Genomic DNA, 72,089 nt, shown 5'->3' on the forward strand with positions numbered 1-72,089 from the left:
CAACAAAAACAGAACCTCCGGCACACGCCTCAGAGGATTTCCAGATGCAATGCATACCTAAGTCCTACTTCTCATGGCAAAGATCGAAATTTGTTTTGCCTATAGATCGAAAGAATCAAGCCTTAGGTAAATGGTCCCCACATTGGGAAGACACTTTTCGAATTTTAAAAGTATTATCAAATAATGCCTATGAGATAGAATAATTGACAAAAGATCGAAGGATCCTGAAAATAAATGGAAAGTACTTGGAAAAGTACAAACCATTCATACAAGAAATTAAAATAATGGCGAAGTAACAGTAAAAGAGCATATTAAAGCCAAAAAGGTGTAAATATAAATGCCAAAATAGCAATATCTTAATGTTACAAAAAAAAGTATCCATAACCGTTATGAGAAAAAAAGAAACGTAACATAAGTCTAAGCCTGAGAAATAAGAATCAAAATATTTGTTGGAGTAATCACATATCAAAGTCAGCTGAAAGAGAGGCTTTTATTTGGGCATACTGGGAAGCAGACACCGCTAGACGACGTTCAATCAGGGTTTTTTGTCTCTTCAACTCTTCGATCTCTGGCTCCAATTTTTGGGCTTGCTCGATTTGTTGAATACCCATTTGAACTTCTTCGACTATTTCTTGTCGATCTAGTTTTTAGATCTCATCCTGACGATCCTCTGCAACCCGTATTTTTTCCTTTAGGCGTTCGATCTCCTCTTTCCAAGACATGATGTTTTCCTCACAAACTGTATACTCCTCTTGGTACTTCGAATGTTCAAGCTCCATAGCTTCGACCTTGTTAGTGGATTCACTAGCAAAATTCCATGAGGAAGTTTCGGCACTCACTTTTACATTAAGCTTTTGAGAAACCTCTTGCCTACGCAGTTTATCTGATTGAAGTTGGTCAAGAAAGAATCCCAGTGACATTAATACTTGCGAAGCTTCTTCAAAAATATTAAGAAAATCCACTTTCTTCAACAAACTCTTTAAACCAAAGCAAATGGTAGTATCCTTTCATATCGCCTGAACAAAGTCAACATCAAAGAATTTCTCTTTTATCCGGCGAAGAAGACTCTGGCAAGGCGATTCTGCAATTTTCCACCAGAAGCTGTCGAGGATATCCCACCCTTCCTAGACGAACTACTCCTTGCACTCATCATGGCTTTGGGAAAACTAGCAGGATTTATATCCTTAAGGTTTTCCAATTCAGCTGGAGAACAGAGTGGAGGAGTATTGGTCGAGACATTTTCATGTAATGTAACCTTCCCAAAGGGTTGGTTGTTTTCCTTTTCTGATTCTAGTTGGCTGGAAGCTTCATCCCTGATTTTATTTTCATCCGAGGGGTCAGCTCCTTCGCTCCCTGCAGACTGTTCGTCACCTTCATCAATGTTGGATAATTGAGGGTTGTCCTCCATGCCAAATTCCTGGTCTATATGAGGAATGTCTGTAGATGAATCATTCAAACGTTCGTCTTCGACTTGCTCAGTATTTTAAGCATTTTCCAGAGTATCATCACTTTAAGTTTCTAAAGTGATGGCAGGATTGGTTTGTGAAGTTTGTTTTTGAGAAACTGCAAGAAAAATCATCAAGTCTCCAGTCAGATCTTTCGAAAAACTTTGTTAGATAAAACAGAGAAACACTTACACGTACCTGGAGGATTATCAAATAAGGGGGTGTCATTCGAAGGATTATTGTTTTGAGATTGGAGGTGGCAGTACTTGCATCATCCTACACATACAGAAAAGATTAGCTCGAATCAGAAGTCAATATGGAACGTATAATAAAATGATAAAGTAAGTTCTTACCTTGGAGAGAATATTATCTGGGCTGGAGTTGTGGCTTTCGAAGACAGGGGTGTTCCCAACAGTCTTCAGAGGCTGTTCGTCAGATGATTTTTTATCACTCGAAGTTGTAGGCTTCGAAGTCCCAGATTCCTTCTCTTGAACCAAAGGAATGATGGCTTTCTGCCTTTTCTTGATCACTAATTTGGTATGAGGAGGGGACTGATCCTCGCCATCTGATTCAATTGTGATACTTTCTGAGGAAGCTTTTCTCTTTTTTAGAGTTGGTGGTGGCTTTCGAGTATTCTGAAAGTAAATATGTTAGAAATGTGTAACAATAAACGAAGACTGGTAAACCAGAGGTTGAAGTGATTACTGTTAGAACAAGATTTGTTCTTATCAATTATCTTAGTTTTGATGATAACAATAATATGAATTTTGCTTAAGATAATATGGTACTCTAATCCAATGCAATTTCCCTTTCAGGAAATATATATATAAAGAGTACGCATAATTCAGCGCTCAGAAGTTGTGTCTCAAATGGTTCAGCATGCAACATCAGAACATGGTCTGGCAAGACATCAGAAGATGGTCGAAGCAGAATCAGAACATGGGTCTATGGAAGCATCAGAAGAACATGAGATCAGAAGCACTGAAGATCAGAAGATGGTATCACGCTCAGAAGCACTTCAAAATCAGAAGATCAGAAGATGCTATGCACCAAGCTGTTTTGACTCTGATGATATTCAAACGTCGTATTCACAAACATCAGATCAGAAGGAAGTACAGGTGGCAGACTACGCTGACTGACAAAAGGAACGTTAAAGCTACTAAAGGCTACGTCAGTAGACACAGCGTGAACAAGGCTCGAGGTAGTTGACAAAAGCGTATAACATTAAATGCGATGCTGTACGGAACACGCAAAGCATTAAATGCATTCAACGGTCATCTTCTCAACGCCTATAAATATGAAGTTCTGATGAGAAGCAAGGTTACCAATTCTTAACAACTCTGAACGAAAATAAACTTGCTGAAACGCTATTCAATCAAAGCTCAGAATCTTCATCAACTCACTACATTGCTGTTGTAATATATTAGTGAGATTAAGCTTAAACGATTAAGAGAAATATCACAGTTGTGATTATCGCTTTTAAGAAGCATTTGTAATACTCTTAGATTGATTACATTAAGTTGTAAGGAACTAGAGTGATCGTGTGATCAGTATACTCTAGGAAGTCTTAGCAGTTGGCTGAGCAGTTTGTAACTAGAGTGATCGTGTTGATCAGAATACTCTAGGGAAGTCTTAGGAGTGAACTAAGCCTAGAGTGATCGTGTTGATCAGTAGACTCTAGAAAAGTCTTAGAGGGTATCTAAGCAGTTGTTCCTGGAGTGATCAGTGTGTGATCAGAAGACTCTGGAAGACTTAGTTGCGGACTAAGTGGAAAACCATTGTAATCCGTGCGATTAGTGGATTAAATCCTCAGGTTGAGGTAAATCATCTCTGCGGGGGTGGACTGGAGTAGCTTCGTTAACAGCGAACCAGGATAAAAATAATTGTGCAATTTATTTTTATCGTCCAAGATTTAAAGTCACACTTATTCAATCCCCCCCTTTCTAAGTGTTTTTCTATCCTTCAATTGGCATCAGAGCGCCGGTTCTAAGGTGCAAGCACTTAACCGTGTTTAGAAAAGATTCAGGAAGAGAAAAACGCTTCATTTAAAAGATGGCTGGTGAAACTCCGACAAATCCACCTGCATCTACATCTGGCTCTGCTGAGCAATACAACGGTAACAATGGTTATACAAGACCGCCGGTATTTGAGGGTGAAAACTTTGAATACTGGAAAGATAAACTGGAAAGTTACTTTCTTGGTCTAGATGGTGATCTATGGGATCTTCTGATGGATGGTTACAAACATCCAGTAAATGCCAGTGGCGTAAAGCTGACAAGGCAAGAAATGAATGATGATCAAAAGAAGCATTTCAGGAATCATCATAAATGCAGAACTGTTTTGCTGAATGCTATTTCTCATGTTGAGTATGAGAAAATATCAAACAGGGAAACAGCCTATGATATATATGAATCCTTGAAAATGACTCATGAAGGAAATGCTCAAGTCAAGGAGACAAAAGCTCTTGCCTTAATCCAGAAGTATGAAGCCTTCAAGATGGAGGATGATGAAGACATTGAAAAGATGTTTTCGAGATTTCAAACTCTGACTGCTGGATTGAGAGTTCTTGACAAAGGATACACCAAGGCTGATCATGTGAAGAAGATCATCAGAAGCTTACCCAGAAGATGGGGTCCTATGGTGACTGCATTCAAGATTGCAAAGAATCTGAATGAAGTTTCTCTGGAAGAGCTGATCAGTGCCTTGAGAAGCCATGAGATTGAGCTGGATGCAAATGAGCCTCAAAAGAAAGGTAAATCTATTGCATTAAAATCTAATATCAAGAAATGCACTAACGCTTTTCAGGCCAAAGAAGAAGATCCTGAAGAATCAGAATCTGAAGAAGAAGATGAACTGTCCATGATTTCCAGAAGGGTAAATCAACTCTGGAAGAGCAAGCAAAGGAAGTTCAGAGGCTTCAGAAGTTCAAAGAGATTTGAACATGGAGAATCTTCTGATGACAGAAGATCTGACAAGAAGAAAGTCATGTGCTATGAATGCAATGAGCCTGGACACTACAAGAATGAATGTCCAAATCTTCAAAAGGAAAGTCCCAAGAAGAAGTTTCATAAGAAGAAAGGTCTTATGGCAACCTGGGATGAGTCAGAAGATGATTCAGAAGATGAGCAGGCTAACTGTGCGCTGATGGCGACAGAAGATGACGGATCAGAATCTACATCAGAATCAGATTCTGAAGAGGTATTTTCTGAACTTACTAGAGATGAGTTAGTTTCCGGATTAACTGAACTTCTGGAATTCAAGTCTCAGATTTGTATTAAATACAAAAAGCTGAAAAAGCTATTTGAATTTGAAACAAAGAGGCTTGAATTGGAAAATTCTGAATTGAAAGATAAACTTTTAAAATTATCCAATGATGTTGGATCTCCTTCTAATTCAGAAAAATCCACTCCTAGTCTAAACCATATTCTGAAAGAATATGATTTAAGTTTCAGGAAGTTCTTATCTAGAAGTATTGGCAGAAGTCAGCTAGCTTCTATGATATATGCCGTATCTGGAAACAAAAGAGTTGGCATTGGTTATGAGGGTGAAACCCCATACAAACTTGAACCTGTTGATGAAATGAAAATTACATACAAGCCATTGTATGATCAGTTCAAGTATGGCCACTCCCATGATATTAGGCACACTTCACATGCTCAAAGTTTTCACATAACACACACCAAAAAGCATGTGACACAACCTAGGAAATATCATGAAACTCACATTAAAAATTATCATGCTGTTCCTCCTATTGCTTATAATGTCAAACCCAAGTTCAATCAGAACTTGAGAAAATCTAACAAGAAAGGACCCAAGAAAATGTGGGTACCTAAGGATAAGATTATTCCTATTGCAGATATCCTTGGCTGCAAGAAGGACAAAGCACAACATGTCATGGTACCTGGACTCTGGATGCTCACGACACATGACAGGAAGAAGGTCTATGTTCCAAGACCTGGTGCTTAAGTCTGGAGGAGAAGTCAAGTTTGGAGGAGATCAGAAGGGCAAGATAATTGGCTCTGGAACTATAAAGTCTGGTAACTCTCCTTCCATTTCTAATGTACTTCTTGTAGAAGGATTAACTCATAACCTCTTATCTATCAGTCAATTAAGTGACAATGGTTATGATATAATCTTCAATCAAAAGTCTTGCAAAGCTGTAAATCAGAAGGATGGCTCAATCCTATTTACAGGCAAGAGGAAGAACAACATTTATAAGACAGATCTGCAAGATCTTATGAGTCAGAAGGTGACTTGTCTTATGTCTGTTTCTGAAGAGCAGTGGGTCTGGCACAGGAGATTAGGTCATGCTAGTTTGAGAAAGATCTCTCAGATTAACAAACTGAATCTTGTCAGAGGACTCCCTAATCTGAAATTCAAATCAGATGCTCTTTGTGAAGCATGTCAGAAGGGCAAGTTCTCTAAACCTGCATTCAAGTCTAAGAATGTTGTTTCTACCTCAAGGCCATTAGAACTCTTGCACATTGATCTGTTTGGACCAGTCAAAACAGCATCTGTCAGAGGAAAGAAATATGGATTAGTCATCGTAGATGATTATAGTCGCTGGACGTGGGTAAAATTCTTGAAACACAAGGATGAGACTCATTCAGTGTTCTTTGATTTCTGCATTCAGATTCAATCTGAAAAAGAGTGTAAAATCATAAAGGTCAGAAGTGATCATGGTGGTGAATTTGAGAACAGATCCTTTGAAGAGTTCTTCAAAGAAAATGGTATTGCCCATGATTTCTCTTGTCCTAGAACTCCACAGCAAAATGGGGTTGTAGAGCGAAAGAATAGGACTCTGCAAGAAATGGCCAGAACCATGATCAATGAAACCAATATGGCTAAGCATTTCTGGGCAGAAGCAATAAACACTGCATGCTATATTCAGAATAGAATCTCTATCAGACCTATTCTAAATAAGACTCCCTATGAATTGTGGAAGAATAAAAAGCCCAACATTTCATATTTCCATCCTTTTGGATGTGTATGTTTTATTCTGAACACTAAAGATCATCTTGGTAAGTTTGATTCCAAAGCTCAAAAGTGTTTTCTTCTTGGATATTCTGAACGCTCAAAAGGCTACAGAGTATACAATACTGAAACATTGGTTGTAGAAGAATCAATCAATATCAGGTTTGATGATAAGCTTGGTTCTGAAAAACCAAAGCAGGTTGATAATTTTGCAGGTTATGATATTGACATATCAGAAGTTGTTGAGCCAAGAAGCAACGCATCAGAAGCAGAGCTTCTCAGAAGCAAAGAATCTGAAGATCAAGTATCAGCTTCTCTGGAGGATCTAAGTATTTCTGAAGAACCATCTGTCAGAAAATCATCCAGACTCATCTCTGGTCATTCAGAAGATGTCATTCTTGGAAAGAAGGATGATCCAATCAGAACAAGAGCATTCCTTAAGAACAATGCAGACTGTCAATTAGGTCTTGTATCTTTGATCGAGCCAACTTCTGTTGATCATGCTCTAGAAGATCCAGACTGGATAATTGCTATGCAAGAAGAACTGAATCAGTTTACAAGGAATGATGTTTGGGATCTTGTTCCTAGACCAGATGGATTCAATATAATTGGTACAAAATGGGTCTTCAGAAACAAGCTCAGTGAGAAAGGTGAAGTGGTAAGAAACAAAGCCAGACTGGTGGCTCAGGGTTATAGTCAGCAAGAAGGGATTGACTATACAGAAACCTTTGCACCAGTGGCCAGGTTAGAGTCTATTCGTCTATTAATTTCTTTTGCCACTCAACATAACATCACTCTCTATCAGATGGATGTTAAGAGTGCCTTCTTAAATGGTTATATAGATGAAGAAGTTTATGTCCATCAACCTCCTGGTTTTGAAGACTCTATGTCTCCGAATCATGTGTTTAAACTAAAGAAATCATTATATGGATTGAAGCAAGCTCCCAGAGCTTGGTATGAACGCTTAAGTTCTTTCCTTCTAGATAATGGTTTCACTAGAGGAAAAGTGGACACTACTCTCTTTTGTAAAACCTTTAAAAAGGATATTTTAATCTGTCAAATATATGTAGATGATATTATTTTTGGAACATATAATGCTACACTTGGAAAGGAGTTTGCTAAGTCTATGCAGGCTGAGTTTGAAATGAGCATGATGGGAGAACTCAAGTATTTCCTTGGAATACAAATAAATCAAACATCAGAAGGAACGTATGTTCATCAAACCAAGTATGTGAAGGAACTTCTGAAGAAGTTTAATCTTCTGGACTGCAAAGAAGCCAAAACTCCTATGCATCCAACATGCATCCTAGGTAAGGATGAGGTAGGTAAGAAGGTAGATCAGAAGTTATACAGAGGTATGATTGGATCTCTTCTATATTTGACTGCTTCTAGACCTGACATTCTGTTCAGTGTTTGTTTGTGTGCTAGATTCCAATCAGATCCTAGAGAATCTCATTTAACTGCTGTTAAGAGAATTCTAAGGTATCTGAAAGGTACTACTAATGTTGGTTTAGTTTACAGAAAATCTAAAGAATACAACTTAGTAGGATTCTGTGATGCTGATTATGCTGGAGACAGAATTGAAAGAAAAAGTACTTCAGGAAGTTGCCAATTTCTTGGAAGTCATTTGATCTCCTGGTACAGCAAGAAGCAAGCAACTATTGCTCTATCAACGACAGAAGCAGAATATGTCGCTGCTGCTGGTTGTAGTACACAGATGCTCTGGATGAAGAGTCAGTTGGAAGATTATCAGATATATGAGAGTAACATTCCTATATTCTGTGATAATACTTCTGCTATATGTTTATCTAAGAATCCTATTCTTCATTCAAAAGCTAAACATATTGAGATTAAACATCATTTCATAAGGGACTATGTTCAGAAGGGTGTTATATCTTTAAACTTTGTGGATACAGACCATCAATGGGCTGATATCTTTACAAAACCCCTGGCTGAAGATAGGTTTAAGTTCATTCTGAAGAACATCAGTATGGATTTATGCCCAGAATGAGAAGATGAGAAGTTCTCATGTATGAGTATCTTCTGAAATGAATGTGGAATTTTTTTTTTTTGGTCAGAAGTTCTGATTGAATTCTTTTAGAAATTATGATTCGGTTATTACTAACGTTTCATTGTCTAAGTTGATTCAGAACCTCTTTTAAAGCAAAACAGCTGTTACGTTTTATCTCGGGATGGTAAACCTGTCGTTACTATTCATGGATAAACGTGCGTGCAGTTGAAGGGACACCGACCATAGGTAACTGTGCTAGTCACCTCATTTGTCTTTATTATCTCTCCTCACGTCACGTAACATTAAATGCTTTTCATCATTCGTTTCATTTTATTTCTTTTTAAATACTCTTCAAAATGGTCTTTGTAGTTTCCTTTCCTTGTTGCATCTGTTTTCCTGCATTCCTGTCTTGTAAACCTTTTTGATTATCAATGAAAAAGTCTCTTTGATTTTCATTCCAGTGATTCTATTTGTCGTTTTGTGCATCTGAATCTTTTTTAAATATTCTTTTTGATGTTATGACAAAAAGGGGGAGAAGATAAATGATAAATGATTTGATTAAATCTATCAGTTGCTGGGTAAAAGCTCCCACACATTCACTAACAAGAACTGCAAGTTCTATATGGTTTAAGTGTTTTGCAGGTACAGAGAAGTGAAGTGAATCTTCAGAAGCAAACACTAGAAGCAAAACCATAAGAAGCGTTATTCTGTAAAAGGAATAAGCTCTTGGAAACTGAAGCAAGCTGAGTGCTGTCAAGCTTCAGAGATCAGAAGCAAGAAAGAAGAATGAATCAGAAGCACTGATAATAGAATTTAAATATCATTGTCTATCCTGTTCTGACAAAATTCTATTTGCTCTGATACATATAATGTTATTTGCTCTGATACATTATTTGCTCTGATACATTATTTCAGCCTATATGGCTCTGATACATATAATGTGTTCAAACATACATTTTATGTTCTAACTCGTTCATGCTGACTTTTGTCGTTTAGTTTTTGTTTTGTAACATTTCAGGATGTAGAGATGCTCTGATGATGCTCTGGTACATTCAACAATGTTCTGATACAAATCTAGCATGAAGTGATGATTGGTAGACATTCAAAGTTCTGAAGCTATCCGAGGGAAGCAGAAATCAGAAGATGTGAATGTTCTAAAAGATCCAGAAAATTCAAGTTCTGAAGCTGTCCTGAATGGAAGCAGAAATCAGAAGCTGTGAATGTTCTGAAGATCAAAGAAATTCAAGTTCTGAAGCTGTCCTGAATGGAAGCAGAAGTCAGAAGCTGTGAATGTTCTGAAGATCAAAGAAATTCAAGTTCTGAAGCTGTCCACGATGGAAGCAGGAATCAGAAGCTATGAGTGTTCTAAGGATCTAAAGAAATTCAAGTTCTGAAGCTGTCCTATGGAAGCAGAAGTCAGAAGCTATGAATTCTCTGAAGGCAGAAGCTTATATGATCGTCTCTACCGAAATAATCAGGGAAGTCTTTTATCAAAGTTCTTCGAGTATTTATTTCAGGGGGAGATTATTTATCTCAGGGGGAGATTGTTAATCTCAGGGGGAGACATATTCATATGCTTATGCAATAGCTGTGTAATTTGTCTTTTGCCGTCTACTCTTTCTGATCGCAAATTCATATCATTTATATATGTTTTTGTCATCATCAAAAAGGGGGAGATTGTTAGAACAAGATTTGTTCTTATCAATTATCTTAGTTTTGATGATAACAATAATATGAATTTTGCTTAAGATAATATGGTACTCTAATCCAATGCAATTTCCCTTTCAGGAAATATATATATAAAGAGTACGCATAATTCAGCGCTCAGAAGTTGTGTCTCAAATGGTTCAGCATGCAACATCAGAACATGGTCTGGCAAGACATCAGAAGATGGTCGAAGCAGAATCAGAACATGGGTCTATGGAAGCATCAGAAGAACATGAGATCAGAAGCACTGAAGATCAGAAGATGGTATCACGCTCAGAAGCACTTCAAAATCAGAAGATCAGAAGATGCTATGCACCAAGCTGTTTTGACTCTGATGATATTCAAACGTCGTATTCACAAACATCAGATCAGAAGGAAGTACAGGTGGCAGACTACGCTGACTGACAAAAGGAACGTTAAAGCTACTAAAGGCTACGTCAGTAGACACAGCGTGAACAAGGCTCGAGGTAGTTGACAAAAGCGTATAACATTAAATGCGATGCTGTACGGAACACGCAAAGCATTAAATGCATTCAACGGTCATCTTCTCAATGCCTATAAATATGAAGTTCTGATGAGAAGCAAGGTTACCAATTCTTAACAACTCTGAACGAAAATAAACTTGCTGAAACGCTATTCAATCAAAGCTCAGAATCTTCATCAACTCACTACATTGCTGTTGTAATATATTAGTGAGATTAAGCTTAAACGATTAAGAGAAATATCACAGTTGTGATTATCGCTTTTAAGAAGCATTTGTAATACTCTTAGATTGATTACATTAAGTTGTAAGGAACTAGAGTGATCGTGTGATCAGTATACTCTAGGAAGTCTTAGCAGTTGGCTGAGCAGTTTGTAACTAGAGTGATCGTGTTGATCAGAATACTCTAGGGAAGTCTTAGGAGTGAACTAAGCCTAGAGTGATCGTGTTGATCAGTAGACTCTAGAAAAGTCTTAGAGGGTATCTAAGCAGTTGTTCCTGGAGTGATCAGTGTGTGATCAGAAGACTCTGGAAGACTTAGTTGCGGACTAAGTGGAAAACCATTGTAATCCGTGCGATTAGTGGATTAAATCCTCAGGTTGAGGTAAATCATCTCTGCGGGGGTGGACTGGAGTAGCTTCGTTAACAGCGAACCAGGATAAAAATAATTGTGCAATTTATTTTTATCGTCCAAGATTTAAAGTCACACTTATTCAATCCCCCCCTTTCTAAGTGTTTTTCTATCCTTCAATTACCACAAGTTTTGATTGATTGGTTTTACTAGAGTCTTCGCAAGTATTCTTGTCCTTCGAAGGAGTAGAAGGCTTGCGAGTGTTGGCAACATGATCCTTGACGTTCTGCCTTCGACTGAGAGCTGTAATCAAGACAAAACAAGTTAGTATAAAGACAAAAAGGGAAAATAAATCGAAAGGTTTCTCCAGTTCCAAACCTTCGGGTATTAGAGTTAGAACATGAACATGTTCGAGGCCAATATGAAAGGCCCATTGAAACTGTCCAAGATATGCTTAGTCGGAACCACTCGTTCGACGCGTTTTTTAGATTCTTCGTGAAGAATTTTTGGGACATTCCCACAAACAAACTGTTAGAACAAGATTTGTTCTGATAAATGTTCTTGTTTTGATGATAACAATATATATGAATTTTGTATAAGACAATATGGTACTCTAATCCTATGCATTTTCCATTTCAGGAAATATATAAGGAGTATGCACAAATCAGCGCTCAGAAGCACTGACTCAGAAGGTTCGGGATGGCTACATCAGAACATGCTCTCGCAAGACATCAAAAGATGGTATAGCAGAATCAGAACATGGACTATGAAGCATTAGAAGAACATGAAGTCAGAAGCAGAAGCACTGGAGTTCTTATGGTATCACGCTAAAGCTCTTCAAAGTCAGAAGACAAGAAGATGCTCTGCACCAAGCTGTTTGACTCTGATATTCAAATGTTGTTATTCACAAACATGAGTCCAGAAGCAAGTACAAGATGACAGGCTATTAAGTCTAATCTCTGACTCATAAAAGGAACGTTAGAAGCTACAAAAGGCAAAGTCAGTAAAAGCAGGAAAAGCATGGCTTGAGGTAGTTGACAAAAGTGTAAAACATTAAATGCAAAGCTGTACTACTCACGCAATGCATTAAATGAAACCCAATGGTCATCTTCTCAAACGCCTATAAATATGGAAGTTCTGATCAGAAGCAGCTAACCAACTCTTGCAAAAATACTGAAACGCTGTTCAAATCAAAGCTTACGAACTTCATCTTCAACCTCACAAACTCTTGTAATATTTTAGTAAGTGTTAAGCTTAGAACTTAAGAGAAATATCACAGTTGTGATTATAGCTTTATAAGAAGTAATTCATAGTCTTGTAACATTTATTTTACATTGATTGTAAAAGGTTCCTAGAGTGATCAGTTAGATCAGTAGACTCTAGAAGACTAAGAAGTTTCTAAGTGGTGATTTCCTAGAGTGATCAAGTTGTGATCAGAATACTCTAGAAGACTTAGAGGGTATCTAAGTGAAAAACCATTGTTATAAGATTGATTAGTGGATTAAATCCTCTGTTGAGGTAAATCACTCTAAGGGGGTGGACTGAAATAGTTTCGTTAACAACGAACCAGGATAAAAATAATTGTGTTAATTGTTTTTATCTTACAAGTTTTTGAAGTCACACTTATTCAACCCCCCCCCCCCCCTTTCTAAGTGTTTTTCTATCCTTCACAAATCAGTATGGAAAAGTGGGACTTAAAGCCACACCAAAATCAACACTGTGTAGTGGAGGGAATTTTGGGGGATACATTTTAAAAGCCATTTCATAACGTTGTTCAGGACGAACATATGAGGGCAATTTCAGTTTATCTAGTAGTTTCAAAGATCATTGGGTTTATAAGTAGTTTCAAAGAACTTTTGGAACACTTGTATTTATTTAATATGTGTCGAAGTACCTTTCTTGAAACGCTCTTGCGTAGAAGAAAAAGTTGTAGTCAGTTCATGCGAAAGGCCAGCAACATCAAAGATTTGTTGGTTGTAATAATCAGCCCACCATTTGTGAAATTCCATGGTGGTGTAGAATGAAGGTTTGAAGGAGATATGAGTAAGGTAGGTGACACCAATGTATCTGGAAGTTTTTGATTCGAAGCTCTCTTCGGTCGAATACATGGTATGTAAACACAGATGACTTTTCTTGTCATACAGACATTTTGGTTTAATTTGAACAAGCCCATACTGTCTCGAGACAAGATTGGGTTGGTATATAAGAAGACCATAGTGGCTCTTCGTTATCCGCAGTCGGTGAGATAGCATTTTAGGAGTCATGAATGCTTCCCAAATAGCCATCGATTAAGCATGTTGATCTGGAGAGGAAGCATGAAATTCTCTTGTAAACCATTCAGGGCCTCCCTTCCTTTCAGCGAATGAAGCTATTGAAGGGCTAAAACGATAACGTTTAGCAAACATCATTATATAGGCTCGAAAGGTCTCTGCCAGCTGACCTGCTTTGTCTTGGGGAGTTAAATGGGCTAGCCTTGTCCCTTCGACTGTATGGCTCTTGATGGCTGCATCATCTTCGTCAACCAGTCCTTTCTTGGGGAGAACGGTCTTGAAAGTGGCATTAAGCCATAGTTGTAACAGCCAGAAGGGCCCAACAAAAAGCAAAGAAGTCCCAGCTTCGTATGCCTTTAGGAAATCAGTAGATTTGCCAAGGCACTCGTAAAGATACCCTAGAATCATCTGGCTCAAATCCAATTTTCTGCCAGAGTTGAGTTGGTTCGCCATGGCAAGATACCTCTTCGCCACTTGAAGAGACCTCAAGCAGAAGACACACCTCGAGAGCCAGAGCACCAAGAAAGCAATATGTTCTTCATCAGAGACTTCATCGCTATCCTTGTTGTGGTGTTTTGCAGTAAAGACAGTATAAGTGGCTTTACTTTCGCCAAACTTAATGGTGTCAATATCCTTGTAGTTGGGGTCAAAGTTTTCCCCAGTTGGTCGAAGCCCTATGATAACAACTATATCAAAAAGGGCGGGGGTAACCATCCCACATGGGAGACGGAAGGTGTTGTGAGTTGCGTCCCAGAAGTATAAAGATGCAACCAGCATAGTTTGATTGTACTCTAACCCAGTTTTTGACAACTGGATTAGGTCGTAAATCCCTAATCCCTTCCAGAACGGGGCTTTCTTTGATTCGACCATAGCTAACCAGATGTAGTAAGGTTCAGGATCTTTTGCTAGAGGGATAGCCCTAAATACCTTAAGGGTATTAGTCATATACTCTAATCTAATGGTCTGTTGGGCTATAGAAGTCCCAGTCGAAGAACCAGCAGCGTCCTTGTTCTCAATAAAGAGCAATTTTCCCTTATCATCTAGTTTATTTTTGCTAACTAGAGGCCTAGTCTTATGATAAGCAGGAAAAAAGTCAACCTGTAAGTGTGCATCACGACAAGGGAGAGGTCCCATGAATGCATGGGTTGTCTCAGCAATCTCAAAAGGAATTATTACCTGAGAAGCGTAGATGGTGCATTTTTCTTCTAGGTAAGGTTCTAGTATGTACTCCTAATTCCCAAGAAGTACTGGATGTTGAAGCTGTAGAATGGGTTGAGAAAGTTCTGTGATTTGCGTCTGCTGGGTATGTTCATCTGAGGAAGCCATTGATAAAGGGAGTTGTTTTGAAGAAGATGAAGAAAGGTTTTGAAAAGGTTAAGTATTCTTCAGAGAAAGAGCAAACGCCTGATTGTAAGAGAAACAGAAAAAGTTACATAAGTGATTAAGGTCACTATTTAAAGGATTGAAATTTAGCCCCTTCAAATTTCTAATTAATTTATTAAATGGAGTTAGTGTGGCACGTGTCCAAAAGTGATTGGTTTGCCAAACAGTTTCGCAGTTAATGGCTTCACCCCTAGTTCCTAGGAGTAATGATCAAACGTAATTGCGCATGGTTTTGATAGGACGTTTGAAAGAAAGGTCATAATTACGATGACGTCATTCAGAATCTTAGAACCCAAGGGTTTTGAAAGGTCGAAATCTAGAAGTATCAAGAAATGCCTATTTCTATTTGTCTTTCGAAATAGACATTTATTGGGGGAAATTTTTTAGCTGGAGATTTCGACATGATGTTTATGTTCTTCGAAGTTATATGCCTCGAAGGGAGAATGGCTTTAAATGGCTATTTGTAGAGCCGTTATATGTCAGAATTATTTTCTAAGTCGAAGTAAAATATAAATGGATTCTCTACGAAGTCTAAGGAATAAAAGACTTAGGATAATTTGACATATTTTTATTATTGCTAAAGACACATTGTTCCGCGTTGAAGAGCTTCGAGCGAGAAGATTTGAATTTCGAAGCGTTTCGTTTCAATCAGAAGGACGTGTGGAACTCCAGGAATTCGAAGCGCATGCAAACAAGCAACATGGCATCTCAATAGAGTAAGACCGTTAGGATCGAATTAATATAAATAAGGAGCTTAGTGGTAGGATCCATAGGTGTTCATTTTGTACAAATTACTCAAGTACCAAGCGTAAGAAAAAGAGTTTTCGTTGAGAATGTACGTGTAACACCATTTGTATTTCTAATAATTGTCTTTATTTTATAAACACAAGTCATTTAAATACCTTTTAAATTTCTAGTTTAAGTAATTTCCATTTACATTCAAATTTCTTTCGAATTCCTTTATGCAATTTCTTTCTTTGCATTGCACTTTATATTGTCTTTTACATCAAACCATAGATTAAAGTGTTTCTTTTAGAAATAAAACTCAGAGGCATGAATTCAATCATCATGAGAGACACTCTTCGACACATATCCTAGGATCAATCTAGTCGATCCTGCGAGTAACAGAAATATATTCAATAATATAGAAGACTAGCGGATGTTTACCAGAAATCACTGTAAACATAGACCCCGCTCTCGGTCTTTGCTCGGAAACGATAGGTGCCTTCCCAGTTCGTGTCTAGTTTTCCCTCGCGAGAATCCTTGTGGTTCCTTTTAAGCACCAAGATTCCTGCCTCGAATTCTCGTTTGATGACCTTCATGTCATATCTCAATGCGATCCTCTTCTGGAGTGATGCCTCGTGAAGAGTGGCGCCTGAGCGGACCTCTTCGACTAGGCCGAGCGCTTCCCTAATGGCTTCTCCGTTCATCTCTTTGTCCATGGGCTCTTCGGTATGCCTGGTGGGCTCGTACACTTCGATTGGTATTACAGCCTCGGTTCCGTACGTCAACCGAAAGGGGGTTTACCCGGTGGTAGAGTGAGGTGTAGTCCTGTATGCCCATAGGATGCTGTGTAGCTCTTCGACTCATCACTTTTTGATCTCGTCGAGCCTTCTTTTAAGGCCTCTCAGGATGACCCTGTTGGTGGCTTCCGCCTGTCCATTTTCTTAGTGGTGTTCGACAAAAGCGAAGTGCTGCTTTGTTCCAAGCCTTGTGACAAATTCTTGGAAATTTTTGTCGGTGAACTAGGTCCCATTGTCTGTGATGATGGCCATGGGTACCCCAAACCGGGCGAGTATGTTTCTTTTATAGAAATGGAGAATGTTATGTGCCTTTATCTTGGCAAGTGGTTCTACTTCGATCCATTGGGTAAAATAGTTGACAGCCACGATGAGGTACTTGTTCTGATTGGAGTCGGTGACGAATGGTCCGAGGAGGTCCATGCCACACCAGGAAAACGGCCAAGGCGACGATAAAGATTTAAGCTCGTTGGAGGGTTGCTATGTGCATGTCCCCTAATAGTTAGAATTTGTCGCATTTCCTCATGTGTTCCTTAGCGTCTTGCTGCATGGTGGGCCAGTAGTATCTTGCTCGTAATGCCTTTCGAGCAAGTAACCTTCCTTCTAGATGCTGGGCGTTTATCCCCTCGGGTATCTCCCGCATGATGTGGGGGACTTTGCTTTCGTCGACACACTTGAGGAGAGGAATGGAAAATCCCCGACGGTACAGTCAGCCTTCGACCAGGACATAAACAGACCCTTCTTCGGACGACTGTAGCTTCCTTTGGGTCGTCTGGTAAGGTTTTGCTTGTCAAGTAGTGGTGCATTGGCGTCATCCAGTAGATGGCGTCCCCGATGGCGTTCACCTATGCGATCGTGGCCTATATTTCAGTACTAGGTCGGGGTAAGATCTCTTGGATTACGAATTTTTTTCCGCCCTTCTTCTCGGTGCTTGCCAGCTTCGACAGGATGTTTGCTCGAGTGTTGTGTTCCCGGGGAATATGCCTTACCACTGCTGTCTTAAAGAAGGCCATCCTCTTGCGTACGGGACCTAGATATTCTATGAGGTTATCGTTTTTGACTTGGTATTCTCCTGATATTTGGGATGCAACCAGTTGTGAGTCGGTGAATATTCTGAGTTTCTCGGCCCGATGTCTTCGGCCACGTGCAGCCCGGCGAGGAGGGCCTCGTATTCCACTAGGTTGTTCGAGGTAGGGAAAGACAAGGACATCGATACTTCTACTGGTCGAGCTGGATGCTCCGTCCACGTAGATGATCCATTTCCAGGTTTCTTGGTTGTAGACTCGGCAAAGGCCATTGCTGCTACGAAGTCCGCTAAGACTTGTGCCTTCAATGCCTTCATGCCCTCGTATCTTATGTCAAAATCAGATAGCTCAAGCGACCAGCGGAGCATTCGCCCGACCATGTTAGGGCGTCCGAGAAACTATTTAATGGGTTGCTCGGTCCGCACAACTATGGTGTGCGCCAGGAAGTAATTTCTGAGTCTCCTCGCTGCGATGATCAAAGCCAGCACGACTTTCTCTATATGTTGGTACCAGAGCTTCGGGCCTTGAAGCGCCTTGCTTGTGAAATATATAGGTTTCTGCCCCTCGTTGGTTTCTCTGATGAGGGCGGCGCTGACATCTTCGGTAGAGACGGCCAAGTATAGGTACAGGGTTTCCCCGGCGTCCGGTCTGGACAACACGGGTGGACGCGAGAGTGCCTGCTTGAGGTGAGTGAGTGCTCGTTCGCACTCGTCTGTTCGCTCGAACGTGGCCTCTTTCCTTAAGAGTTTGAGTAACGGGAGAGCGTGTTGGGCGAATTTGACTACAAACCAGAATAGTGAGGTAAGCATTCCATTTAGGGATTGAATGGATTTTTTTTGAGCTCGGCGTAGGAAACTCGGAGAAGGACCTGCACTTGTCCAAATGGGCTTCGATCCCTCGTTCTGTTGATAGAACCCGAGGAATTTTCCTGCTTAGACACCGAACGTGCATTTTCCGGGATTAAATCTCATCTTGAACTTCCTAGCCTGCTCGAAGACTTTCCTGAGGTGTACGGCGTGATCCATCTCCTCGCGAGATTTGACGATCATTTCGTCCATGTACACCTCAAGCATGTCCCCTATCTCCCCCCCAGAATACTTTGTTAATCATTCGCTGATATGTACCCCCGGCATTTTTTAGACCTAAAGGCATTATGTTGTAGTAATAGTTGTCCGATTGTGTCATGAAAGACGTGTATCTTTTATCGAATTTAACCATAGGTATTTGATTGTACCCCGAATAGGCGTCTATGAATAATAGTAGTTTAAAACCAGCAGCATTATCTACTAGTTTGTCTATGTTTGATAGTGGATATGCGTCTTTGGGGCAAGCCCTATTGAGATCAGTATAGTCAATGCACATTCGCCACTTTTCATTATTCTTTTTAACAAGTACAACGTTGGACACACTAGTGCAAAATGAACAATATAATTTTTAAATTTACACCCGATATACTAAAAACGGGTGTAAATAAGAAAAAGAGTGGCACTTTTGTAAATAAAGTGTAAGTTTATGATTGATCATGTGAAAATATACACCCTATTTTTTAAAAACGGGTGTAAATTAAAAATATTATTATATTTAAATCTCAATTACTCCCGTTAAATTAAAAATCGGGCGTAAATTTAAGTAGACTAAAAAAACATTTATTTTTATAACTCAAAATATTATTCTTAATAACTAGTTAAGTGAATATTATGAATATTATCAAATTAATGTATATGCAGGCCATTAATATACATAAAAGTCAAATTAATTGTGGGATAATAAATTAATGTGTTTAGTCATTTTTCACAAAACCCGTTTTTCAACTCAGTGCATGCATTTCACGAACTCAGCGAATGGTTCAAATCCTTTCACGAACTAGCAATGGTGACGACAACGAAGCTCAACGAACTCTCAGTTTGATTCATCGCTCATTCGCTCAACTCCTGTGACGACAACGAAGCTGAGAAACGAAGCTGAGAAACGAAGCTCTCTTCTTCTCCAACACCGCACCGCTCATTTGCTCACAGTGACGACATTGGTAAGGAAGAATTAGGGGTTTTATACTTTGAGCGACATTGGTAGCTGAAGAATTAGGGTTTTATATTTTGTTGATTGGTAAGGTTGATTTTGTTGATTTTGAAAGTGTAGACTTAGGTTTTGTTGATTTTGAGCGACATTGGTAGCTGAAGAATGGATAGTTGATTTTATTGTGCTATATTTCAGGTTGATTTTGTTTATTTTGTTGATTTCAGGTTGATTTTGTTGATTTTGTTGTGCTATAATTCAGGTTGATTTTGTTGATTTTGAAAGTGTAGACTCAGAAGGGGTTTACTCAAGCATCATTCATTTAGTTGATTTTGTTGTGCTATATTTCGGGAGGCAGGTCTGATTCTCTCTTCACGCTTCATTATAATTATATTTCAGTATTAATATGGCTGAGCTTATTGTTTTTCATGAAGCCCTAAGGATTTTTAGAGTGAATGTCTTCTGGTCTTATTTGATGTATAAGTTGTCATTTTTATATAGTAATATAAGTGTCTTGTTTGTTTGGTTTTTTAGTTTTATCTTTGTCCTAAGTTCTCAAGTTGTAGTGTTCTTTGCTATAAAGAGTAATAGTTTGATTATGAAGTATGGACAATGATTGGATTCTCTGTAGTGTAGATATGTTTGGTTGTCTGTGTTTTTGGTTTGGGATGCTAATGTTGTTTGTTTGTTTAGATCTTCAGTTTGGAAAGTTGGAGATAAGCGTCCAGGTAAGCCCTCTGCTGTTGTTAGCTGGTTATCAAAATTATCATGTCTCTTTACCTCTAATTTTGTGTGACTTTTTTTTTTCTGGGGTGTTTTTTTAGGTTATAATGCAAGTGATTCTGACGAATCGGATGAGGACTCTTAATCAGACTAAATTTGGTTCCATCCCTAAATTCTGAAAGGTGAGTTTATCCCATTCTTTTGAACAGTCTTTGTGTTGTTACTCATTAATGACTTGTTTTTTGTGTCACATTACCTAATGGAAAAACTTGAGCCTTGAGCTTTAAGATGTGATTTATTTTGATGTGTTTTGTATCAGGTATTACAAATTTACTTCTAATTTGGAAATGTTATTTCTTTTTGAGATTTCAGCTCTAGTGTATCTTTTAAGCAACATGTGATTGATGAAATTTATGTTCTTAGATTCAGAGATTTTTTCTGCAATGAAGCATGTGATTTGACTTAATATAAAAATTCATAAGTTTCTGTTGAATCTAGTAGTTGGGAAGTTGTTTCAGGAATTATAGATGTCATAATTTTCTTTATTTTTACGTAGTAACCTTTGGAGTTGAATTTGAAAGCTTAATATAGCCGATAAGTTCTCTTTTAGTTTGTTAGTTGTTCCATACAGCCTTACCATAGTCTCATGCATGTTAATTGATATGTAATTGCAACATCAAAAAAATGAGACACAGCAAAGAATGTCAAGATGCTAAGCTTTTCCTTATTACTTTGAATCCTCAAAATAATTAATTCTTTCGCTGGTGAATATATTGAAATATGATATGAAAATATTTAATGGTGATTCTACCATTTGGAAATGTAACTTACACTATTGTGAAATAGTGGGTACAACATAACAGAATTTGAACAAATTGCTAATGTTCCGCAATATGCTACTTAGTACAAAGTGTTCCCAAATAGTGGCGGCCATAGCGTAGAGAAATAGAGGAATTTGAATAAACTGTTATTTTCTGAGATCTATGATTAACAACATTGTTAAAGGGGGCAGTAGGATAGATAAAGGGGGTTACGCGAAATGAACTGAATCATCATGACTGTGTTGAATATGTTAGATTAGAAAAATAAAATAGGTTTAATGCAACAATTCTATGCTTTCGAATGAAACCAAACCTTTTTTGAACTGAAAACAAAACTGCACTTTCCGAACCATGTGAACTGAATTGCAGGCGATACGGTACAGTATCTCCACCTTCATCGTTGTACTGGTTTCTTCAGCCTCTGAACCACAAACTGCACTAGGTGTATCCAGTGGTGAAAGAGGGGTCAGCTTGTATATGAGCAAGAGCTCTACCAGTGTCTGTGATCTGTCTCCAACCACAAAAACACTCAGGTTCAATAGTTTTTGAGGTTGGGGTGGTTCAGTTTAGCACAAATACAACTAGTTTGCAATCTACCATAGCCGATATTTAGCTATGGTAGATAATTAACATGATTTTTTCTTTGTGGACACTCAGAATATTGACATGAATACATCTTATCAAAATCAACCTCAAAATCAAAATCAAACTCACTCTTCCTCTTCTCATTCAAAACATGTGTAACAACACTACTAGAGCAAAGTCTTGGACTGAGTCACTAGCCTTCTAACTTTATCAACATCAGGAGACAAGTGTTTGATGATTGCAGCCAGCACAGAAACCTTCCAACCCTTTTTCAAATCATGAGGCTTTCTATAAGGTGGTGGACCTTGTTAAGGAATTAAGTTCAACTAGGATATAAGCTATCTAACTTGGTAAGGAACGCCTGAGCTTTAAAATAAAATTCTAAAACGTTTAAACAACCTAATTCTTAGGTCATATATGACCCAAGGTCTAGTCTTTCATAAAGTATAAACTCTCTGTCCATATTCATATTACCCTTACGTTTTTACCTATATTAAGAAAAGTTGGTATTCTAATTAATGTGTACATTTTGTATGGGCTATGTATGAAGGTATTGGAGACAATTGGCCCAGAGTTCTATCATATCCACGGAGGAAAAAGTCCCAATTCTTCCCTTCAACCATTTTGCTATGGTGTGTAGGAATGATGATAATGATAGAGTGTCAATATGCCCACATCAGATAGTGGCACCAACAGAAATAATAATTTAGGTGTTGTAGTGACTCTGGGTATGCGAAGAGTTGCTAAAACAAACTTTACAAAGCTTGCTCACTATGATGCAAACGCCGGACAATATTTTGATATCAAAGCTTGACGAACGTATGAAGGTATTCGAGACAATTGGCCCAGAGTTCTATCATGTCCACGGAGGAGAAGGTCTGAATTCTTCCTTTCAACCATTTCCTTCCAACCATTTCCTTCCCCTGTGTATATCAAATTTCACAAGACGCCAATTTTGCTTTTCCTAATCTTAGAACTCTAGAATCACACAATTATCCTGAACATAAAGGACACAAACCTACTTTGCATTGGCTGACATCAATTACTTATCCATGAAGGAGGTTGAAGATTTGGTGCCATCACTCAAATAGTTGTGTGTGTGTGTGTGTCATTGCTATCAGAGATTTGGTGCAAATGCAGTATGTAGATCTCTCCTCCACTAAAGTAAAAAGCTTTTCTGATGCAGTATGTAAACTTAACAATTTTTAAACCTTCATTTTAGCTATTGATTGTCAGGCATAACTGTTGGAGATATTGGAGTGAAATTTAGAAATGCAGCATATAACAGCATGGATAACGGAGTTCTAAGTTTTGATCACGTACGAATTCCAAGGAATCAAATGTTAATGAGGTAGTTCAATTTTACTTATTTGCCTGCTATAGAAAACCATCCTTCTGTTGCGTTTGTGTTTGTTCACTTAGCTGATTTGTATCATAGGACAGGGAAGCTTCGAGAATCCAGGTCGAGGAACTTCTGCTGTATTCCCACGAGGAACTTCGGCTATTGAGATTTATGTTTTGAATTGATTAATCACAATAAATGGAATTTAGATAGCGTGACACCACATTCAAAATATTTAGATTTATGTTTTGAATTGATTAATCACAATAATAAAAATTTATCATACACAGAGACAACGTATTTAGTCTTAGGCAGTATCATATCTCGAGCTCAGTTAAATTAGTGAAAATGTTATATGGGGAGACTCTAGTGTTAAAAGACTTGTGTTAAATGATACAGCGTCCAATTTTATATTGTTTTGTAGGTTCAATGTTTTGAATTGAAAAAGAAACTCCTTCTCTTCAAAACCCATCTAAGGGTTCTTGAAGTGAACTTCTGTGTTTTTTAATGACATAACTCTAATCATTCTGCCATGACTCCCTTTTTAATAGATTATTATGTTCATAAAATAAGTCTTGCAAAATATAAATCACCACCCATACTATTTAATACCCAGTTCATACTATGACATCTATTCGGTACAAATTCATCAGTACATTTTTCTCTCTTACAATGAAGTGTTGTTTTACTGACTCTCATTTACCATAATACTTTTCAGAAAGTAAATTCTCTCTAATCAATGAAGAATTCCTAGCATATGCACAGTATGGAATTCCTATAAATCTTAATGTTTTGTTCTCTTACTTTTGTAATAATTCATTTCTGTTATCTATCAATTTATGTTGAGTTAGATTATTTAAATCGCATGATGGTGTAATTTTTGCATGGAGAGGCAGTTCTAAATCCAATTCCCTTTTGCGGCATAGTTATAGTGGAAAAATCCGCCATAGCTGCCATGGCGCCGCAATTTGATAACACTGGTGGACAGTAATCTTCATGGACCATGCAGATAGTCGTCTTTATGCACTCTGAAAGGTTCATGCATTGGTGTTTGATTGAGCCACATCAGTTCCTTAGTTTTGTGTAATATAGGTGTTACTGTTATTGTTACAGAATTTGTGAGAATTATTTTTTTGACTGGAGAATATGTCAATTATATTAATTTGTTTCCTTCATGAATGATGATCAGGTGCTGTGGCCTGAATGTGGTTGGCAGCCGGTTGGTTTAACTGATTTGATTACAGCCGCTGCTGTTAAAAAAGCTTATAGGAAAGCTACTTTGTGCATTCATCCTGATAAAGTGCAGCATAAAGGTGCCACTCTTCAGCAGAAATATATTGCGGAGAAGGTGTTTGACCTACTCAAGGTATTTCTGTCCATCTTATCTGTGCTTAATTAAGAAATTTATAATTTTCTTATGGTAGTGGGAATCAATGGGTTTCTGAATCTAGATTATGCTATCATTATTATTCTATGTTGTTTCTTTCTATATAGTATTTCATGGCCATATTCTCTACTTGTCAAGGCAGGGTTTTCATTAACTATTTTGTTTACTGTACAGTTTTATCCCAAATTAGTAGTTGGGTTGGGTGGGGTTTACTATGATGTGCTGCTGCCTTTGCAGATTATCAGTTTATTTGTTGCTTGGTTTCACTTTGATTCTTAAAATTAGGGGCGTTTACACTCTTTGTTAGGGTTCACATGTTTCTTTATCTTCATCCATCTTTTTCTTACAGCTTAGAATCTTCCCACTTGTTTGGTTTTAGAAAAAATTTTCTCTTTTCATTTTTAATTATAAAAATTACAATAATGCAGCCTTGTTTGGTGCTTTAATTCCTTTTTCTCAAAGCTTTGCTTAGGAAACAATGAAAATTTGTTTTCACTGTTTTTATACTTTAACTTTCAAGACATGAAAAGAGAAATTGAGTTCAAGAAAATTAAATCAAAACCAAACATATTCTAAGATGGAGTATCTGGATTTAATTTTCATGTGACATGGTTTAATTGAGTAATGCTGGTTGAAAAATAAGATTGTAGTTCTTGTTAATCACACAAATCAGTTTGTGCACTAAAGGACTAAACCAACCAGCTAAAATATTTAATGGTAATTTCCCGGGTGAATTTTTGTTGAGACTCTAGTATAATATAATATATTGCCAATACTCTCCTTTCATTATTTTCTGAAAGCTTGATAATTCATAACAGGAAGCGTGGAACAAATTCAATTCTGAGGAGCTCTTCTAATTGTCGATGAATTTATATACTTCAAGGTAATTAATTCGTTGGAAGTTCTGTTCAGAGGAGACCACAACCCTATTTCTGCTGCCTCCCAAAATTGCATAATTGTTTTGATTGAAGTTATGATGCGTTGTTGGCAACATATTGCTTCTCTGCCTGGTTTTCTTGGTTGTCATTGATGTTCTTCCCGGGGGCTGTTGTGTTTCTATACATGTTTTATGAATGTAGCATGTTTTGTTGATGTAAAATATCTTTTTGTGCTATCAATTTTATTATTCATTATCCTTGTCTAGTGAGAGGGCTCACAAGCCGACAAGCGATCCCTTTTCTTTTTATTCTCTTAATTTTGGTTCAAGAGAGGGCCCGCCATGATGTGGTACTGGGATGCCCATCTCTTGTACTCGTGATATATAGCACGATGTCCTGAATATATACCATCTTGTGGATTTACATCAAAAACTGAGAATTATACATGAATATTTGAACTGGTTGCATCACTACGCGGACACACTAAATCTGTTGTTTGCCTGGCTGTTGGATGTAACAAGATGTTGTACTCAGGATCCAAGGATCAAAGCATCAAGGTATATTTTGATTGTTTGGCAATAAAGAGTCTCTGTGAATCTTCAGTGGTTTTTTGCTTTTCTATGTTAGCTCTACACAATTGCTTGTTGCTTAATATATGTTTTGTTTGATAAATTGATAATGATTTCTTATTGTTTTGTTCAGGTTTGGGACCTAGACAAATTTGAGTGTAAAATGACACTCAATGCGCATACAGGAGAAGTCACATCCCTTATTTGTTGGGACAAATTCTTGCTATCCGGTTCATCAGACTGCACTATCAAGGTCTGGTATAAAACCGTCGAGGATACTTTGGAAGTTGCATATTCACACAATGTAGAAAACATTTTTTAACATTTTTTAAGAAATTAGAGGTTTGTTGTGTGGCTCTGAATTGCTATATAATGAATAATTTTGTAGACTTTGCTTGAGAAGATGAAGTCGGTGTACACGAATGTAGAAGGTCTTCCTCCGGATCGAATTGTGGAAAGCAATTGCTTCTCCAGGGCGTGGTATTTTGGCCATGGATGAATCCAATGCTACATGTGGAAAGCGGTTGGATTCAATTGGACTAGAGAACACCGAAGCTAACCGTCAAGTATGGCGTAAAATTATATATGAAGAAAGTGTTATGACTTGGTTAAAATATAATTTTTATGTGTATGATTTTATAGTACTTGAAATATTATGAATGCACATGATTTTGTATACTTTTTGGTTAATATTAAAAATATTTTGACTTAGTTAAAATATGATTTTTATGTGTATGATTTTATAGTATTTGCAATATTATGACTGAAAATGAAATATAACTAAATGGTGTATATGAAATAGGGTGTAAATAGATTTAAATATAATATAATTGTTTATTCATAAATGACGTATTTACACCCGATTTTTATTAAAATAGAGTGTAATTAAGAAGGTATCTACACTCGATTTTAATTAAAACAGGGTGTAATTAAAACGTAATTACGCCCAATTAAACCCGATTTTTATTAAAATAGGGTGTAATTAAAACGTAGTTATGCCCAATTACACCCGATTTTTATTAAAACAGGGTGTAATTAAACGTAGTTACGCTCAATTACACCCGATTTTTATTAAAACAGGGTGTAATTAAAAACGTAATTACGCCCAATTACACCCGATTTTTATTAAAACAGGGTGTAATTAAAAACGTAATTACACCCGATTTTTATTAAAATAGGGTGTAATTAAAAACGTAATTACGCCCAATTACACCCGATTTTTGTTAAAATAGGGTGTAACGTAGAACATATTTACACCCGATATTCTTAAAATAGGGAGTAATTACGAACGTATTTACACCCGTTTTACACCTGTTTTAAACGGGTGTAAATGCGTTAGACATTTCTCACCCTGTGGATATACACCCGATTTTTATTAAAAATAATGGGTGTAAATTTAATAAAAAACGGGTGTAAATTAATATTTTTGTACTAGTGACAACCAAGTAGTATACTTGGCTTCCAAAATAAAGTCCACCTCTAGGAGGTCCCTAACAGCTAGTTCGACCGCGACTGTCTTCTCTAGGGACTGCTTCCTTCTTCTCTGGGCGATGGCTCGGCTTTCTCCTCGGATTCTCTGCAGAAGCGGCTGTCCAGATCGATGATATCTATGCGCGGCATTATCTTGGCTGATTCAGAGCGGCGTGCATTGGGTCAATGTTTATTGGATTAAAGGGGTGGATTGGGCCAATTAAAGTAATTGGTCTAGTTAAGAACAACAACTTTAAAGCAAAAACTATTAAGACTACCGCTCTCGGTATTGATGAGATTATTTTTCATATTTCTTACTATAACTTTTCAAAAGAAATATGGGACACCCTTCAAATCCTTCAAATTACTCATGAAAATACAATTAAGGTAAAAAAAGGGAGAATGAACATATTGTGCAAACAACAATTCACAGTTGCTATGTGAAAATTATCGATATATCCAGATTTTGATTATTTATCAATACTAAAGGAATTATCTTCGTTAGTAGATAGTGGATAACATGATCGTAAAAAAAAAGGTAAGCTTAGCGTATTTGAACTGGTTATGCAATGTTTATAAAAATTGGTTAAATTAACTAGCAATTGAGAATTCTAATAAGAGAAACGATTAAATCTAAATTTAAACTTGTGCCATTTTCATGTGGTTGCATCCCTTCATAAATCTTTTATGATTAGACTTATATCATGACTATTTAAAAAAATTTGTATGTATTATATCTCGTCATGCAACTTGCCTCTTCTAATTACACTTCCTAAATGTTTTAGGAAAAATCACAACCCAATGAAAAAATTTTAGGTGGACACGGATATAAGAAATTATTTTGCACACAATCAATTACATAAAAGGTAGATTATTACATAGAGAAATAATCAAAATGGATCACTTGATTCACATTGTTAAGAGAAATATTATTTAAGAGAATTTAGTCTAAATCAACTAGCCACTTATCATTAAGAGATTCATGACAAATTCAAATGAAAAGAAATCAATTATACCTTACAAATGATGAGGAATTAAATTATAATTCTTTGCATTCTCTCCTGCTCCATTGCCACAAAATATATGTCTATTCTCTCGTAACATTTGGAACAAAATAATTAAAACAAATGAAAGTTATATTAAAAATCATGTAACGACACTACGCAAAAATTGAGTTTTAGCAGCACTCCTACGAAAGCGCTTTTAGGAAAAGCGCTGCTATAGGCTTCGCTAAAACCAAAATAAAAAAACACTGAAAAAAAGCGCTGGTAAAGGGGGGGTTTACGAAAGCGCTTTCAAAAAGCGTTGCTATAGGGGGATTTATGAAAGCGCTTTAACAAAAGCGCTGGTAAAGTGGGGGGTACGAGGGCGCTTTTAGAAAGCATTGCTATAGGGGGGTATGAAAGCGCTCTGTTAAAAGCGCTGGTAAAGGGGTGGTAATGAAAGCGCTTTGTTAAAAGCGCTGGTAAAGGGGCGGGGGCTACGAGAGCGCTTTTACCCAAAGCGCTGTCTAAGCCCATTAAATTAAAACAAAAAAAAGAAATCCTTTAGACAGATTCATTATTCTATTTTTCATCCCAAATCCCTAATTATAGTAGTACGAACTCTCTCTTCTCCGGTTCCCCTCTGTTTCGCTCACACTCTCTCTGCCGTCCCTCTGTTTCGCTCACCCTCTCTCCGTCGTCCCCAGCACCGATCGTCCCTCTCTCCGTCGTCCCTCTCACCGTCGTCCCTCTCTCCGCCGTCCCTCCCTTCGTCCGTCACGAGCACTACTCCCTCCGGCCACGAGCACTACTCCCTCCGACCGCAATCACCGCCACGGCATCAGGTAAACTCGTCCCCACGATATAGACATGTTAGTGTAATAGTCAATGGTTTTATGGTTAAGTTAATTGTTGACAGATTTTCTTAGGATAGGTTTTGAGTGTAATTGAGGTGAGTGTGGTTTAACCTCTGAGAATTGTTTTGTGGAAATTTTGAACATAGCAACTTAAATAATTTCTTTGCAACGATTTTATTTAACCGCAGATATCATGTTTAAAATTTAGGGGGGTTTTCTTTTGGAAAAATATGTAAAAATAAAATAAAATGCTCATTTACATTAGAAATATAATTGATAGATAATTAAAATATACTACAAATGTATCACATAGGCCCATGCTAAGTTGCCCAGTACATCTGCTACTTTGAACAGAAAATCACTAACACTCACCATATTAAAACCTAATCACGAACAACCAAAAAATATAAAATATATTACAACTAACTGGTGTGAATGAAAGGATCCCAATTCCTAGGGCTCATTGGTTCATTACCAGAAAAAAAAAACATTTAGAAATGCAAAAGAGCATCAAAACTGATTGAGGAGGTAACATGAACTAAAATAAGAGGTATTTAACTGAGTAGTTAACCAAAATGAATTGAATATGAAACCTGAATATATGAAGCAATTTGCAACGAAAAACAAGTCGGTTCTTTGTCAGTGGAGTTTAAATCATAGCTAAACGAGGTTGGGAAAATTGATTGGAGGTTGGGAAAATTAGAATAAGAAGGAACAATTAGGTAGTAGAGGGACTTCTTAATCTATCAGAGCCGCTGAAAATGAGGAAATTATTGGTTCCGCAAATAAAACGGCGAGCGGGGTGGAGGACGATTAGGAAGAGAAAGGATTCAAAGAATATGTCTATTGGAGGACGATTAGTTATATTTATCTATAACTATTTTTGAGCTGCCCTATTTTTCTTCCAATATTGCCCTTGAGTAACTACTCATTTATATAATAATTTTTACATTTGTTTATTTTTAAATTGGCTGTAAATTTTAAGACTATTATGTAGTTAGTGTCCCTGAATTGTCAAACAGATTCCATTTCGTGTCTTCCTCCCATTGCAGCGGACAAACAATTGCTACGGAACCGGATTCAGTTAGACAGCGCTTAGTCGATAGATTCATGAGGTCCGACAGTACAGAAAGCTTGTGTCTCTGGGCGTATAATACCCGACCAGTGGGGTTAGTTTTTCATTCTTGGTTCATCTAATCTTTGTTTCTTTTGTGTAGCAAATCTTTCATATAAACTATTGTTTTAATTTATAGAGCACACTGGTTGTTGCTTGCTATCAACCCTATAAAAGAAGTGGTATATTTTCTGAATTCGGTAGATGGTGAGTGGACAAATTATCTAACTATGAAATCAACGATTGATACGTAAGTGAGATCGTTCTAAATATTCGTGTATATTTATATATTTAATTATTTGTGAGATTGATCTAAATATATGCTTTTATATTTTTGTTAGATCAATACAAGTGTTCCGAAGTCAAAGAGACGCACAAGTATCCCGTACTAAATCAAACAACATTACTTGGATCAAAGTGCAGGTACATTAATTTTTACAATTTTGCTATTAATAGTTATGCTACTTGATAAAACAAGACAACTAAAAAATCTTATTTGTTTTTCTATGTAGTGTCCGCAACAGCGAAACAGTACAGATTGCAGATATTTTGTTTTGAGGTTTTTGAAAGAAATCCTTCAAACGAATCAATTAGAGATTCCAATTACGGTATGGATTTATAACTTAGGATAATTTCTTATAATTTATTACATTTAACTAAATCATGCATATTATGTTTTTGTTATGTAGTACTTTGATGACTTCTATGTTGCTTCTTACACGAAACTTAAGTTGGAGGAAATCAAAGAGGAATTGTGTCACTTTTATATTCAGCGACTATTCATATAGGTATGAATACAATATTGTGTGAAAAGTTTTATGAATACATTACTGTGTGTTGTGGGGACTGTTTTGAAACTTTGTGGGGACTGTTTTAATTGACCGTGTTGTTCTGTTCATACTTTGCAGGACCAGGACCGTGCGCTCGTCGGATTTTGAAAATTTTGGGCTTATATTCTATTGATGATTTAGTTATATGTATCTGTTAGTAAACATGTGATTATGCAGAGGACACGAATTTCGGGCTTATATTAATGGTATATATATATATATATATATATATATATATATTATTTTGGTATATAATGGTATTTTATCCATGGTATATAATGGTATTATATTGGTATATATTGTCCTACATATGGTTGAAAATATTACAGATTGAAAATATGTTACAGGTCAAAAATATTACAGGTTAAAAATAAATTACAGGTCGAACTGGGAGGCTTAAATTACAGGTTGCACTTTAAAATACTGCGTTTAGCAATGACAGCGCTTTTAAAAAAGCTCTTAAAGGCCCACCTACGAAAGCTCTTTCTAACTAAAAGCGCTGCCTAAGATAAAAAAAAAAGCATAAAAAATAAAAAAATGCGCAACCTACGAAAGCGCTTCTTGAAAAAGCGATGCTATAGGGGGGCGTACAAGAGCGCTTTCTGGAAAAAGCGCTGCTATAAGGGGGATACGAGAGCGTTTTTCTGGATAAAAACGCTGCTATAGTGTAGGCTACGAGAGCACTTTTATGGAAGAAGCGCTGCTATATGGGGGATACGAGAGTGCTTTTCTAGTAAAAGCGCTGCTATAGGGGGGCTACGAGAGCGCTTTTGGAGTTTCAAAAGCGCTATCGTTACCTACGGCAGCGCTGGCTTTGGCAGCGCTTTAGTAGCCCAAAGAAAGTGCTTTAGTAGCCCTTGACCGTTGTAGTGCGACGAACTGTCATCACACCCAAATCTCATCAAACAGATCAAGTATATCTTGCATAAGAGAAATTTCATCTAGAAATCCTAGTTCGATCTTCATAATGAGCATCTTTTTCGCGTATCACATCCAAGAATAATAATTCCTGCTCATTGGTGGATTCACCGATACTTTTGCCTGTTTTTCTTTGTAATGAACATAGAAAGGATTTTGCAAGGGATAGGTTAGAGCTACAACAATTGACATCTTCACAGGTAAAGGATCAAGATTGTGGATCACAACAAAGATATCTCAAGCTAAATTATTGAACTCTAATACCATAACAATAAATGAACTCTTGAAGAAAATGAAAGAAAGAGAAGGAAAATCCTGAAAAGCGTTTGGAGATTTTTATTCAAATCAACTTAACTGATTATGAAGCATAATACATTCCTACTCATATACATATTATTGACTCTGGCTCTAATTTGCATAACTGCTTTCTAACTAACCAATTTCAAGAAACTAAATGTAGATTATTGCAATGACTTGCAACAGAAACAACCACAAGTAACTGACTTCAGAATTCAATGAAATATGCTAGGTGGCAATTTGGAAATCCATCCTTCTTGATCAACGAAAGAGATACTCAAGAATTTATCAAGTTCAGGTCCACTCAAGCTCTTCATCCATTTCACGCGTTTCGATTTGTCTGCTCCAGGTCCTGTGCATCCCTCCTCCACAAAAGTAAGGTTTTTTCTGCAGTTAAATTTATTTCATATATTAATGTAAGATAGTGTTAATTTGATGATTCACTAGTAAGAATAAAACTTACTCGTGGCCGACATATGCTAACGGACTCCAACCCTCAGGACTAACAACATCTGATAGGTAAGAATTTGCTATGATCACTCTTGCATAAGCTCCCATAGCCCTCCCAAGTTCAGTCATATATCCTGTTCCACTTATGCTACAATTTTTAAACACAAACCCACTTGGATCATTTGGTGAATCTCTATATTGTGCTGTAATAACCCCATTCTGATGCAGACTAGATTTTCCGGTAGAAAAATATATTGTACATGCCTGCATAGACGACCAGGAAAAGCACTTGTGATTAATGATATTTTTTCTAATAAAAATATATATAACACTAAATAGTATATAAGAAATATCAAAAATCAATTTGATTGTATTTGACCTCGAAGAGTGATTGACCATTCCCATATATGAAATCGGTTGCACCTTGGATGTAACAGTTATTGTAGTAATGGCGACCATCGTCATCGTTTATGGTATCTTGCACCCCAAAAAAAGAACAACTATAGAAAGCACATTTATCTGCATGGATTTTGGCAGCTTTCGCTGGTACAACGTCAACTACGTCTGATAATACTGGACTGTTCAGTGTGTTCTATGAATATACAGAGAAAAAAACAAATTTATTATGTAATATTAAAGAATGATTATGCTTTAAATAAATACAATTATATTTTACATAAATAAATTACCGTAAAAGTTATGCCCTTTACAGCAGTATTGCTTGCTTTTATATCCAAAGTTGCATTTTCATGAGAGCCCCATTCTAAACGTGTGGACTTGCTACCGGCTCCTTCAAGATAAATGCATGGTTTGTTCTTTGGAATTAAGACTCGCTCTCTGAAAATAAAGAAATTTGTATCATACTATCATCTATAATTCAATGTATAATAAAAATGTAACATACAATTATAGTTGAAAAGGAAAAATATACTTGTATACACCAGAAGATATTTGGATGTGAATCCATTGAGAGTTTCCTGCAGGGACAGAATCAATAGCACTTTGAATTGTTTTGAAATTTGCTTTGCCTGATTGACTAACAGTAATGGTTTTCAAGGAGTTGCTACAATCATCAGATTCACAAACATCAAATGTAAGAACAACAAATATTAAGATGAAAGCTAATGATCGTAGAAACTGCATTTTTCTGGGTGTTTGTAGATGTGGTGCAAACTCAACACTATCGTAAGATTATATAGTCGTAAAAAAATGAGATATAAATTATTGCTACAAAGCATCAATCTATTTATTCAAAATTAGGTTTTAAAGAATTTTTTTAAATGGTAAGAGTTATATTAAAGATATTTTTTAAAAGTTAAAAAACTAATTTTAACATCTAATAACATAAATAAATATAATTGGAGATTATGAAGATAAGAGATTTTGAAGACAAAGAATTTTTTTTTTAAAAGCAAGATATATTCAAAAGAGAACAACAGTTCTCAAATCAAATCAGATACAAGGGAAAGTCGATCAAAAGACCAAAAAGAAAAAGTGTTGAAACTTTAATGAAGAAAAAAGTTACAAGAGATTTTTATAGTGTAACATTATTTTGTTTAAAAATAATTTACATTTTTTTTTTCTTTCATAAAAGCTTCAAATAAAAATTTGATTTAAATAGTTATTCTTAAAATGTTATTTTAGATATTTTATTATTTTAGTGAAAGGCGGAAATACCTTAAAATAATTTTTTAAACAATTTTTCATATAGAGCTTTTCTTTAAAAAAAATTATGTATACATTTTTTTATAAATAAAAGTAAATATACTATGAAAATCATTTTTAGAAATAATTAAATAAAACTAGCCCTTAATATGATATTTTATGCCAATATTTTAAATGTGTAAATAAATTAATTAATGATAATATGTATTAATATAAATAAATTATTAATATTCTTTAAATCAACAATTTTTTAAAAAAACTCATGTATTTATAACATAATATCATAGTTTCTTGATTTTGGAAATTTATTTCTTATATAATTTTTCCTTTGAATTTTTTTTACTTAATTTCTCTTATGAAACTTATTTCATTTTGATTGTAATAAAAAATTTGATTTGTCAATTCTTTTTTAATTCTTATGAACTTAGAAAGTTTTAACTAATAGAAGAAATTTTAATTGTTATTAAATAGTTGTGTTAGTTGAGTGAGATTATTCTTAGCTGTTGTTTCATAGTTCAACTTTTAGCAAAAAACATTCTTTGTATTTTTTATTAGGTACTATTGATATTTCTAAATTAGTAACTTCAAAAAAATATTACTAAGGTATTTTAAGCATAATATCATAGTTTCTTGATTATGGAAATTTATTTCTTAATTTGTCTTCTGAATTTCATTTTTTCATTTGCCTTTTAAATTTTACTTTATGTTGGATTGTTATAAAAAGAAATAAATTTGATTGGCATTGTTTTATATTAAGAAAAACAAAGTTTTATTAATAGAAAGTATGTTTTTCTTATAACTTTTAATAAATATAACACTTGATTATTTTGTGACTTTTTAGGGTGATATCTTAAAAATAAAACTTAACCTCAACCCAATCCGTTAAAAATGGTTAGTCAATCTGGTCGTTCAATCCATTTTGCCCAATAATATATTTGTAATTTATTAATATTGTGAAATCACAATTGAGAGATCAAAACTTTTAGGGCCATTTAAAAAAGTTTTTGAAATCACAATTGAGAAATCAAAACGTTTAGGATTCATTTAGAAAAACTTTTGGAGGGTTGCATCTTTATTTTAAAATTTTAAAATATGTTTATTATTTTAAATAAATAAAAAAATATATACAATTTTATATCTTGATATATATCGTCTTTTAATCCTTTTTAAAATATTAAATACATTTTAAAATATAGACACCACTTAAAAAAAATAAATCCTCCAAGAACCAACTATCGATAAACTTTTAAAAAATTGATATTTTGAAACAAAAATATGACATTAAATTTCAAAAATTCAAAAAGTTAATTGAGTTAGAATATATGAGGATTATGGTTTTTAAATTTATAATATAATATGAATTTGTTTACAATTAAAAAATATGACGTTAAATTTCAACAACAATTTTTCAAATACATCACTGACTGTCACATTGTAGCAAACATTATTTCTACCTGTCTACGTGGTAGTTTTTAAAAAATTGATATCAACTATCTAGCCATTATTAGAAAAGGCCACCATTCTCCCTATATTATCCTTCCCTACTTTTAAAATTAGAGTGAATGTCCATTTTAGTCCCTAACAAAAACTGCAGAGGTCAGATTAGTCCCTGAGGAAAAAAAAAGTCTCAATTAAATCCCTTACAAAATTTAACCGAGTCATGTTAGTCCCTCTACTAATATTATTTCAAACCGGTTTTTTTCTTACTTTTGAACCGTGATTGAACTGCTAGTGAAGACCTATTTTAGTTCTTCGCAAAAAAGGAAGAGTCCAAATTAGTCATCGAGAAAAAATATCTTTATTTAATCCCTTACAAAATTTAACTAAGTCATGTTAATCTCTCTTTTAATATTTTTTTCAAACGATTTTTTCCTATTTTTAAACCGTAACTGGACTCCTATTTTACGACTGTTGATTTAAAATTATTTTTGAAAGGATTGTAGATAAATCGTTGCGATACCACGATGTTCTTTTTTTGTTGTGTTTATTATCTGGCTTATGGGTGGGTGGCTACGGTTTTTCTTGTTATGTATTCTTGTGTATTAGGTGTTGTTATTGTTTCAGTTGTTAATGATCTTTTAGGAAAGTTTAGTTCTGTTGCTGGGGTGATTTAGGCTAATTTCTTACTTATGTAAATAATATTTGTGGCAAAAATAATACACATGATATATGTTGGAAGAAAGTTGGTTTATACCGTATTCCTTAAGTTTTGATGATAACAAAGTATTTAATGAACAATTAGGTATACTAGGTAACCTAACTTCTGGTGGAAACTCAGACTCTGAAGACCATGTGCAAACGAATTTAACCTCTTACCCGTACTCAATTTCTGAAAGCATGTATATCTTGTCAAGTCCAGTCACGGTTTAAAAATAGGAAAAAATCGTTTGAACAAAATATTAAAAGAGGACGGACATGGCTCAATTAAATTTTGTAAGGGATTAAATAAAGACTTTTTTTATTAGGGACTAATTTGGACTCTCTTTTTTGTGAGGGACTAAAATGGAACTTCATTGGCAGTCCAGTCACGGTTCAAAAGTAAGAGAAAAAAACGGTTTGAAAAATATATTAGTAGAAGGATTACTATGGCTCGGTTAAATTTTGTAAGGGATTTAATAGAGACTTTATTATTCTCAGGGACTAATCTGACCTCTGCAGTTTTTGTGAGGGACTAAAATGGACCTTCACTCTTAAAATTACACATCAAAAAGGATAATTTTGTCTTATCATAAACAACCATTTATTCCAACCTTTACAACATATAACTTCTTGCCACCTGTCATTAACCATTGGATATTAAGTTGAACCTACACAACATTTCTTTTGTCTTCTTTTTGGATCATAATTTTCCCACACTTCCAACATTTCAAATTCAATTAACTGGTCTCTCTACTAACCTTTTTCTTTCCTGTGTTCTCCCCTTTCCGCCAAAACCCTAGTCATCGCCGTCTCCTTTCTCCACCCTATATACAGTCGTCACCACCTCTAATATAGAAGACAAAGCCATTTTCTTACTCATCTTCCCGTGCTGTATTTAGAGAATCAAACATTCTTTAAATCAGAGTTATCAGAAAACCCTTTCTGGTCTCCATCTCCGGCCATTCAAAAATAAAAGGTATCTCATTTGATTTACTGAATTTATGATCCTTAAAACGCGAAGCACCAGTCACTCCGCCACGCAGGACCAAACGACAACCACCACTTTCAGATCCAACACGAGTCTTTATCTTTTCCTTTTACTCTACTGATTTTAGGGTTTGTGTTCCTAATCCTTTTTATTCTGATTTTCGCTTTTAGGGCTTGCCATAAAAAATTGCTCATTTCCTTATGCATCGGTTGATTTTAACTTGCAAGTCATTATTGTAAAATAGGTATTCACACCTTGGAATTTCAACTGTGTGGACACTAGCAAGCAAGTAGAGAACCTGGCAAAGCATTACAAGGGATCAAGTAATCTAATATTTTCGAGGATAGATGCTTCAGTAAATGAACATCCAAAACTGCAAGTAAGTGTCATTAAAAGTTCCGCCGTCTCGGTTTTATTTTATTTAATGATAAACAAAACACTGAATAATATTAATCTCTAATATGATTGAGGTTTATGTTAATTGAAAGTGGGTTTAACTCTTTAATATTTCAGGTGAATGAGTTTCCAACCCTTTTACTTTACAAAGCAAGTGATAAGACGAATCCGGTAATTACTTATTAGCACCCTGATTTCAATGATAGAATTTTAATTAGTATGATTACCTTGATTCTATAACGAAACCTTTGATTACAGGAGATATTTCATTTGCCAGATGATCTCACAGAGGTGTGTGGTGCTTGCGAGAACTCTGTATGCTGATTATGTCTTTACTGATCAATTTTCATTTATATGGTATTATGTTTGTTCATATGATCTATACTACACAAAACCAAGTTACTATTTTAATGTTTGTTCGTGAATATAATCTTGTTACTATTTTAATTTTAAATGAATAGTTGTCATATCTTAAGCATCTCAAATTTACAATTTACCACACATTACATTATCATGACATGATCTGTTATGTTAGAAGATCAAGTCCTTTTCCACAGATCAGATCATTACACCACCTGCAGAAGGATAATTACATGTCATCTTTGCATTTTAAAATCATTACTTGATCCCATAGTTTATTTATGAATGTAACTTTCTTCAACTATTTATAGATACCTGTGATGAGCCGGAACAAGACATGCCTCATGCTATCAATGTGACACCAGCTGAGCAAGAGGTAATTGGAAGGGTATATCCATTTTTAAAAAGTTTGACTTCTCCCTTTTCATTTAAATTGATTTACCATATGTACTGATTCTTTTTTACTGATATGAAGCTAAAGGGTACGAGATTTGATAGAGCCTTAGTTATATAGGCATTTTTGGCATTTAACCACGAGGAGTAATTGGCGGCCAACTACTTATTGGAAAATACTGCAGATTTTGAGGATTAAATTTTTAACCTACATTGATTCATTTCTTTTGTGTAATGTTATTGACATCCTTTACATTTCGAAGCATTTGTTGATCATGCATTCGAATTGCAGGGTGAATGATCCAGTGGTGGCTAAGGGCCTTAGGCTAAAGTTGTTGTTGTCATACCCCAATTTTTGACTTAAGATACCACCTCATATCATTGCATATGCATCATCTGCATCTCTAACAAATTGCATAGCTTGTGTTTGCTACTTGTGACTTAGCAGGATTTAATCAGGAAATCACTCATCAGTGCAAATAACAGTCAATTAGGGTTTTGTTCTCCCTTCATCTCAAAGAATCATATTCATCTACAATCAATATTTGGTCCTCAGAGATTCATGTCAACAAGCTCAGCAGCTTTGGATCGACTGAATTAGGGTTTTGACTGAAGACAGCATACTCTTGACTTTTGCTCAGGATTTGACCTAGTGACTTGGGACATGACCTCAAGATCCCAAGTACATCATTTTGATTTAATCCATTGGCTTATAACATCTCCTACACAAGGATTGATCAACAGAGAAATTTCAAATCATCAGATTAGGGTTTTGAACTATCAGGGACTAAAATCAGGGATCACATTTGGGAAACCCTAAAAACCCCCAGGAAGTCAATCAAAGGTTTCAATCATCCTCTAATAATCCCTATGACAACATCCAATGGAAATTGTGTCTCAATTCAAGATCCACAGTCATCAATTTCATCAGATCGACAATTAGGGTTTTTGACCTAATTCACTGAACAACTGCCTTTTTATCAGAACATGGTGCCACAACTCAAACCATGGCTCAATATCCTCTAATGCCTCAATGTGATCCATTCATACCATTCATTTGGTGAGGATAGCCTGTTTCATTTGAAATCTCCAGAAACGCTATTCGTCTGAAAAAGTCAACTGTACAAGATCACCATTGACTTTTGGGGAATTTTGGTCAACCATGACTTTTGAAGTTTTAGATCATCAATATATGATATATGAAGTCATTTGATCAAGAAAAATCAAGAAAATCAATCAAGAATCAAAAAGTCAAAGTTTGACTTTCCATACTTAGAAAATTTTCTAAGTGTTTTTCAATGGTTTTTTCCAAACTTTGGAAGGGAATTTCTCAAAATTTCACCTACAAACTGAAAAAAAACTTCCAACATGAAAGTTGTAGATTTTGATCCAATAAACAACTTTGACACATATAAATTTTTTCCATAAGATCAACCATTTAAGAGATATGGTGCTTCAAAGTTGGTACTTTTTGAAAACTTCACTTAAAACTTCATTTTTCTCAAAGTTCATGGATCTTTTTCACCCATTTCCTTAAAGGTCTTGAAGAAACTTTCAACTAGGGTTTTGAAGTGTGTAATATGAGCTTTCCAAAATGTCCAAGAGCATGAAAAAATATGGAGTGTAGCCATGGTTTTGAATTTTGACATTAGTGAACTTTTTCACTTGAATTTTCACCATTTTTCACTAAGTTTCAAGACTACATGACCTATAATCCAAGCAATGATGCATAGAAGCAATGATTGAATGATATTTTCTGATTTGAAGATCAGAATGGAAGAGGATAGGAAGCTTAGAAATTAACCATGGTTTAGTTACTTTTAACCATATGCATTAAATGCAAAAGATGCCATTTTATCTCTTAAGCCAAGTCATCATTCTTGATCAACTTGCAAGAGCTTTGTATTCAGAAACTTTGGCCTATAAATAGAGGTTCAAATCACTCTTCAATTCACACCAAAACCTCACAATTATAGGTTTTCTCTCTTCTTTCTTAGAATGCAAGTTTCTTAAGTTTCAAAGAGGTGAAATTCTCAACCTCTAAACCTTTGAAGTTCTGACCAAAGTGAGGATTCTAACATCTCATAAACATCAAATGTGATGTGTTTGATCCATCCACACACCCCAAAAACACCTAAATCTCAGAATCACTCTTCAACCACCATGTTTGCATAAAGAGAGCCTTATCATGCCAAAATTCACACCAGCCCATATCTGTCCAAGTTAATCATCCAAACACATTCCATATATCATATATGAGCTATACCAATCATCATCCATGACCTGAAACACCTCCATCATCAAATTCGATCCTCACTTCAAAGTAACTGCAGATCGGGTTCCATGGATATACTCAGGTGAATTCAATCCATTCCAAGCATTCAAACATGTTCCATAAGGTCCACTAAAGCTGTTCAGATCATCAAACAACAACTGGAACTTCTCTTTTGCAGAAATCAATTTCCAGATTGGCCGTTTTTGAAGGTAAGTAACATGAACTTCAAACTCTAACATACATGCATCATAAATGAAAAACTGGTTTACCATCTTGTTTCTGCACTATCACTGATCATTAACCCTCAATCAATTGCATCATATCATGATCGTGCACGATTTCACATTGAATTTCAGTTTTAGGGTTCTTCGTGTTCATCACAAAATTGACCCCCTTAGAGTGAAAATAAATGAATTCTGAGATCACCATCATGTTCCTTGTGAAAAACCGAGTGAGATAGACCCTTTGATCGATCCAAACAACACAGTTTTGAAGATTTTTGAATTTCAGTTATGGTGTGTTCTTGGCGCCAGATTTTCGTTCAAAGAATTCAAATATTTGTTTTAAAATATAATGAGTTGAAAGCGTATCATAAACAAGCTGCACACGCAGCTCAGCTGGTTAGTGTTTTGGTTGGTAAGCACTAGGGCGTGGGTTCAAACCCTTTGGGAGACAAAACCAATTTTTTATCACCTTTTTTCTTCATTTTTTAACAAACTTTATCTAATTATTTAACCAATCAAATTAACTCATTTTTTATTCATTTTTTACACACTTCTTATTTAATATACCTATTTTGACAACATTAAAAAAAAATCACAAAAAAAAGATTTATTTAATATGTTTTAATTAGGTTTAAAATGACATGTTTTTAAGTATTTTTAAATACTTTAAATATTGTTTTTTTCATTATTTGTTAACCTAATCACTTGTAAATATTTTTGTGATCAAACCCTAATCACTTAGGTCTTAATTAAGTATTAAAACTTGTTTTAACTTAATTAAGTTGACTTTTGTCAAATTCAAATCGTTTTAAAACGAGCGATCGCGATTCTTTTTCAAACGATAAACCACTTCTTTTTGATTAAATTCTTTTGACTAATCAATTAATTTTCAAAACAGTGGGGCCTCTCGAATATTAGAGAGTATAAGACCCACTCCTTTTTTTCCTTTTATACAAGTTTTTCTTTATACAAAAAACTCTTTCAAAAACAAAAAAACTTTCAAACAGTTTTTCAAACAACGCGTCTGTAAATAAACAATCAACCATGTTTTTGTAAATATACCACGGGCCTCCATGTAGGTATAAGTCCCAAGCCCTTTTGTACATACCCATTCCAGTACATGAAATTAGGTATTTCATTGTACGCCTTTTGTACATATCTCAATCAATGTGTTTTTTTTAACTTTGAATAACAAACCAAAAATGAAGGTTTCTTTAAATCTTCCCAAAAATACCATGGGCCTCCATGTAGATATAAGTCCCAAGCCCTTTTGTAAATACCTGTTTACATAGCTTTGAATAAACTCAAGTGGACTTCTCCCCGAGTATAAGTCCCGAACCCCTGTGTATACAAATGGATCATGCTTACAGGTATATTTCCTTCATAAACTCCATTATATACACACACTTTGTCATATATGTATAACTGTTCATATTTGTTCATGTACTTGTTCATGTTTGTTCGTACTTGTTCATACTTGTGATTGTGTTATATATACTTGTTCAACTGAGTACAACACTAGGTTCCCCATAGCCTCCTATTGGGCTTCGTGCAAAGAATCTCCCTAGTTTAGGTTAGGACATAGAGTATGGTTTCCCGGTGAAATCGCTCTAAGAGCTCAAACCAACTATACCATGCCTCCCCTTGGGCTTTGTACAAACGAGTGTCCCTCCCATAGCCTCCTCTTGGGCTTACAATGCAAGGACCCTGGATTGTCCCTCCCATAGCCTCCTCTTGGGCTTACAATGCAAGGACCCTCGGATAGCCTCCTCTTGGGCTTCGTACAAGGACCCACGGGCTTCTTATAAGCATCCCCAATATCCAAATCAAATACCCTAGGAGATTAGACATTTTTCATCTCTATGCTAGGAGTATCTCTTCTATATCATCACAAACAATCAATCAATCAAAATCAAACTTTTTTGCCACAAGGCTGGCTAATCAATCAAACTTCTTTTTGCCACAAGGCTGGCTAATCAATCAAACCGTTTTGCCACCATACTGGCTGATTAATCAAAACTTTTTGTCACAAGGCTGACTTCATTGAAAGTTTTTGCCACAAGGCTGGTTAAACAAACAAAAATCAAACAGATGTATGTGATGATATAGATTAGATACATCTAGCATTTAGACGACATTTGTCTATTTTCCTTTGCTTCCACTAGCATAAGTGGGAACTACGATTGCTCTGACTTTCTCAACATCCCTTTGAGAATACGTAGGCACAAGGTCGATCCTTGGCGAGCAAAACAAAACAAAAAAAACCATTCAAACCTTAGCACCCGTAGACCCCGAGCTACAGATGCTCTGATTCCCTTTAAGGGATATGTATGCAGAGGATCGCGATGATCTTTGCGAGCATAATCAAACAAACCCCTTAGGTCCCACCTATTTTACAACAGAACCTTCACCATAGCATAGAATAAAAAACAATAAAGAACCCTGTAGAGTACTACAGATAAGTTGGGCGCTAATACCTTCCCTTCGTATAACCAACCCTCTTACCCAAGATCTCCCCCCACTTTTAGGTTATTGCAGCTTTTTTCCTATTCCTCCTTTGGAAATAATAAAAAGTTTGGTCGAAACAAAGAAAAATCATTTTTATGAGCACTCGAGCCCAAAGAAGGCATCAGGTGTCTCATCCCACAAAAAAGAGGAACAAAACGATTTTTCGCCCGCGACAGAAAAATGGCGACTTCACTGGGGACCATCTTTTTATTGTTTCCAAAGGAAGGGTTATTTCTAATTATTGTTTTTATTTTAATTTTTGTTACATGTGTGATTCTTTGGTTCTGTTACTTGTGTGTTTCTGTTACAAGTGATACATTATGGACAAATCCTAACCCGGATTAAGTACACATAAGAAATTAGGTGGAGGGTATAGTCATGTGCAGGCGCACTTGAGAATCCTTCCGCTCAGTGGAGGTTCCTTGTTGGTAATATATGTTTAGCATGCTTTCGTAGCGAAGACATTATTGCCGCATTGAACTGTAGAAGCTGAGTTGGCCGTAGAACCCCAACCCATCCTGTCCTTATTAGGACGTGGTGCAGAAACGATCCAGGTGAAGACTTGGATAGTTGTCATGCGGGGAACCACACTCAGACGAGTTTTTCTTGAGAATATTTCTGGCTCATCAGTTTAGTCGTGAAAGCCGGTAATATCCGAAAGAAAAATGTAGACTCTGACGTATCAGTAGAACATGTTGTACAGGTGATTAACTAGATCTATCCCTATTTGGTTCTCTGACCTCATGCTCGTGACGCTGGACCTTTGAACCTGTGTGTACTATGTTTGAATTACCATGTTTGTGTATCATGTTTGCGTTACCATTACCGTGTCTGTTTTACCATGTTTGAATATGTGGCATTCATGCATCCACGCATTCATACATTCAAAAAAACCCATCTTTTAATTTTTTTTCCATAAAAACATGATTTTTCCAAAGATTTAGAGAAATTTTCTTTGCAAACATTTTAGGATTTAGTCATGGAAGAAGTAAAAAGGCATACCAAGAAATACGGTTTCAAAGCGCCTGATGTGGGAAAACTGATAGAGTTAGCATCTTCTGTACAAAATCCTTCCAATTTTAGGAAAAGTTATGGAAAACTTTTGCCTATCTTGAACACTCATGTTGATGAAGGACTTCTCAAAACTTTGGTTCAGTTCTATGATCCCGTCTACCGTTGTTTCACCTTTCCAGACTACCAGTTGGTACCGACCTTGGAAGAATATGCCAATCTTTTGGGTATTCCTGTGTCTGACAAAATACCTTTCAATGGTTTGGAAGCCATTCCTAAGTCACATGTCATTGCAACAAGTATCCACTTGAAGAAATCTGAAGTAGAGAGTAATTGGACTACCAAAGGAAACCTTCCGGGTTTAACTTCACACTTCCTGGTAAAGAAAGCCTTTGATTTCATTGAAACTGGTAGCATGATAGCTTTTGAAGCTGTACTAGCCTTGCTCATCTATGGGTTGGTTCTGTTTCCCAATGTCAACAACTTTGTTGATATCAATGCCATAAAGATCTTTCTGATTGGAAATCCTGTTCCGACTTTGCTTGGTGACATGTATTTCTCTGTTCATCATAGGAATCGCCAAGGCGGTGGAATCATTGTATGTTGTGCACCTCTATTGTTCAAATGGATTGTTTCACACTTACCTGAGTCTCCTATTTTCACAGAAAACCGAGAAGGTTTGCGTTGGCCTCGAAGACTTATGTCTCTTACTAATAATGATATCCGTTGGTATACCTTGGCTCGCTGTGGTACAGAAACCATTGATAGTTGCGGAGAATTCGCCAACGTACCTCTCATTGGTACACAAGGAGGAATTAACTACAATCCGATCTTAGCCCGACGACAACTCGGGTATGCAAATTCAGTTAAACCTGTTGGTCTCGCAGTAGAAAGCTACTTCTATCAAGAAAGGGAAGATCCTCAAAGGTTGAAGACAAGAATGATGAGAGCTTGGTACGACGTCCGATGGAAAGAAAAAGGTGAGGAAAGGAATTGCATTGCTACGGACGCCTACACCTGCTGGGTAAAGAAAAGAGCAAAGGAGTTTCAAATGCCTTATGATCATGAAAAACCCATGTGTCTTGTGGTATCTCAACTACCCAATATTCTCATTCCCACTATGAAGGAATACCAAGACACTTTAGCCAAGATGAGGTTAGAGAAAAATGCTTGGGAGCACAAGTTTCGTAGGACCGATATGGAAAACAGAAGGTTGAAGAAACAAGTGAAAGATCACGAAGAAACTCTCTACTGTCAAGATGGATGGCTCATGAGTAAAGATGAGAAGATTCGTCAGAAAGACGCTGCAATCAAGAGGTACATCAAAGAAAGCAAGAAAAAACCTGAAGGTTCAACAAGCAACGCTCCAACTCCTGACGATTGGAAGAATATTGTTGACAAGCTAAAGACCGAAAAGGCCGAATTGAAAGCTTACTATGGGAAAGAAATCATGAAGCTCAAGCTGCACAATGCATTTGGTTCTTCGTCTGATGAAGATGCTTAGGATTGTTTAGCTTTTTATTTATCATTTGCTTTTGTAAGGAGCTACGCTCCAATGTTGTAACATTTCCCATTATTGCAATAATAAAAAAAATGAATGAATAAAAGATCAGTTTGTGTACAAATGTTTGCAAGAAAATAATCTTTAAAATATTTGGAAAAATCATAAATTTCTTTTTACATACATCATTCTGCATATCGAGTCTGTTGTATAGGGTCTCATCTTTTGGATCTTTCTCCAATAGATCGTCAAGTTGTCGCGTCTCAAAGTTTCTCGACCGCGCTCGCAATCAGATCACAGATACAATACTCGTTCAAGCAGAAGAAGAGTAATGGAACACTCTGAACAAGAGAATGTTGAGCTCCGTGGTACAGTGACCACCCTTCAGGAAAAGTTGGAAAGTCTCACTACTCTGGTTGACTCCTTAATGGCCGCACAGAATCAGCCGCCGCCACCCAACAGTCAAGCAACAGTAACATCTGAAGTCACTACTCCAGTTTCTACGGTTGCATTCGACATTCCATCTTTCTCCATGCCAGAAGGTTGGGGCACGCCTTTCAGCTTTGGTACAGGTTTCCGCCATAATGTTTCTGGGGTTCAAACATCCACAACTGAAGCGCCTGCTGCACAAAGTTCACAGTTCACTCCAAATCAGGGGGTAACTTTTTCTCAAGTCACTATGGCACTTTCTCAACCCACTATGACGGTTCCGACTCCTATGGTTCACACTGTTCCTTACGGAGACAATGAGATTTATCATGATCAGGGTGATAGCACAAATCAGCGAAGTCTTGTGGGAGATCTCCAAGAACAGTTCAACAAGATGCAGCTGGAAGTCAAAGCTATTCGGGGAAAAGATTTGTTTGGAAAGAATGCCCAGGAACTATGTTTGGTTCCCAGTGTACAGATACCTGCTAAATTCAAGGTCCCAGACTTTGAGAAGTACAAAGGTAGTTCTCGTCCACAAAGCCATCTTGTGATGTATGCCAGAAAGATGTCTACTTATGCAGATAATCATCAGTTGCTTATCCATTACTTTCAAGACAGTTTGACGGGTGCCGCACTGAAGTGGTACACAGGCTTGGATAGCACTAATATTCGAACATTCAATGACCTGGGTGAGGCCTTTGTCCGACAATACAAGTATAACTCGGATATGGCTCCGGACAGAGATCAGCTTCGGTCCATGGCTCAGAAAGACCATGAAGTTTTCAAAGAGTATGCCCAACGATGGAGAGAAACTGCTGCTCAGATTAATCCACCATTAAAAGAGAAAGAGATGACCAAGATCTTCTTGAATACTCTCGGTCCGTTTTATTATGAACGCATGATTGCTAGTGCTCCAAGTGATTTCACCGAAATGGTAAACATGGGGATGCGTCTAGAAGAAGGAGTCCGAACCGGACGTCTGACTAAAGAAGGTGGATCTTCAAGCGGAACCAAAAAGTTCGGAAGTGGTTTCCAAAAGAAGAAAGAACAAAGTGTTGACATGGTATCCCAAGGGAGGCCGAGAGGAAATGTCAATCGTCAGCGACAGGTTGCTTCTATCACACCAGTCGTTAACACAACACCAAATCCGGGATTCACTCCTCAGTTTCAACAACAGCAGCCTCGACAACAGGCTCAGCAGTTAAACAATAATCAGAATCGAGTACAAAGAGCTCCACAGTTTGATCCAATTCCAATGACATACACGGAATTGTACCCTGCTTTGATTGAAAGAGGTCTTGTTCAAACTAAAGCGCCACCACCCGTACCTGAGAAACTCCCATGGTGGTACAAAGCTGAGGTCTCATGCCCTTATCATCAAGGAGCACCTGGCCATGATCTTGAGCATTGCATAGCTTTGAAATATGAAGTCCAGAGGTTGGTTAGGTCTAATCTCCTCTCTTTCAGAAATTTGAATCCTAATGTGCAAGCAAATCCGCTGCCCAATCATGGAGGGCATGTTGTAAACATGGTATATGGATGTCCTGGCCAATACCGAGTCTATAATATCAACTTCTCAAGAGCAGATTTGGTACAAATGCACGCCACTCTTTGTCGGGGGCAGAATTTTCGCCAGCATCAATACGGTTCCTGTAGAATATGTTGTGTGGATCCTCACGGGTGTTCGATTGTGAGAAGAGATCTCCAAGTTTTGCTAGATAATGGTACTATTGAGATCTACAGAAATAGGGATGAAAATGAAGTTAACATGATAGGATGTTATCCGCATGAGCTTTTAGTCTCAGATATCAACTCGGAAATGCCTACAGTTAACGTCATCGTTCCTCATTTCAACATGCCTGAGCGCGTGGAAGTTACTTACAACAAGCCGAAGGTTCCTGTTGCTCCTTTGATCATTTGACTACTTGGATCTGTTCCTTATGACTCTGACAAGGCAGTTCCATACAATTACAGTGCAACAATGATAAAGAACGGACAAGAAGTTCCTTGGCCTACTCTTTCATCTGTTGTAAACATTGCTGATGTGAGTCGTGTAACAAGAAGTGGACGTGTGTATACTCCGCTACCTCCAAAGCAGCCTGTTGCTCCTGTTACCGGGCAAAATCCTGTCAATACACCAGTAGAGAATCTTGTGGAAACTCCTGTCAGTAATCCAAACACTGATATTGGTCAATCCAGTGGAACCAATGTCAATCCTGATTTTGATGAAATTTTGAAGCTTATCAAAAGAAGTGAATATAAGATTGTGGATCAGCTTATGCAGACTCCTTCAAAAATCTCAATACTTTCATTGCTTTTAAACTCAGAAGCCCACAGGGAAGCCCTGATGAGGGTCTTGGATCAAGCTTTTGTAGATCATGATGTGACTGTTGACCACTTTGATGGGATAATAGCCAATATAACAGCTTGTAACAATTTAAGCTTCTGTGATGAAGAACTCCCCGAGGAGGGTAAAAATCACAATCTTGCTTTGCACATTTCTATGAATTGTCAGTCAGACTCTTTGTCCAATGTGTTGGTAGACACCGGATCTTCCTTGAATGTGATGCCAAAAACGACTCTTGCTCGCTTGTCTTACCAAGGAATGCCTATGAAATTCAGTGGTGTGGTAGTCAAAGCATTTGATGGATCGCGAAAATCTGTTATCGGCGAAGTCAACCTTCCCATGACAATTGGTCCACATACATTTCAAATCACCTTCCAGGTCATGGACATTCAAGCTACTTATAGCTGTCTGTTAGGACGACCATGGATCCATGAAGCAGGGGCAGTAACTTCTACGCTCCACCAAAAGTTAAAATTTGTAACAAATGGAAAATTGGTAACAATAAGTGGAGAACAAGCCTTGATGGTGAGCCATTTATCCAATTTCTCTTTCATAAGTGCTGACAGTGAGGAAGGAACGCAGTTCCAAGGTCTCTCTTTAGAAGACGAATCTTCCAAAAAGAAAGCATCAATCTCTTCTTACAAAGAGGCAGTGAAAGTAGTAAAAGATGGAACTACCACTGGCTGGGGGCAAGTTGTGATCCCTACCAAGAATGAAACTAGAGCAGGGCTCGGATGTTCACCGATGTTCTCAAACTGCACCAAGAAGGATGAAACCCTTCGTCCGATCAAGGAAACATTCATTAGTGGAGGATTCCTTAACCCAATTCCTCAAGAGGTTAATGTCCTTATCGAAGAATGCATCGAAGAAGGTCTCTCCGATGATGAAGAAGAATGGTAATGTTATCTCAATGACTCGGGATACATATCTCAGGAAGAACCATACCCTCCTTTAAAGAAATCCAAAGGCAAAGAAACTGAGCCTGTTCCTGCAGAAATCTGGGACACCTTGGGACAACCAAGTGGAAAATTTGATTATATGGTGAAATATACTGCGCCTGAAAGTTCAAAGATTTCCATGGAAGATATCCAACCAACTGGATGGGGAGATTCCTTTGAATATAATAGTCAACCAGAAGAGGCTTATCAGCCCTGTCAATTTTCTCAGCAGCCTGAAATTACTGAAGATTTCAACTTCAGTGCATCTGCCAAGGTTCATAATCCTGAAGATGGTTATTATCACATAAATGCCATTTTTGAAGATGAAGGGGAAGATGGTCCCGCAACTGACTCGGAAAGTGTCGCTGACAATGAGTCTCTTCATCCTGAAGACTGGGAAATACATCCTGAAAATTCTGAAGATTGTGACTCGTCTTATGCTCTTCAAGAAGTAGAAGAAGACCGTTTCAACTCTACAAAGAACAAGGTTGACAAACCAGGACCTTCGAATCATGCTCGACCAGCAGTCGATGTCAATACTGAAGACAATTCTGGGGAGATTTTTCCTAAATACATAATACACAGAGGAGTTCGTTGCTACTGGAAAGCTGTCGACGTTCCGAATGTTGTTCGCCGCTCAAAGTAATCACCTCGCTGTTGTTTTGACCTCCTGCCTAGCCCAAAGCAGAGAGATGTTTTATAGGGCTTTGCTTTTAAATGTTCCGCCCAAATAACTTTGTGTATAGGGCTTTGTTTTAAAAGTTTCCCTCTTTGTCCTGCCCAAGACAAATGAGTTTGTGTTTAGGGCTTTGTTTCAAAAATGAATCATAAATAAAGTGTCATTTTGAATTCCCTACATTATATGTTTTATTTTTGCTTTTTTCTGGAAATGGTAATCCTAAAAAACCAAAATAAAAAAATAAAATAAAAACTTTTTCAAAAAAAAATATGCATACACTCTTGCATTCATAAATTTTCTGAAATAAATATAAATCACATGTGCAGATTTACTATTGATAAACCCATTGAATGCAATAACCCTATGCCCTCTCCCAACTTTGAGTTTCCTGTGTTCGAAGCCGAAGAAGATGAAGAAGAGGAGATCCCGGACGAGATCTCTCGATTACTTAAGCACGAGGAAAGAGCCATTCTGCCTCACAAAGAGCCTTTAGAAAAGATCAACTTGGGTTCTGAAGAAGACAAAAAAGAAGTGACCATTGGATCACTGCTTGATGCTGATATCAAGAGTAAGTTGACAGATCTTCTCAAAGAATATGTTGACGTGTTTGCCTGGTCCTACCAAGACATGCCTGGGTTGGATACCAATATTGTTCAGCATTACTTGCCATTGAAGCCAGAATGTCCGCCAGTTAAGCAGAAATTACGAAGGACTCACCCTGATATGGCTAACAAGATCAAAGTGGAAGTTCAAAAGCAACTCGACGCAGGTTTTCTTGTCACCTCAGAATATCCTCAATGGTTGGCTAACATAGTGCCAGTTCCGAAGAAAGATGGCAAAGTCAGAATGTGTGTTGACTACCGTGACTTGAACAAGGCCAGTCCAAAAGATGACTTTCCATTACCACATATTGACATGCTGGTTGATAACACTGCTAAGTTCAACGTCTTTTCCTTCATGGACGGGTTCTCCGGTTATAATCAGATCAAGATGGCTCCCGAAGACATGGAGAAGACATCTTTCATCACCCCATGGGGTACCTTTTGCTACAAAGTGATGTCGTTTGGATTGAAGAATGCAGGCGCAACTTACCAAAGGGCGATGACTACTCTCTTTCATGACATGATGCATAAAGAAATTGAAGTTTATGTGGACGACATGATAGCTAAGTCCAGCACAGAAGAAGAACATATTGAATACCTTTTGAAGTTGTTTCAACGACTAAGGAAATATCAGCTTCGCTTGAATCCTAACAAATGTACTTTTTGGGTTAGATCTGGAAAACTCTTGGGTTTCATTGTCAGCCAAAGAGGTATTGAAGTAGATCCCGACAAAGTCAGAGCTATTCAAGAGATGCCTGCACCAAAGACTGAAAAACAAGTAAGAGGATTTCTCGGACGATTGAACTATATCTCCAGATTCATCTCTCAAATGACTGCTACTTGTGGGCCAATTTTCAAGCTTCTCCGCAAAGATCAAGGGGTTGTATGGACTGAAGATTGCCAGAAAGCGTTCGACAGTATCAAAGAGTACCTGTTAGAACCACCAATATTGATTCCTCCAGTTGAAGGAAGACCATTAATCATGTACCTTACTGTGTTAGAAGAATCCATGGGTTGTATGCTTGGACAGCAAGATGAAACCGGTAAGAAGGAGCATGCCATCTATTACTTGAGTAAGAAATTCACAGATTGTGAGTCTCGTTACTGCATGCTCGAAAAAACATGTTGTGCTTTGGCTTGGGCTTCAAAACGTCTCCGCCAATACATGATCAACAATACTACTTGGTTAATCTCCAAAATGGACCCGATCAAGTACGTCTTTGAAAAGCCTGCATTAACAGGAAGGATTGCCCGATGGCAAATGCTGTTATCCGAATATGACATTGAATACCGTGCTCAAAAAGCGGTCAAAGGAAGCATTCTCGCCGATCACCTGGCACATCAACCAATTAATGAATATCAATCTCTCAAGTTTGACTTTCCTGATGAAGATGTCTTGTACTTAAAGATGAAAGATTGTGACGAACCGTTACCAGAAGAAGGTCCTGATCCTGGATCAAGATGGGGCCTAATTTTTGACGGAGCAGTAAACGCTTTTGGCAATGGAATTGGGGCAATCATTATCACTCCCAAGGGTACTCATATCCCGTTCTCCGCCAGATTGCTATTTGATTGCACCAACAACATCGCAGAATATGAAGCTTGTATCATGGGTCTCGAAGAAGCCATTGACTTAAGGATCAAGATCCTCGACATATATGGAGATTCAGCCCTCGTGATCAACCAAATCAAAGACAAATGGGAAACTTACCACCCTGGCTTGATTCCTTACAGAGATTATGCAAGACGTCTATTGACTTTCTTCAACAAGGTTGAATTGCATCATATACCTCGAGATCAGAATCGAATGGCAGACGCCTTGGCTACTCTATCTTCCATGTTCAAAGTCAATCATTGGAACGATATGCCTACAGTCAGAATTACGCGCCTTGAAAGGCCTGCCTATGTGTTTGCAACTGAAGCAGTCATCGATGATAAACCGTGGTTTCACGACATCAAATGCTTCCTTCAAACTCAAGAGTACCCACTTGGGGCATCAAACAAAGATAAGAAAACTCTAAGGAGGCTTTCTGGCAGTTTCCTCCTGAATGGAAATATGCTATACAAAAGAAACTTCGACATGGTTTTGCTCAGATGCGTGGATAGACACGAAGCAGACATGTTAATGCATGAAGTGCATGAAGGGTCCTTTGGAACTCATTCAAATGGGCATGCAATGTCCAAAAAGATCTTAAGATCAGGATACTATTGGTTGACAATGGAATCTGACTGTTACAAACACGTGAAGAGATGTCACAAGTGCCAGATCTACGCAGATAAGATCCATGTACCGCCGACTCTACTCAACGTTCTCTCATCTCCATGGCCTTTCTCCATGTGGGGGATCGACATGATTGGAATGATCGAGCCGAAAGCTTCAAACGGTCATCGTTTCATCTTAGTGGCAATTGATTACTTCACCAAATGGGTCGAAGCAGCATCTTATGCCAATGTTACAAGACAAGTGGTTGTGAGGTTTATCAAGAATAACATCATTTGCCGATATGGTATTCCCAGCAAGATCATTACTGACAATGGTTCAAACCTGAACAACAAGATGATGAAAGAATTATGTGAGGAATTCAAGATTGAGCATCATAACTCTTCTCCTTACAGACCAAAAATGAACGGCGCCGTCGAAGCTGCCAACAAGAACATTAAGAAGATCATCCAGAAAATGGTCGTCACTTACAAAGACTGGCATGAAATGCTTCCATTTGCTTTACATGGGTACCGTACTTCAGTGCGTACTTCGACAGGGGCAACTCCCTTTTCTCTAGTATACGGCATGGAAGCTGTGCTCCCCGTAGAAGTTGAAATACCATCAATGAGAGTCCTCATGGAGACTAAGTTATCAGAGGCTGAATGGTGTCAAAGCAGATACGATCAGTTGAACTTAATCGAAGAAAAACGTATGACTGCTCTATGCCATGGACAGTTATACCAAGCAAGGATGAAACAAGCTTTCAACAAAAAGGTTCGACCTCGTGAATTTCAAGAAGGCGACCTCGTGCTTAAAAAGATCTTGTCTTTTCAACCAGATTCTAGGGGCAAATGGTCTCCTAATTACGAAGGCCCGTATGTTGTCAAAAGAACATTTTCTGGCGGCGCCATGACTCTTGCAACCATGGATGGTGATGAACTCCCATATCCTGTGAATGCTGATGCAGTCAAGAAATACTTTGTCTAAAAAATACAAAAGAACAGCTCGGTAAGTCGAAAACCCGCAAAGGGCGACTTAGGCAAAAATGAGCGTCTCGGTGGACTGAAAACCCGAAAGGGCGGTCCAGGCAAAAATTAGAGACAATAAACACAAAAATTCATCCTGGTAGATTGAAAACCTGAAAGGGCAATCTAGGCAAAAATTAGGGATTTATGACAAAGTAACTGCATCAGTCTGTACTTCGTCACCTGAGGAGTCTTTTTCATCAAAGGAACTTCGATCAAATCATCGCCAATCTGAAGCAACAAGCATAGTTGGAACTCAAAGTTGTTAAGGGAATAGTGGTTATTGCTTTCAATGTAGCCTTTTCCGCATAATTACCGTTTCCAACTTTTGTAAAAACTTCATGGAATCACGCCTTTAGCTGATTTCCATCCTATTAAATAAATTTGAGCCTTGTGCCCATTTGTTTGCAATCTTTAATTTCTTTCAGCTTGCAAAATGACGCTTTAATTGTGTTATTCACTTTTGAAACAAAAAAAAAGAAAAAAATAAGTTTTAAATGAATTTACTTCACTTTTCTTTTTCAAAATAAAAGCGAAATTTTCCTTTGAGTTGTGAACAACGGAAGGAACATCAGCAGTCGTCTCCACAGGATGAACAAAAGAATTCTCCCTGAAAAATTGTTGAGACAACAGTATTCTTGTCCCAGAAAAGAATTCTTGAAGCAATTATCCCTCGAGATAAAGAAGCTCTTCTATCCCCAGTGACGAAGATTTTCCATCTCCAGTGAAGAGGTTCTTCCATCTCAATGAGAAAAGATGCTCATCTTCCCCAGAGAAATTTAAAACATGCAGCACATTCATCACCCGTGTTATCTACACCGTGTTGAAGAACATTTGCTAAGTATCTGGATGTATTGCGACGTCGATCCTTCTCCAGTATATACTTCTTTGTCTGTCAGTATCGTCAGCATGCATGCTACATTCATGACATTCATCATTCATACATATTTGCATCATTTATGCATTCTTGCATTTTTCAATGTATGCTTTAAAATCACTTGTTTAGGATATATCTATCCTCAAAAAAAAGAAAGAAGAAAGAAAAGGAAAAAAGAAACAAGTATGGGCGTATCATCTCTCTAGTAGGTTGTCCCCATAAGCAGAAATAACATCTTCTTTCTCCAATTCCCCACTGAGATCATTCCTCGTGGAAGAAGGTTGCTTTAGTTTTCTCCTCTCAAAACGAAAGAGAAAATCCCATCGAGTTCATTCCTCATGGGTACAAAGTCTTGTTTGACTATTTCTTTCCAATTAATTCTTGGTTAGAACCTTGTCTTTACCAAATATTCAAATTCCGATTCCTCAAACAGAGTCGTGAAAAATAGACAATAAGCAATAGCCTCATCATCTGAGCAGCTTATGTCTCTTCCAAAAGACTTTTCCTCTCTAGGAAATCAATCATGAAGACCATTTGACAATCAGGGTCTTATTACTGTTCACAAGGCTGAATAACCAGTAATTTCCCTAGCAAAGTCTCCAGAATCATTTTATCACTTGGCTGATAATTGATCATGTCTTCAAAACCACTATCACAAGGCGGGTAGTCGGTAACCTTTTGTTTTGGTTATATTATTAAACATGTCTATCACCATGCTGATAATCGATAATATTAACCGAACCTTTGAAACTCTTTTTACCTTGTCAAGTCTATCACCAAGGCTGATAGTCGGTAATACAGTTTCATACCTTTTACCTTCGCATTATTAAACAAGTCTATCCCTATGCTGATAGTCAGTAATGTCGATAGGTAAGCTTTTCTTACAAAGCTATCATTCCCCAATGAAGCATACACTTGCTTTCCCGAAAAAACGGATTCTCTTCCTAAAACGGATTGAGATATCCTTCCCAATCTCTTTTCCCCAGCGGAGTCAGTTCTTGATATTCCCTCGGTAAAGATATCCTTGCATCATTCGCAATTTTGGTATCTTAGGTCCAAAATTTGCGTCTTCTGATATTTAAGTCTCTTCTACCCTATCAAAACGAAGATTTTCAATCTTCATGTCTCAGGCTGAAGAAACTTAAATAGGGGCATCTGTCATACCCCAATTTTTGACTTAAGATACCACCTCATATCATTGCATATGCATCATCTGCATCTCTAACAAATTGCATAGCTTGTGTTTGCTACTTGTGACTTAGCAGGATTTAATCAGGAAATCACTCATCAGTGCAAATAACAGTCAATTAGGGTTTTGTTCTCCCTTCATCTCAAAGAATCATATTCATCTACAATCAATATTTGGTCCTCAGAGATTCATGTCAACAAGCTCAGCAGCTTTGGATCGACTGAATTAGGGTTTTGACTGAAGACAGCATACTCTTGACTTTTGCTCAGGATTTGACCTAGTGACTTGGGACATGACCTCAAGATCCCAAGTACATCATTTTGATTTAATCCATTGGCTTATAACATCTCCTACACAAGGATTGATCAACAGAGAAATTTCAAATCATCAGATTAGGGTTTTGAACTATCAGGGACTAAAATCAGGGATCACATTTGGGAAACCCTAAAAACCCCCAGGAAGTCAATCAAAGGTTTCAATCATCCTCTAATAATCCCTATGACAACATCCAATGGAAATTGTGTCTCAATTCAAGATCCACAGTCATCAATTTCATCAGATCGACAATTAGGGTTTTTGACCTAATTCACTGAACAACTGCCTTTTTATCAGAACATGGTGCCACAACTCAAACCATGGCTCAATATCCTCTAATGCCTCAATGTGATCCATTCATACCATTCATTTGGTGAGGATAGCCTGTTTCATTTGAAATCTCCAGAAACGCGATTCGTCTGAAAAAGTCAACTGTACAAGATCACCATTGACTTTTGGGGAATTTTGGTCAACCATGACTTTTGAAGTTTTAGATCATCAATATATGATATATGAAGTCATTTGATCAAGAAAAATCAAGAAAATCAATCAAGAATCAAAAAGTCAAAGTTTGACTTTCCATACTTAGAAAATTTTCTAAGTGTTTTTCAATGGTTTTTTCCAAACTTTGGAAGGGAATTTCTCAAAATTTCACCTACAAACTGAAAAAAAACTTCTAACATGAAAGTTGTAGATTTTGATCCAATAAACAACTTTGACACATATAAATTTTTTCCATAAGATCAACCATTTAAGAGATATGGTGCTTCAAAGTTGGTACTTTTTGAAAACTTCACTTAAAACTTCATTTTTCTCAAAGTTCATGGATCTTTTTCACCCATTTCCTTAAAGGTCTTGAAGAAACTTTCAACTAGGGTTTTGAAGTGTGTAATATGAGCTTTCCAAAATGTCCAAGAGCATGAAAAAATATGGAGTGTAGCCATGGTTTTGAATTTTGACATTAGTGAACTTTTTCACTTGAATTTTCACCATTTTTCACTAAGTTTCAAGACTACATGACCTATAATCCAAGCAATGATGCATAGAAGCAATGATTGAATGATATTTTCTGATTTGAAGATCAGAATGGAAGAGGATAGGAAGTTTAGAAATTAACCATGGTTTAGTTACTTTTAACCATATGCATTAAATGCAAAAGATGCCATTTTATCTCTTAAGCCAAGTCATCATTCTTGATCAACTTGCAAGAGCTTTGTATTCAGAAACTTTGGCCTATAAATAGAGGTTCAAATCACTCTTCAATTCACACCAAAACCTCACAATTATAGGTTTTCTCTCTTCTTTCTTAGAATGCAAGTTTCTTAAGTTTCAAAGAGGTGAAATTCTCAACCTCTAAACCTTTGAAGTTCTGACCAAAGTGAGGATTCTAACATCTCATAAACATCAAATGTGATGTGTTTGATCCATCCACACACCCCAAAAACACCTAAATCTCAGAATCACTCTTCAACCACCATGTTTGCATAAAGAGAGCCTTATCATGCCAAAATTCACACCAGCCCATATCTGTCCAAGTTAATCATCCAAACACATTCCATATATCATATATGAGCTATACCAATCATCATCCATGACCTGAAACACCTCCATCATCAAATTCGATCCTCACTTCAAAGTAACTGCAGATCGGGTTCCATGGATATACTCAGGTGAATTCAATCCATTCCAAGCATTCAAACATGTTCCATAAGGTCCACTAAAGCTGTTCAGATCATCAAACAACAACTGGAACTTCTCTTTTGCAGAAATCAATTTCCAGATTGGCCGTTTTTGAAGGTAAGTAACATGAACTTCAAACTCTAACATACATGCATCATAAATGAAAAACTGGTTTACCATCTTGTTTCTGCACTATCACTGATCATTAACCCTCAATCAATTGCATCATATCATGATCATGCACGATTTCACATTGAATTTCAGTTTTAGGGTTCTTCGTGTTCATCACAAAATTGACCCCCTTAGAGTGAAAATAAATGAATTCTGAGATCACCATCATGTTCCTTGTGAAAAACCGAGTGAGATAGACCCTTTGATCGATCCAAACAACACAGTTTTGAAGATTTTTGAATTTCAGTTATGGTGTGTTCTTGGCGCCAGATTTTCGTTCAAAGAATTCAAATATTTGTTTTAAAATATAATGAGTTGAAAGCGTATCATAAACAAGCTGCACACGCAGCTCAGCTGGTTAGTGTTTTGGTTGGTAAGCACTAGGGCGTGGGTTCAAACCCTTTGGGAGACAAAACCAATTTTTATCACCTTTTTTCTTCATTTTTTAACAAACTTTATCTAATTATTTAACCAATCAAATTAACTCATTTTTTATTCATTTTTTACACACTTCTTATTTAATATACCTATTTTGACAACATTAAAAAAAAAATCACAAAAAAAAGATTTATTTAATATGTTTTAATTAGGTTTAAAATGACATGTTTTTAAGTATTTTTAAATACTTTAAATATTGTTTTTTTCATTATTTGTTAACCTAATCACTTGTAAATATTTTTGTGATCAAACCCTAATCACTTAGGTCTTAATTAAGTATTAAAACTTGTTTTAACTTAATTAAGTTGACTTTTGTCAAATTCAAATCGTTTTAAAACGAGCGATCGCGATTCTTTTTCAAACGATAAACCACTTCTTTTTGATTAAATTCTTTTGACTAATCAATTAATTTTCAAAACAGTGGGGCCTCTCGAATATTAGAGAGTATAAGACCCACTCCTTTTTTTCCTTTTATACAAGTTTTTCTTTATACAAAAAACTCTTTCAAAAACAAAAAAACTTTCAAACAGTTTTTCAAACAACGCGTCTGTAAATAAACAATCAACCATGTTTTTGTAAATATACCACGGGCCTCCATGTAGGTATAAGTCCCAAGCCCTTTTGTACATACCCATTCCAGTACATGAAATTAGGTATTTCATTGTACGCCTTTTGTACATATCTCAATCAATGTGTTTTTTTTAACTTTGAATAACAAACCAAAAATGAAGGTTTCTTTAAATCTTCCCAAAAATACCATGGGCCTCCATGTAGGTATAAGTCCCAAGCCCTTTTGTAAATACCTGTTTACATAGCTTTGAATAAACTCAAGTGGACTTCTCCCCGAGTATAAGTCCCGAACCTCTGTGTATACAAATGGATCATGCTTACATGTATATTTCCTTCATAAACTCCATTATATACACACACTTTGTCATATATGTATAACTGTTCATATTTGTTCATGTACTTGTTCATGTTTGTTCGTACTTGTTCATACTTGTGATTGTGTTATATATACTTGTTCAACTTAGTACAACACTAGGTTCCCCATAGCCTCCTATTGGGCTTCGTGCAAAGAATCTCCCTAGTTTAGGTTAGGACATAGAGTATGGTTTCCCGGTGAAATCGCTCTAAGAGCTCAAACCAACTATACCATGCCTCCCCTTGAGCTTTGTACAAACGAGTGTCCCTCCCATAGCCTCCTCTTGGGCTTACAATGCAAGGACCCTGGATTGTCCCTCCCATAGCCTCCTCTTGGGCTTACAATGCAAGGACCCTCGGATAGCCTCCTCTTGGGCTTCGTACAAGGACCCACGGGCTTCTTATAAGCATCCCCAATATCCAAATCAAATACCCTAGGAGATTAGACATTTTTCATCTCTATGCTAGGAGTATCTCTTCTATATCATCACAAACAATCAATCAATCAAAATCAAACTTTTTTGCCACAAGGCTGGCTAATCAATCAAACTTCTTTTTGCCACAAGGCTGGCTAATCAATCAAACCGTTTTGCCACCATACTGGCTGATTAATCAAAACTTTTTGTCACAAGGCTGACTTCATTGAAAGTTTTTGCCACAAGGCTGGTTAAACAAACAAAAATCAAACAGATGTATGTGATGATATAGATTAGATACATCTAGCATTTAGACGACATTTGTCTATTTTCCTTTGCTTCCACTAGCATAAGTGGGAACTACGATTGCTCTGACTTTCTCAACATCCCTTTGAGAATACGTAGGCACAAGGTCGATCCTTGGCGAGCAAAACAAAACAAAAAAAACCATTCAAACCTTAGCACCCGTAGACCCCGAGCTACAGATGCTCTGATTCCCTTTAAGGGATATGTATGCAGAGGATCGCGATGATCTTTGCGAGCATAATCAAACAAACCCCTTAGGTCCCACCTATTTTACAACAGAACCTTCACCATAGCATAGAATAAAAAACAATAAAGAACCCTGTAGAGTACTACAGATACGTTGGGTGCTAATACCTTCCCTTCGTATAACCAACCCTCTTACCCAAGATCTCCCCCCACTTTTAGGTTATTGCAGCTTTTTTCCTTTTCCTCCTTTGGAAATAATAAAAAGTTTGGTCGAAACAAAGAAAAATCATTTTTATGAGCACTCGAGCCCAAATAAGGCATCAGGTGTCTCATCCCACAAAAAAGAGGAACAAAACGATTTTTCGCCCGCGACAGTTGTGTGTAAGACCTCAGTCTACAAAATCTGAGTATAACGACTCTGGTCATGCAAGGCAGCACACCTTTGTGTCTATAATGTTATTTCATTCTTATTTCTTGTCATGTTTCTAAATTTAAACTGTGTTTGAATGTGCATTTTAAATTAATTCAAACTGTTATTTCATTCTTATGCTTAAAATCTCTTATAGACACGTCATAGTAATATGCTTAAATTCAAACTGTTGTTTCATTCTTATGCTCATAATCACAGTAATATGACTAATGATGTTTCTTCACATATAACCTCAGGTAGTTGCAGAGCTGAACCCGGTTCAATGGAATGGGAGGTTACGTTCTGCCCAGTTCTGTTCATGATTTATTTGCCGGCTGCATATGCTTAATTGTCCAGGACGGTTTGTGAGGCTTCTCCGACAGAGGCAAGGTTATTGGTGGTGGGATGTTATCATATTCTACTGTACTGCATCATCAGAGTGGTCTCCTTTCTAAAAGAATTGAATCATCCAAACATTGTTGGGTAATTTAATGGAATCATACAGGTCTTTTTTTTTATAATATATATAGTTTTTAGCTCAATTTTGTTTAAACCAATGTGTAGTTTATTGAAAGTAACGAGCAATAAGGATACAAATATGGCGAGCCTTAATTTCTAGTGTCTTGATTGCGATCTTAACAAGTACATTAAATAGGAAGAACGCTATGGTTCAGCTATAAATAATCCCTTCACAAGAAAGGTAACTAAATCTTACCTCCCGTTATATACTTTGTTGAATACTTAATTAAAAAAATTGGTGTTGTTGCAGAGTTTTTTGTATAAGATATTATCTGCACTGGAGTACTGTCATTCACATCAGATTATTCAGAGATTTGAAATCGCGTAATCTTCTAATCGATCATTCTAAAAAAATACTGAGACTCGCCGATTCTTACAGTTAAATTAGTTTTACTTCTGAAGAAAAAGTGTGTGCTAATGTTTTACTTCATACTTTGCTTTATTCATACAGTTAAATTAGTTCTCTTTATTACCTTAGAGTTTGAGTTTTTGTTACTAGCATATGAGCTAGGTAAAGTACAGAACAAGTGTGATTTGAAACTGATTAGGTTGTTAGTTGATTAAAATATAACATATTTAGTGTGTGTTTGGTTCTATAGTGAAAAAGAATTGATTTTGGTTCTTTCAAAAGCTATATGTGAGATTAATGAATTGTAATGGAGTTGGTGTATGCATACTTTGTTTGTAATTTAGTGTTTCTTCAACTATTGGTTACACCCAAGGTTATTAATTAAATTTGTACTGCAGTTCATGATATTACATAAAAAATTTGTCAAATACCGGGGGGTGTTATCGAATATCTGCTATGGTGGCGAAATAGATGTCTTTGGACATGCTGCATTGGTAAATATTGCTGATATTGCAGGTAATTCTGTCATAGTCCACTATTTGTGTATCAATGCTCCTTTTGTTCTTTATCTTGTTATTATATACTTCTAATGGAAGTACTTTTCTCTCAATTTCTCTCATTTTTTTCATTTTGAATTTCAAAGTACAAAAGCTACTTTATTCAATCTAGATGCAGTGTTCTTAAACTCAAGTAAAACTATTTCTCATTTGGAGAATAATGTCATAATTCCCAATCATCTTTGCATGCAAATTCATTTGTTTAACATAAAAAAATGTAGCAATTCCACTGTTTTTGTGATATAGAGCCTTGTGCTGGAACATTCCTGTGGTTAAATATGTTTTTTTTATTCAATAGCCTTTACAGTTACTTGACATAAATAATATATGTTTCTAAATGATTATGAATTTAAGGTCATAAACATCAAGGTACTTTACTATAATCTCAGTCTTTGTTTTTTTTTTCAATAAGAAAGATATATTGAAGAGAGAACAAAGAATTCTCTGAACCGTTTACAAGAGGACACGGGAATAACCCAACAAAAAGAAAATTACAAACCAAATAAAATTACTAGAGGAAAAGCAACGGGTCTTTAGAAAACTCGTAAAAAAAAAATTTGGAATGAGTAATTTTCTCACAAAAAGTCCACTTCCAAACAAGCATCTTAATATTCCAAACGGTGTCATCAACGCTCCACTTGTCCTTCCGGAAGCTCACTCCATTCCTTAGCAACCAAATGGTCCAAGTAGTGGCGAGCCACACCACACCTAACTTCCTCTCTTTCACCCCTTTTAAACGGAAATACCGGTGCCAACTCAAAAAATTTCCCATCCCATCTTCCTCACTGATATCCCCTTTGCCAACCCACAAAGCAACCCCCCTCCAAACCTTCGCAACCACCGTGCAACTAAAAAATAAATGCTTCATGTTCTCCACACCATTCCCACACATAAAACAATTTAAATCTTCAAAAGATAAAGAAATACCTCTAATCAACAAAAGCTCTTTTGTGGGAAGCCTATTCCGGAAAAGTCTCCATCCAAATGCCTTTATTTTGTACGGAACATCCAATTTCCAAAGAAAGCCAAACGCTACATCATTCTTGTTAGGTGGTCCAAAAGGAATTCTAATGTGATTATAAAAATTATAACAAGAAGACACCGAAAAAGTCGAATCCGCATTTCCCCTCCAAGCAACCAAATCCTTCCCTTCCTTCCACCCCTCAAAAACATCCAACCGGTCCTTCAAGTCTTCAAAAAAATTACCAAAGCCATTTTCCCTCAACCAACCCTCTTTCAAGCCTAAATCTCCCCAACGCCAGATATCATCCCTCCAACCTCCCATCCCCGCCACCGATACACCCTTCAAAAAAGAAGCTTCAAATAAATCCGGAAAAACATCTTTCAAGGGAATATCCTCCAACCAAGAAGATTCCCAAAACGGAGTATTATAGCCATTATGAACGGAGAACTTAGTATTAGCTTTTATGGGATCAAAATAAAAAGAAGAAGAAGAAAAAGATGAAGAAGATGAAAAAGAACCTATCTTTAAAATATCTTTCCACCAAATAGAACAAGAGGAAGAGACTTTAAACTCCTTTCTGGCATCCAAAATAACCGACGAAAGATCCCCATAACGAGACTTCAAAATATTGTACCATAAAGAATTGTGCCCTTCAAGAATCCTCCATCTCCATTTGTTAAAAAGGGCTAAATTAAAAAAAGAAATATTCTTCACACCTAGACCTCCTTTCTCAAACGGTAAAGTAACATCATCCCATTTAACCCAATGAATTCTTCTTTTTTCCTCCATACCCCCCCCAAAGAAACTTATTTTGAATAGAAGTCATATTCTTAACCACACTTCTCGGCATTTTGAAGAAAGACATGGGAAAAATGGCTAAAGAACTAAGCACGGACTTCAAAAGGGTAATTCTTCCTCCCAAATTCAAAAATCGATTCTTCCAACCTTCCAAACGATTCTTCATCTTTGATACTAAAGGGTGCCAAGAAGCTTCCTTCCTTGGATTGAAACCTATCGGAATACCAAGAAAATAAAAATTGCTCTCTTCCTTTTTGCAAGGAAGAAAGAAAGAAACCGCATCCAAGAAATAATTATTAGTATTAATCCCAATTAATTTACTTTTGTGGAAGTTAATACCAAGACCGGACACTATTTCAAAGGCCCGAAGCACCACTTTAATCGCCCGAACTTGTTTCCAATTGCCTTCACCCGCAATTAAAGTGTCATCTGCAAATTGGAGAATGTCCACTTTACAAGAACCCTTAATGTCAAAAATTTTTAATTCCCCCACTTCTATGGATTTTCTAATAAGACCCGTAAACCCTTCCGCCGCTATCACAAAAAGCAAAGGAGAAAGAGGATCTCCTTGTCTCAATCCTCTTTTAACAATAAACTCTTCTGTAGGACTCCCATTGACAAGCACCAACATACTACTATTGAACACCATTAGTTCCATCCATTTCATCCATTTCGCTCCAAACCCCATCCTTTTAAGCATGTACCTAAGGAAACTCCAACTCACTTTATCATAAGCTTTCTCAAAGTCAACTTTAAAAAGAATACAACTTTTCCCTTCTTTTCTAGCGTAGTCAACCACCTCATTAGCCACAAGCACACCATCCAATAATTGTCTCCTGGGAACAAAAGCATTTTGACAAGGCGAAATGATAGAATTGAGCACTCCTTTCAATCTCCCTACCAAAAGTTTAGTCACCGCTTTGTACATACACCCCACTAAACAAATCGGCCTATAATCATCCAAACTCAAAGGATTTTTAGACTTGGGAATCAAAGTCAAGAAGGAGGAAGAAACCGCCTTAGAAATAGAACTTCCCTCAAAAAAGTGGTTGAAATAATTAATAAAGTCTTGTTTAATAACGTGCCAACATCTCTTTAAAAAGAGAAAAGAATACCCATCCGGCCCCGGACTTTTATCCCCGCCACAATCCCATATCGCCTCTTTAATCTCGCTTTCAAGAAACGGTTTTTCAAGCCCCGCCGCTTCCTCTTCACAAATGGCATTAAAAGAAACGCCATCTAACACCGGTCTAACCTCTTCCGATTCAAAAAATTTATTCCCAAAATGATTAAAAACCCCTTCTTTCACCTCTTCCACTGTTTCAACCACTCCGTCCGATGTGAAAATCGGCCCAATATGATTACGTCTTCTTCTTTCATTCATCACCTTATGAAAAAAACCACTATTCGAATCTCCCTCTTGAATCCACTTTAACTTAGATTTTTGGAGAAGCATATTCTCTTTAATGCTCAAATTCTTCCAAAATCTACAACACGCTTCCCTTCTCTTTTCTAAATTCTCATTGAAAAAAGCGTTATCTTCCGACTCCAATTTCTCATTGGCCATATTAATATCCCGAACCCCTTCCTCCACCTCCAAATCAAACTTCCTGAAAACCTCCTTATTCCACCATTTGAGCCTCTCTTTAAAAAGTTTAAGCTTTTCTTTTAACACAAAATCTCCTCTACCTCAAACCTTCAAACTTTTCCACTCTTTCTCCATGAACGGAATAAAAGACTCGCTAGAGAACCACTCATTGTTAAATCTAAACGGTTTAGGACCCCAATTAGATTTATCCGACAACAACCAAATAGGACAATGATCCGAAATATCCCGATCTCCAATGAATTGACGGATTATCTCCCACTTGTTAACAACATTGTTAGATAAAAGAAAACGGTCTATCCTACTCCTTGACTTGCCGTCTCCACTAAACCAAGAAAATTTCTTCCCTTTGCAAGGAATGTCCACCAAAGAAGATTTGTTTATGAAGTCCGCAAATAAAACCGCCTCCCTATTGTTATACATAACCGCCCTCCCTTTTCTTTCTCTTACATTTTTTATGGCATTGAAATCTCCACCCATAACCCATTCACCGTCTTTGAATCTTTCCATCGTGACAAGTAAGTCGTTCCACAAAGTTTTCTTTTTTCCCAAATCACAAGAGGAGTAAATATTAACCACGAAATATAAATTATTCTTCCACCGCACTTTAACCCCCAAAAAACCTTCTCCTTTGATGCTATTCAACACTTCCACATTATCCTTATTCCACAAAGTGAGCAAACCCCTCGATCTTCCCAAAGAATTAGCAAAAGAGTAACCCAAATCTGGACATCTCCAAAAACTATGCGCTATATCATCATTCATACTAGTGACCTTCATTTCTTGAACCAAAAAAATATCCGCTTTTCCTTTATTAATCAAAGAAGAGATTCTTCTCCTTTTGAGTGCATTCACTCCCCCTCTAATGTTCAAAGATCCTATTATCATTGAGACACCGATTTAATCTCCTTCCTAACCCTTCCACCTATCCCTCCTTCTTTTTCCAAGTTCTCTATTCTACTAATAAGCTTGTCTCTTCCTTCTGCATCCACCACCCCTAAAGCAACAATAGCCGACCAAAGTTTTCCCGGAACATCATTTTCCAAGAAATCCCATTGTCTTCCATTGTTTCTTCGGATATCGGACTCCTCCTTTTGATTTCCATAACACGCCGACATTCTCCCACTATCATTATCATCCACTTTCTAGAAATCATGCTTCCAAAGCGATCCTTTTTTATTAACAAGGGTTGCCTTAGATGTTTTGTCCCTCTTACTACCAAGAACACAACTCTTTCCCTTTTTACACCTTATTACATTTTTCCCCTTATACTCATTACCTGCACCTCCCACCCCATCAATACTCTTCCACCTTATCTTTTTAACACCTCTATGTGACAAAACGTCCTCCTTGAGAGTTAGGGAGCAACCCACCACCGATTTAACAAAGCTATGGTCCGGAACATCAACCCCCTGTCTAACCACCTCCCTACTGCCATCCCCACCATTCTCCCTATTATTATCATTTCTTAAATTTATTGTAAATATTAATCTGTTTTTCTTTTTTAACCGGAGAAACTCTTCAACCTGTTCCTTAAATTTAAGGAGTTTTTCCTTGATATTCATCAACTCTCTAATTGGGTTCGTTTCTATTCTCAAGAAATATGACATTCTGAGTGTTTTCACAGTTTTAATTAGTTGCTTCTTTTGGTATATGTTGCAACATTATATTGTATCTAAATTTATATTTTGAGGGACTCTATCTTGTGTTATCTTTAGTTGCAAGGGTCATTTCTAATCTTCTCCCAACAATCTTGCTTCATCTTCAGCCATTTCTAATCTTCTTCCAGCAATCACATTTGTAATAGAAGCTTTTGTTGGGTAAATACTATACTCACCAGACCCTATTTCTGTCACTCAAATATAATGTGTTTCTTCTAATTTGAGATTTAATGTATTACAGTATGGAGAAATTGAGATTTATCACCGGTGATGACGGTTATATATTCCCTATAAACCCTAGCAGAGCAATCTACTTCTATACTTAAACTTGGTTACTCTTTATATGCAGTATATGTGAAAGATATAAATTATTTAATTATATGTCATGTGAATTAATGTGAATTAACACATCATAAGTAGCATTACGTAATTTTTCTTTTAAAATAGTTATTTGTAATTTTCAACAATTTTACACAATGCATTGTCATTGGACAAATAAATGTAGTATCCTAAAATTAAAATATTTTATATAAAAAAGTAAATACAAAAATCTCTAAAATTAATAATCAAAAGTAAAATTTGTGGTTGAAAAATAAAAACCCCAAACTATAATAATTTAAATGTGGAATTTTATTTTCAAAACCAATTATAAATAAATAAAATTGATTGAAATCAATGTTACTTAAAATTGATTGAAATCAATGTTCATTATATTTCAATTCTTTGAAATGTAATTTTTAAATAATTCATATTTGGTACCAATAAAATTAATAATAAAAAAAATATATGTTCAATTTTCACATATTCGTTGTACTATTTTATGGCTCTGTTTGGTAAGATATGTTTTCGAGCTTATAGCTTATGTCTTATGTCTTATAAGCTCATATGATAATTTAGACCCGTTTGGTAACGGTCTTTTCATCACGAACTTATATCTTATTTTACTAGCTTATAGCTTATTTTCCAGACGCTATTTCAAATAGCGTTTTAGCTTATGTCTTATAGCTTATTATATTTTCTTCCTTTTGTATCCTTATTATTTTAATTAAAATTCATTTTTAACCTTTATAATTTATTTTAATTTAAAATAAAATAACTATATATTAAGAGGAGGGTTATATTTACTCTAGGAGTAAGTTATTATAACTTACTCCAAATCTAGACCATTAATTCTTCTCAATCTAATGGTTAAAAATAATAAGTAATAGTTTTCTCTCTCCACATTTAATTACTTATTATTTTTAACCACTAGATTGAAAAGAATCAATGGTCTAGATTTGGAGTAATCAATGGTCTAGATTTGGAGTAAGTTATAATAACATACTCTGGAGTAAATATAACCCTCCTCATATATTAAATATCTTTTATGTCATTTTACATTTATAAGTTAATTGAACAACTACTTTTACCAAACACTTCAATGAGCTTATAAGCTATCAGTCTCAACCATCCGCTATAAGGTATAAGTCATCAGTCATCAGCCATCAGTCATAAACTATAAGCTATCAGCTAGCTTATCAGTCAACCGCTATTTTTACCAAACAGACTCTATGTGTAAATTAAATACACAACATTCCGATATTTGAATTTAAATGTTCTTACACTTTGATTTGAATTAAATGTGAATTCAATGCAAATTAAATGTGGATATATTATTCTAAAAAATTAGCATATAAAAAAAGAGATTAATGATTTTCATGATTTCAATATTCTATCATGTATTAAATCATTCTTATTATTATTATAAAAAATATCAAATAAGATTTAAAAATTTGTGGCGGGACATGACCAGTTAAGTTCAAGAAAGAACATTGATAAATATTGATTTCAATGTGCATTTGAATACAAATTCACCATACAAAATTATTTTAACCTATGCAGAGACGCATGAATATCATTATTTTTTATACAATCATATTTAAAAATTATTTTTATCATGTATTAAACCATTCTTACTATTATTATTAAAATTATCAAATAACATTTTAAAATTTGTAACGGGACACGATCAGTTAAATTCAATAAAAAATATTAATAAATATTGCTTTAAATATGCATTTGAGTTCAAATTCATCATACAAAATTATTTTAACCCATGCAAATCCATGAATATCATTATTCTTTATACAATTATATTTATCATTCAATATTTATAAATATCTAAACAAATTATATATATGATATCAAAACATTTAAAAGGTATACATTATTTAAATATGTAAATTTAATTTCCGTTTCAATTTCATAATATTACCTCTTCTATTATTTATTCATCCTAACATTATTTTATTTCCTTGCAGGTTTTCCGCTTCACTTTTTACATATCAAAAGTTGTTTGCCTCCTTATTTTACTTATTCTTTTGATGTAGTATAATTTGTAAATTTATTGATTAATACTCAATTCTTCAAATATTTTTGTTATTTACAAATTCATGTAATTCATATTATTTAAATAATGCTACACTAATTTGTATACCAGTGCGGATTTTTGAGACAAAAATATGACATTAAATTATGTGGCAGTTTACATGTGAAGTATATTGGGCTTGCGGCCCATTTTCTCTCTGCCTGTTTTTAAAACATTAATTCATATGAGGTTTTGGTTTATATACACTGAAATTACTTGTTAGAAGTATATTGGGCTTGCGGCCCATTTTCTCTCTGCCTGTTTTTAAAACATTAATTCATATGAGGTTTTGGTTTATATACACTGAAATTACTTGTTAAAAAAACAATGTGGACTATATGTATTTTTGCTTTGTTTTACTTAATGTTATTCATTTTCATCTCATGCAACAATCAATTTTCCTTGAGGTTCCTCTCCAGCTATATATCCAACACTAGAATTTGAACTTGAACGAGCACGAAGGCGCATAAGTAAGAAACTCCAGGTTCCATAAATTATTATATCATGCAGATTCATAAATATTTCTTCGATAATTTTTATAATAAAGAATAATTACAAGTAAAATAGAAATAATGTTCTATGAAAATATTTTTTTAATTGAATTTTATTTATGTTAAAAATTATTTTTATAATAAATATGATCGATTGAAAATATATATTAAATTTTTTCGAGAATTTTTATAATAAAGAATAATTACAAGTAAAATAAAAATAATATTCTATGATAATAATATGTATCAAAGTATATAAGTCATTTTTAAGTTAATATACTTTTTGCGTTTTGGAGAATTTGCACTATGAATGGTTGTAAATTAATTATATATTTTTTAATTTTATAATTGAATTTGAGCTCCAGTGAAAATGGCGAAACGGTCTCGAGGGTGTCCAAAAGCTACGGTGCACTCGTCTCCGACAAACCTTTCATCTCCGGTGGTGAACTCTGAGACTTCGGGAAGAGAAAAAGGATCCACAAGTAGTGTTGCGAAATCTGAGAATGAGGCGGAACCGATGCTTAAATCGGTGACTGAAACCCTAAAAATTGGTGGAATTGTGGAGGATGAGAAGAAAGAACCTCGCAAGCTAAGGCTTGATGTGATTAGTGAGAATCGGAATCCGGCGAAAGGGAGAGCTATGAAGTTTGTCGCACTTGCAGTGACAAATGGGGAAATTGAAATCGAGATCAGCGATGGCGATATGGAATCTGAACTAAACTTCTGGGAGAATGCTCTGAATCTATATGTGCTGGGAGAAGAGATTAGTATGCACGCAATGAAGAATTTCATGCAGAAATCGTGGAATTTCATTGAACTTTCAAACCTATACTACCACGATGATGGCTATTTCCTCTTGAGATTCAGGACAAATGATGAAAAGGATGCAGTGCTTATGTAGGGACCGTATTCGATTCGTGGAATGCCCGTGTTGCTAAAGGAGTGGCACCCTGACTTCAACCTGAAGAAAGATCTACTCAGAACTATCCCCATTTGGGTCAAATTTCCAAAGCTACCTTTGCAGCTTTGGGGAGCCTCCAGTCTAAACAAAATTGGTAGTGCGATTGGAGTTCCTATGGTGACTGACGAATGTACTACACACAAGCTACGGGTTTCGTACGCTAGAATCCTTGTGGAGGTGGACATCACGCAGAAGTTACCTGATGAAATAACTATCAAGGATACACATGGGGGGAGGGGGGAATGAAGAAACCATTGAATATGAGTGGAGACCAAAATTCTGTGAAAAATGCCAACAAGTGGGACATATATGTGGAGAGCCACCAAGAGTCAAAGTGTGGCAGCAGAAAAAGAAGCAGATAGAGATCCCTCAAAAGCAACCAGAAGCAGTCATTCAGCAAACAAATGAAATCACCCATGAGACGACTCAAACACCTAAACAGGACATGATCAGTGGCAATAACCAAGAGGAGGTCCTGGCTGAGAGTTGGATCAGGGTAAGGGAAGCTATAAGAGATAAAGGTAAACAAACTGAGCCACAAACTGTTTTAAACTGTAT

The 72,089-nt window shown here is 36.4% G+C and overlaps 5 protein-coding genes across 5 annotated transcripts; 2 read left to right on the top strand and 3 right to left on the bottom strand.

Moving 5' to 3' along the window:
- Window positions 1-1,048: 1,048 nt before the first annotated feature.
- Window positions 1,049-13,297, bottom strand: LOC131620081 (uncharacterized). The gene is made up of 5 exons (XM_058891102.1): window positions 13,084-13,297; window positions 11,374-11,492; window positions 1,799-2,080; window positions 1,644-1,721; window positions 1,049-1,417 (listed from the first exon to the last, which is right to left on the bottom strand). The coding sequence occupies exons 1-5, from the start codon at window positions 13,295-13,297 to the stop codon at window positions 1,049-1,051; spliced, it is 1,062 nt and encodes a 353-aa protein (XP_058747085.1).
- Window positions 13,298-24,014: 10,717 nt separating this feature from the next.
- Window positions 24,015-25,391, top strand: LOC131618421 (auxilin-related protein 1-like). Its single transcript, XM_058889647.1, has 2 exons — window positions 24,015-24,237; window positions 25,077-25,391. The coding sequence occupies exons 1-2, from the start codon at window positions 24,046-24,048 to the stop codon at window positions 25,113-25,115; spliced, it is 231 nt and encodes a 76-aa protein (XP_058745630.1). The 5' UTR covers window positions 24,015-24,045; the 3' UTR covers window positions 25,116-25,391.
- A 203-nt stretch (window positions 25,392-25,594) lies between these two features.
- LOC131618420 (zinc finger CCCH domain-containing protein 62-like) lies at window positions 25,595-26,383 on the top strand. Its single transcript, XM_058889646.1, has 3 exons — window positions 25,595-25,693; window positions 25,839-25,958; window positions 26,094-26,383. The coding sequence occupies exons 1-3, from the start codon at window positions 25,658-25,660 to the stop codon at window positions 26,202-26,204; spliced, it is 267 nt and encodes an 88-aa protein (XP_058745629.1). The 5' UTR covers window positions 25,595-25,657; the 3' UTR covers window positions 26,205-26,383.
- A 5,881-nt stretch (window positions 26,384-32,264) lies between these two features.
- On the bottom strand, window positions 32,265-33,767 carry LOC131618423 (probable pectinesterase 29). Its single transcript, XM_058889648.1, has 5 exons — window positions 33,556-33,767; window positions 33,314-33,461; window positions 33,004-33,216; window positions 32,638-32,888; window positions 32,265-32,561 (listed from the first exon to the last, which is right to left on the bottom strand). Exons 1-5 carry the CDS (start codon window positions 33,765-33,767, stop codon window positions 32,390-32,392), a joined length of 996 nt encoding a protein of 331 aa, XP_058745631.1. The 3' UTR covers window positions 32,265-32,389.
- A 32,328-nt stretch (window positions 33,768-66,095) lies between these two features.
- On the bottom strand, window positions 66,096-66,791 carry LOC131620082 (uncharacterized). The gene has a single exon (XM_058891103.1). The coding sequence runs from the start codon at window positions 66,789-66,791 to the stop codon at window positions 66,096-66,098; it is 696 nt and encodes a 231-aa protein (XP_058747086.1).
- Between the last annotated feature and the right edge of the window lie 5,298 nt (window positions 66,792-72,089).

The sequence above is a fragment of the Vicia villosa genome, linkage group LG7, assembly GCF_029867415.1.
Source record: "Vicia villosa cultivar HV-30 ecotype Madison, WI linkage group LG7, Vvil1.0, whole genome shotgun sequence".
NCBI lineage: Eukaryota > Viridiplantae > Streptophyta > Magnoliopsida > Fabales > Fabaceae > Vicia > Vicia villosa.

Coding starts and splice junctions, on each gene's coding strand:
- LOC131620081 (XM_058891102.1), bottom strand. CDS start 13,297: ATGTATTCGACCGAAGAGAGCTTCGAATCAAAAACTTCCAGATACATT. Junction 1,722..1,798: donor CAGATAATATTCTCTCCAAG/GTAAGAACTTAC, acceptor CTGTATGTGTAG/GATGATGCAAGTACTGCCAC. Junction 1,418..1,643: donor CTTATTTGATAATCCTCCAG/GTACGTGTAAGT, acceptor CATATAGACCAG/GAATTTGGCATGGAGGACAA.
- LOC131618421 (XM_058889647.1), top strand. CDS start 24,046: ATGAATGATGATCAGGTGCTGTGGCCTGAATGTGGTTGGCAGCCGGTT. Junction 24,238..25,076: donor AGGTGTTTGACCTACTCAAG/GTATTTCTGTCC, acceptor AATTCATAACAG/GAAGCGTGGAACAAATTCAA.
- LOC131618420 (XM_058889646.1), top strand. CDS start 25,658: ATGTTGTACTCAGGATCCAAGGATCAAAGCATCAAG. Junction 25,694..25,838: donor CCAAGGATCAAAGCATCAAG/GTATATTTTGAT, acceptor TGTTTTGTTCAG/GTTTGGGACCTAGACAAATT. Junction 25,959..26,093: donor CATCAGACTGCACTATCAAG/GTCTGGTATAAA, acceptor ATAATTTTGTAG/ACTTTGCTTGAGAAGATGAA.
- LOC131618423 (XM_058889648.1), bottom strand. CDS start 33,767: ATGCAGTTTCTACGATCATTAGCTTTCATCTTAATATTTGTTGTTCTT. Junction 33,217..33,313: donor TAAAGGGCATAACTTTTACG/GTAATTTATTTA, acceptor GTATATTCATAG/AACACACTGAACAGTCCAGT. Junction 32,889..33,003: donor ATGGTCAATCACTCTTCGAG/GTCAAATACAAT, acceptor TCGTCTATGCAG/GCATGTACAATATATTTTTC.
- LOC131620082 (XM_058891103.1), bottom strand. CDS start 66,791: ATGAAGGTCACTAGTATGAATGATGATATAGCGCATAGTTTTTGGAGA.